Source organism: Gymnoscopelus microlampas (assembly GCF_963454915.1).
Source record: "Gymnoscopelus microlampas genome assembly, chromosome: 6".
In the NCBI taxonomy this organism is placed as follows: domain Eukaryota; kingdom Metazoa; phylum Chordata; class Actinopteri; order Myctophiformes; family Myctophidae; genus Gymnoscopelus; species Gymnoscopelus microlampas.
In genome coordinates, this window is record NC_139943.1 from 40978741 (window position 1) to 41050829 (window position 72089).

At 39.6% G+C, this 72089-nt stretch overlaps 1 protein-coding gene and 1 long non-coding RNA gene across 6 annotated transcripts; both read left to right on the forward strand.

Moving 5' to 3' along the window:
• The first annotated feature begins 3921 nt into the window (after positions 1-3921).
• LOC311046629 lies at positions 3922-16365 on the forward strand. Of its 2 annotated transcripts, none has more exons than XR_014600908.1 (6): positions 3922-4051; positions 10304-10563; positions 12017-12073; positions 12223-12285; positions 14480-14543; positions 16082-16365. It is a non-coding gene; the product is annotated as an uncharacterized lncRNA (long non-coding RNA). The 2 variants fall into 2 exon arrangements; XR_014600909.1 differs by having other exon boundaries at positions 3925-4051; positions 14487-14543.
• A 726-nt stretch (positions 16366-17091) lies between these two features.
• Positions 17092-42818, forward strand: chd2 (chromodomain helicase DNA binding protein 2). Of its 4 annotated transcripts, none has more exons than XM_084059040.1 (39): positions 17092-17559; positions 17908-18024; positions 21468-21702; positions 22609-22695; positions 22920-22978; positions 23431-23547; positions 23942-24109; positions 24366-24505; positions 26027-26252; positions 26358-26458; positions 26977-27018; positions 27645-27826; positions 27927-28051; positions 28172-28388; positions 28494-28583; positions 28711-28901; positions 29024-29212; positions 29349-29508; positions 29684-29836; positions 30309-30380; positions 31338-31487; positions 31643-31791; positions 31892-31988; positions 32373-32465; positions 32831-33004; positions 33926-34095; positions 34573-34614; positions 34733-34872; positions 35261-35399; positions 35507-35657; positions 35990-36112; positions 36238-36357; positions 36517-36657; positions 37071-37184; positions 37413-37591; positions 37708-37807; positions 39932-40121; positions 40238-40496; positions 40911-42818. In XM_084059040.1, exons 2-39 carry the CDS (start codon positions 17963-17965, stop codon positions 41200-41202), a joined length of 5439 nt encoding a protein of 1812 aa, XP_083915166.1. In that variant the 5' UTR covers positions 17092-17559; positions 17908-17962; the 3' UTR covers positions 41203-42818. The 4 variants fall into 4 exon arrangements, with proteins under 4 accessions (XP_083915166.1, XP_083915167.1, XP_083915168.1 ...); XM_084059041.1 differs by having other exon boundaries at positions 27645-27820; XM_084059042.1 differs by lacking the exon at positions 26977-27018.
• The last annotated feature ends 29271 nt before the right edge of the window (positions 42819-72089 follow it).

Below are 72089 nucleotides of genomic sequence, written 5' to 3' on the forward strand. Positions count from 1 at the left end.
CTTAGTTTGATGTCACTTTTTGAGGGGTTTCTTTCATTAAGCCCTATTTTATACTAAGTCATACAACAGTGTTGCACAAAAATAGCAAATCTACACGATCACAACGCATCACAATGTAATGTGAAGTGCTGTGAGCTTGTAGATCTACTTTTTGCCTATAACGATATGCCCAAAGATAATAGGATGAAAGTGGTTAACAGATAACCTAAAAATAGGTGATTCACTACTTTTATCAGTGCATAACATGGCATGGCATTCAGAAGAAAAAGAGATGTGTGAATATGACATTGTGACCAAGATATTCACCTTTAATGTGAATCCTTTACTTCACTCATTTGTTGGAGAGATTACTTGTTATTGGTCTACAACATGTTAAATTGAATGCGCCAAATTGTTTAGATAATTTGTTTATTTTCCCCACATTATCTGTTTTTAATATTTTATCTACTTTTACAGATGTTAGTTCAGTGCACTGACAAGAACACACCTGATCAAATTCTCTGACATTTGATAGCAAATGACTGTCTTATAAAAGTATGGGAAGTATGCCTTTTATAAAACAGGTTAGGGGAGTCTAGTTAGAGAGATTGCGCCCTAACAGATGAACGTTCAATCTCTTTGCCAAAAAGGCCAGTAAAGCACTGCTTACTTCCTCATTCTAAACAGCCCTGGATGAACTTCAGCTAAACGTCTTAGGAAAAAAAAGAAAGAAAACTGTGAGTTGACTGTGAGCCAACTTTTATCATATGGAGGTATTAGATAAAATAAAAGTTTCACATTCCATTAACTCACAAGTCCAATGATTGCCTGATACTTGTTTGGCATACCAACATGCTCCAGCAAGGACTGATTCCTGACATTCTATACTTCAAATCAAACATGTGCAGTTAACAAACCCCAGCTGAGCTAGCAGCACAATAGAAATCTCTCATAGAACTAACAGTAAAAAAATATACACTTACTTCAATCAGGAGGACAGAAAGCCTCATACAGTATATATGCACAATAAAGTGGTTAGCAGATGGTTAATATTTGGTACAACAGAAATATAACAATGAAAGAATATTTATATTGTGCAAACTATACATTTGAATGAACAGTTCTTTGCGGAATGTACTTTACAATGCACAATTTAAGCGATAAATGTTGGCCTGCAGCAGCCACCAAATTTCCTGAATGCATTTATAATTCAAGGATATGAATCAACTCCAATCACATGGCATGTAATGGGTGAACATTGTGCACTGTGCAACACATAGTGTTATAGCAGGTATTGATTCTTATTACATATTCCTCAATCCAAGATACAGCCCAAGTTTTACATTCAGTGTAACAATGCAATATAAATTACTATTACTGTTAAGACGATGCAATATTACTTTCTAATGCTAAATTGTTAATGTATGAGACTGAACTCAAAGAATCCTACAGCCTGGTTATTTGAAGGGTTTTGGAGGAGAAGTTCCACTTCCAACGTTACTAAGTTCAGCTACTTGATAGACACCTCACTAAAGCAGCAAATAATGATTAGCATATGAGTCATACTTTCACACAAGGATGGAGGTATTGTGTATATGTAGTGTCTGTTAGGCAAGTATTAGGAACACAAAATGTTGGAATATACTTAGAAAAAATATTCACTTTGGATTGCCTGGGTGACCATGCTGACTTCCATGCTGCATGGCATTCACCTGAAAAGCAAGTGAAAAGGCATAATTACTTTTTATACATCTTAACGGTGAGTTTATTCTTTCAGTAGGCTACAATCCCCATGGCGTTGGAGGAAATAAGCAATGGCATGTCTAGTCCTTTGTGAAGTCAAGAATGTCAGGTAAACAGGAGGTCACATATCTTCCTTTGAGGAAGTGGCTCTGTGTTAAAGAACAATTGAAAGAACGGAAGGGAGAAACCCAGTGTCAACATTTGATTTAGAGTAAAATGTTAAACAGTGTTTCTTGAACAAGCAATGACGGTGCATTTGTTTTAGTCTGCAAACCTACATTTGGGGACATACTTTTAAAGGAAAAGAAAGGTTAATATACAACATCATAACACACAGTAGCCTATATAAAGATAGTAGTGTAGGTGATAGTTATGGCCTCATAACAGTAGGTAGGCTACATACAAAAACTATGTACAAACATACAAACATTTTAAAAACAGGATTCCCAAGTTATGATTGGGAAGATTAAACCAAACTTCTTACTGATGGACATTTTACAAAAACCAACCTGTACTTTATGTCAAAGAGGGTCGAGTCATCTTCGTCATCGTTTTCTTCATTGAGGGGGGCCATTTCTACACGCTCTGCTGGCGTAGTTATGATGTCATATTTTCGTGTTTTTCTAATTCTTCTTCCAGATCTGTGTGGGGGGGAAAACATATGTGTCAAGTCTACTCATTAACATAAATGATAGGCTACAAAACCAGATAAAAATGTAGCCATGGTCCATGGATCACACGACGGTCGTCTGTCACGGCCGCCATGGATGAACTTCACCTGGTGTTTGCACTGTCTCCCTTTACGGCCCCGTACATCTACATAAAAGTTCCAATTTCAAATATAAAGTGCTTACCACATGGCCACGGATGTTACAATTATGTACGGGCCCTCAGAAGTACCCGTATCTTCCGTATTGTTCAATAAAAAGCATTTAAATCCGATCGGTGGCCATTTTCTCATAGTTAATGTATCAGAGTACAATACACCTCACAACCGATAGGGTCGCGTAGTTGAAAGAATATGGCAGAAATACGGGAAAAATGGCCACCGATCGGATTAAAATGCTTTTTATTGAACAATACGGAAGATACGGGTACTTCTGAAGGCCCGTACATAATTGTAACATTCATGGCCATGGTCAAAGTACTTTGTATTTGAAAATTGAAATATGAACGTTTATGTAGATGTGGGGCCAAAAGGGGACAACGTGCAAACACCAGGAACATGACTTCTCAACCTGTAAGCTTCCATGTATGTATCAGGGCTAATAAAAGTTTAGTGTAGCCTATAACAGCCTTTTCTTGTCATAACGTTGTTTGCCACAGGGAAATTAAACCGTGAACTCTGAAGTTGTGCCAACCAGGTCTCCCAGGTGCAATAAAATAGTTTAAAAATACATTAAAAAACAAAATACTTTTCCACTTTTAGTGTCTGACGTTGGCAGTAGGAGTCTGTACCAACCTCTAACACAATGGTTCCCAAACTTTTTAGCTCAAGAGCCAGACGAGAAATGCAATGTTTCCCAGTGATCCAAACTATAGAAAATAGCCGCGTTGTGAGCTTGTAGATCAGCTATTTTCACTACTTCTTCAACATTTGTTTTCGAATTTATAGAATTTCTTGATTTTTGGCATTTATTTATGAAATTATTTTGGAAAATGTCTGAATTTGTTTTAAATTCATGAAGAAAAAAAAAGATTTGAATTTGAAAAAAAAACTGTAATTTAGGAAATGAAAAAAATAAAGGGGATATTTTCTCACGACCCATAAAAATGGGACCCGCGACCAACACATGGATCCCGACCCACTGTTTGGGAATCACTGGCCTAGAGACCTTAATAGCATAGAATAATCGAATTTATAGTGATCTTCACAAAAGGGCACATATGTTGAAATGTCAAAGATCAGGTATATCAATCACTGAGATATTGTAATAGTAGCAGTATGTTAGTTCAAATCTGCAAAGTGTATAGGCCTATTATAGATGGCCTGTTATCTGACTGAGAAACAACCTACCTGATCACTTTGATGACCAAACATGTGATGAGAACAGCTGTTAACACGCAGACACAAATTACGATGTTCTTCAGAGCTGGAAGATGCGTCAGTATGGACGACATCCTGGACTCGGTAGTGGCATCATGTGTGACATTATGTGTCGATCCATCTTCAGGGATGGGTGATGATGAATTTAACGGCGTCGCGGGTGAAGGAACAGTTTGTGGTAGAGCACTAGCGACTTTCCAGGCCGCCGCAATAATACACGTTAAAATGATATCAGAGGCGACCATTATACTGAACTCTCAAATGCAAGCAGGCAGAAATACGGTAGGTACCCTTGTGTTCTCTCGGATCAGCTTCCAGATTGTATGCGACAGCAATGTCACATAGTAGTCATATGTTATTCAAAAATAAATAGAGTCGTAAATCCATGCGGTCCGATCTTCCGAACGACACAGACTCGTTGCTCGCAGGTTGTATTTGTGTTTCTCTTGGATCGGGTAGGTTTGCTGCTCCAGGTTGCGGGGCGCTATTCCTTCCTGATAGCATTTGGAATGCGTGGAGATCTGAGGATTATCTGCCACCGGAAGAGGTCTCAGCCAGGCCTCTGTGTGTGTGCGTGATGATGCCGTCTATTCATTCAAAGTTAACGCACATTTACAAGGGGGATAGCCACGGTCATGGCAGAACGAGGAGCCCACTTATAAAAAAGAAAACGCTTGACCAAACAACCTCATGATGCAATGATCACTCAAATAGCTAAACAAAAACACTAATTCTGAAAATGAACACTTGACACCACTCCCTCGGTCTAATTTCGTTTCCTTTAATGAATCGGTCTCTAGATAACGGATCCAAGACGGTCCGTCATGGATGAACGTCAACATAGTGTTTCCACTTTCTCCCTTTTTGGCCCATAAATCTACATTAACGTTCAGATTTCAAATGTAAGTGCTTACCCCATGGCCACGGATGTTACCATTCTGTTCGGGTCTGTAGACGTACCTGTATGTTCCGTATTGTTAAATAAAAAGCATTTTATCCGATTGGTGGCCATTTTATCATAGAGTTGTAATGTATCAGAGTGGAATACACCTCCCAACCGATGGTAGTTGTGATGCGTAGTTGCAAGCTTATGGGGAAAAAATGGCAACCGATCGGATTCAAATCATTCAATTGCTTTTTATTGCACAATACGGAAGATACGGGTACATCCGCGGGCCCGTACACAATTGTAACATCCGTAGCCATGGGGTAAGCACTTTATATTTGAAATTTGAACGTTTATGTGGATGTACGGACCAAAAAGGGAAAAAGTGCAAACACAATGTTAAAGTTCATCCATGACTGACAGTCATGTATCAGGGCTAGGCTACTATGCTATGCTTTTGTGAGGAGTTCCATTGTTGCTACATGTGGAAGCTGACCGCCACGTTCGAATTTGTCACTAGGACATTTTGTCAACACTCAATTCTATGGAGGATACTTAATGTCCTCTGTGTCATTTGTCAACTTCTTTAGCCAGTATAATTTATTTTATGTGTAGGTCACCACCAGATTCGAACATATTTACTTTTTATCAGTGCCCACTAGATGGCAGCATATAACAATAGCTAAATCTATACTTATGCCAACATTTTTTAAATGTTTAATTGAGTGATTGAATACTTTATTAACAGTTTGTAAAGAGTACAGAGGTACGCTTTTACAATGATTGTTAAAAGGATAATAGGAAAAAGCCAAAGGGGCTTGTTTCCATTGTGGTCCTGTAATTCTTCTGCTAACCCAACGTCATAACCTAGTATCAGCGAATAGGGGAAGGGGATCGTTGTCACGTGATGCGTTTGTTTCCCCCGGAGAAGCGTCAGCTGTCCTGAATCCGGGTCAAACAAAGGTGCTTATTGGTCAAAAACCCGGATGTGTGTCTCAAAAATAGAAATAGCCTACTCCCTACTTCAATACATTTTAAATAAATTGTTATGAAGAGGGGCTTGTGTAACTCTGTAGAGCGATGTACCGTACTCAAACTACAAAATATATTGCATTTGATTAACCGGTACAGAAAAAACATCAGTTCAGTCACTAGTATAAACTCAGAAATGAAATACCATAACAGGCCTGCAGGGGGTGGGGGAAAATAAACTATTTTCATTTCACTATAATTAAATACATTTGAGATTATTATCATACAATACAAAATGACAAATGGATGAGTGTGACTATTCTAATAATTGCTTTCAAATGACAACACCATGAATTTGTTTCTGATGTGCAAATATGACATCTAGCTAAATTAAACCAAAACATATTTTCATATCAGGGTTTCCTGAACAGAATCATTTGAAATTGGGATGAATTTTAGGGGCCAATGACATGAAAATGTTTGAAAACCCCTGAGGTAATAACCTCTGGTTGCAAGAGACATGCAGTCAAAGGGGCTGACCTGAAGTTTCCATAGAGCTTTTCTGATAAACAGACAACATTGGAATGTCTTGTTTTAGCCATAGTTGCTTCTCTTTCAGATTAGTCAACGATTAACCTATATATCCTAGAGTTGTTGACCTAAGTAAAACAGCTATATGCTCCCTTCCAGTCAGTTAAAGTGTGTGTGTGTGTGTGTGTGTGTGTGTGTGTGTGTGTGTGTGTGTGTGTGTGTGTGTGTGTGTGTGAATACCACCCAACTCACTCCAAATCCAACTCACTCCATGAAGACTTACGAAATATTCGCCCAACTCACTCCAGGGCTCGGCCAACTCACTCCAGGGCTGGGACAACTCCCTCCAGGACCAAAGACCAACTCCCTCCAGGACCAAACCCAACTCACTCCATGCAATCACCAGTGTAATATTGGTTCAATGTGTCAGTGGTGTAAAGTAACTAAGTACATTTACTTAAGTACTGTACTTAAGTACAATGTTGGGTATTTGTGCGTTATTTGAGTACTCCCAACTTCCAATGCTTTTACCTCTACTCCACTACATATTGGATCCAAATATTGTTTTTTTACTCCACTAAATGTATTTGTTTTACTAGTTACTTTGCAGCTATAAATGATAATATTATAAAACATGCATTAAACACTTTAGCCCTGTGTGTGTGTGTGTGTGTGTGTGTGTGTGTGTGTGTGTGTGTGTGTGTGTGTGTGTGTGTGTGTGTGTGTGTGTGTGTGTGTGTGTGTGTGTGGGGGGGGGGGGGTTGAATCGGTGGAGACTCTTACATTCTAACCCTAACCCTAAACCCTAACCCTAACCCTAACCTGGGTGGAGGGTGATTATGCGGGTGAACTCAGTGGAGGAGGGCCATTAGGTGTAAGCAGTGGGGTGGAGTGAGTTGTCCTCTGCTGTGGAGGGAGTTGGCCAAGTGTGTGGAGTGAGTTGGGCACTGCTGTGGAGTGAGATGTCTGGAGTGAGTTGGGCGTGATTTGGAGTGAGTTGGATTTGGAGTGAGTTGGGCTGTTACCGCGTGTGTGTGTGTGTGTGTGTGTGTGTGTGTGTGTGTGTGTGTGTGTGTGTGTGTGTGTGTGTGTGTGTGTGTGTGTGTGTGTGTGTGTGTGTGTGTGTGTGTGTGTGTGTGTGTGTGTGTGTGTGTGAGAGAAATAGCTTGTAGTCATTGCTATAGAATGTTTGTCGGGATACCAATTTTATCCAATCAGGTGAGAGAACTCATACAACATACAGGATAAACAAGTGAAATTGGAGTGATGACACAAAAGAAATAAGCAGACAACCAGAACACTATAAAATTGAAGCTGATGAATGGATACTCTCTCCTGATTGGATGAAATTGGCAAACCACCTGAAAATGTAGCCTATTTTGTTCTTATTAAAGAGCTGTAGAGCTGGGAAAACACCTGTTATTGAACACAATTACTATCAGAATATAGAACCATGACTTTATAACAAAATACTATTTGTTTTAGCCAAAAACTATCACTTACACAACATTGAAAGTCTTCAACTACCTGTAATAACACACAGACTACTCCATATGACTTATAATGGTGAGTTTCATGAATAATCTAATATCTAAAATCAATGGATATGCATGTGCTTTTTGGGTTGCTACATTTAATTGTAAAAGGCCCCACATTGCCACTGTATATCAGCAAGTATAACTGCAGTATTCTGCTTTGTCCGTATGCCAGCTGTGTACAGGGTGTACATCAGAGCTGAAAGACTCACCATTGTGGCACTGATAGTTGTTTGACTTGACTCGAAAAATAGACTATTTTCTTTGTAAGAACTCTCAAGTTGTGAGTATTGTAATTATTCGATCTTTCTGTCTGTGTAGGTCTGGAGTAGTATAGGCTAGGCTACAGACATTTCACAGAGGTCCCACTTGGCCAAGTGCCACCTGTAGGTCACATTTGGAAGTTGCACATAAAAACATAAAACTCCTATCACACCACCAGATTACTACACAGGCTTCTGGTGAACAGAGCTGACTTTTAAATTCTGCTGATGGTCTGTAAAGCACAAACAGCTTCGTACAACAACAACAACAACAACAACAACAACAACAACAACAACAACATTTGACATCTTAACCACATATGAGCCTCCTACAGTAAGTCTCGGTATACCACATTTAAATTCAGGGGCTGGTAAAAAAAGATCTAGTTTTATTAAATCTTAATACTCCACATGGTATTATATCTTTTTGCTGGTATTATAAAAGTATTTTTGGTGTGTAACAGCACATTAGTGGATACACTTTGTATCCACTAATGTGTTAGCAGTTTATAGTAGTACCAGGCCTACGTGTATATATTCACCGGTATACTGTTTCTTCTTTTATAAATATAGTTACCTATCTCTCTGCAATAATGTTTGTATGTGCTGCTGTCTGTCTTGGCCATGACACTCATGTGGAATATATTTCTTAAATCTCAACTGGGCTACAACTATTCCCTTGCTGCGTAATGTCTTTCTTTCGTGAAATAAATAAATACAGACCGACAGACAGACATACATAGGCCTACATACATACATACATACATACATACATGCATACATACATACATACATACATACATACATACATACATACATACATACATACATACATACATACATACATACATACATACATACATACATACATACATACATACAAAATGAATAATATTTACATCAATCCAAAAGTCACAATTTTATGTCACGCTAAATCCATGTCATAATGAAATGCTTTCAGTGCAGAGATAAGACCAAAGCTTCAATAATAGCGCCTGTTTTCAACCAGAAATGTTAAACTAATAAGATCATTGCAGAGCATAGACGCATGTCCAATGTGCATAATGTATAGGGTTATTGATTTGTGGGGTATTTTACATTGATTTTGAACAAAGTAAATGTTTGCGTAGCCTTTGTAATCAATTCCAATTCCTAACCTCCCATAATACATTGTAGGCTAATCATGTCCATGATTAAAGTATAATCTTCCTTGTAAATACAAGTGTAAGTAAAGGGAAGGCCTTCCCCCAATGCTTGTGTTTCCTTTTGGCCAATGAAGCTGTATTCATTTCACATTCAGAGTCTGCTAGGCTGGTAAAGTATTTGAACTGGTTGTGCTTCTTGTTGCTAGGCCAAGGATCTTTTTAAGGAAATCTTCCACTGCAAAGCAACATGCGCAGTTTGATCTCACGTCTCATTGGCCAGTGATGGGGGTGGAGTATTAGAGCAGCAAAACAACACTGGCATACCCCAAATATTGATGGGTAGCTTAATTTTGGGGGAATACGGTAACTTGTCAGCTGTTTCAAACTTGAAGTGTGTGTGTGTGTGTGTGTGTGTGTGTGTGTGTGTGTGTGTGTGTGTGTGTGTGTGTGTGTGTGTGTGTGTGTGTGTGTGTGTGTGTGTGTGTGTGTGTGTGTGTGTGTGTGTGTGTGTGTGTGAGTGAGAGATTATGATTAATTATGTTTATTATGCTATTATGACAATTAGTTTAACGTTCTGTTCTGTTACTATTATCATTCACAAGACAATGGTACAAACTCATGAAAACATGTATACCTGCCTCCTTCTTAAGAAAGGTGTTGTAGGATGGTTATGTTTTGCATGTTTTTATTTATTGATTGAATACTTTTAACAGTTTGCAAAAAAAGCACAGAGGTACTGTTTCAGATAAAAGGATAACCCAAGAAAGAACTATGGCTTGTTTCCATTGGGGTCCTGAAAACTTGTTTGTACGTGTATACAAACAAGATTCATCACATTATCTGTAGTTCATTAATTGCATAAAATAATTGTAATTCGACAGAGAATTAAAACCCAGAATTCTTAGTCTGTGGTGTCTGGGGGACAGAGGTGGCCATTTTTAAGGTTAACTGTAAAACTTAAAAAGTGTGGAATACATACCTAATTAGGTATAGTCTAATAATGGCACCAGTGACTGGACCTGAAAAGTTTTAACTGACCTGGCAGTCAGTTAAAACCTTTCAGTTAATTTAGCCTCAATTCATTGGCTTACGGTCCATGTGTGATTTGGACTGATCAACCTGTATTTTCTTTATCATATATAGCTACATGTTTGAGCCATAGTTATAATATCTAATGCATTCTAAATGATATGTGTGAGCAGCAGGGTTCCTGCCGGCCTGGAGGACACAGAGGAAGTTGAGCGCGCTTACGTTGATAGAAAGGGGGCTGAGCTATGACGGATAACACCCTGAGCACAACCAGGGAAGAAGACAGACACAGCAGAGGAAGGCGAGCATGGAGGACGGGATGGAGAAGAGACCTACGATGCAGCCAGAGAACACGCCAAAACGACGAAAACCGTCTAAAAACATGATTGTAGCCCGTGCCGACGAAGGGGGATAGTGATGTCCTGAGCAATGGGTAAGATTTTTTTTAAGTTGAAACGTTTTTACTAGTTGTAAGACCGAGTTGGAGGTACATGGCAATATGGTGGAAAGAACGACAGCTAGACGCGGTGTTGTTAAAATGGCCATGGTGTGTCCTCAGCCAAGAATAAATAAAACCATTTTCCTGACTGAATATATGTTTGGTTGTGCTCTTGTTCACGAGATAAGCATATTTGTCACCCGTGTTTATAGTTTACTTCGGTCATGTTAAGGGATGCACTTTTGTTAGGGAGCTTTATGGAGTTTTTACAACCTACGCATTTTAAAATGTGCTTTGTCCTTGAAAGGGCAAATGCCCTTGTCTGAATTTGTGAGTAAATGACAAAAACTAGCCTTATTTCGATGAAAAATGATCACTGAGGTGCACTGATCTTAACACAAGCATATTTACTCACTATTTAGTTTATTTTCGTTATATTTAACATTTATGGCTTTTTAATGACATTTCAATTTAAAATAAAAAATAACCTTGAATAGTTATACCATTAGTAGAATCCTAAGTTTGGAAGTGGAGAATACAAAATCATTTCAAGAACTTGCCTGTGTTTATCATATTAGAAAAATAATTTAAATAAATTGTGACATTGTAAGAAATCTAAAAAATAAATATCAGTGACCACATTTGCCTATTTCTAAACCTATATACTTAAAGTTGACATATTTCTTGTTAACTGAAGCTTATAATGTTAAAATAAAAGAAAAAGAACAAGAATGGTTCGAAATCCAAAATAGGGTGTTGGCTTTTAACCCTTTGAGGTCTTGAATGGAGAAGCCATTTAAATATTTACATTAATTCAGTTTTACTTATTAATACTACATCTGTAAATGATCTGCATTTTAAAGTTAGGAAACATAACCCACTATGTGAAGAATGTTACATTTTGGAGGAATAAAGACTACTGCACCAAAATTAAATAAAAAAATAAAAGCTTTTTTTACACCCTAGTCTCTCATCATTATTGTCTATTGAAGACTACTATTACATACACATTTGAAACAATGTAACATGGTAGATAAAACATGACTTCTGTTCAACATAACTGTTATGTTGAATGTAAAAATAGGTATTTGACATGTATCACTGTATTACACACAACAAATGTATTTCTCCCGCATTACTCCCAATGGAATATAGTTATTCTAATTGACCGAACTGCATTGTAGCAGATATATTGTGGCATTTAAACCATACAAATATATATATAATATATATATATGTAAATATATTGAATTGGCACTAAACATATATATGCTTGAATCATCCAAGGTTTTTCAACAACATATTGCCTTCTACTTATTGCATTCTGCCAAACTATCAACATAAATGAAAGTAAAAAATAACAAGAACTTAAGTCATCTGCTTATGCCAACTGGAGTGGTGATTTTTTGGTGTCAACACTAATCATTGCTAATATTTTATGTTTTAGGGAATCCGTTGACCATTCACGAAAGAAGAAAGCGAATCTTCTAACTCAAGAGAAATGGTATGTTTATGTGAAGGTCGCATTTTGAATATTCTGCTGTGTTCGTAACTTACTTATTTATATTTTCTGCTGCACATACAACCAACCAGTAGGGTGTGCTGTTCTCACTTTTGTTTTATGAATCTTTCTTTTTTGTTCCCATTTTAAAGGTGTCGCATTTAGCTCCGATGGAACCAAAGGATTGAAAATGTCTAACACTTAAATGGAGACTTGTAAGTGTAAATACATAAAAACATATTGTATATATTTACGGTTATTGTGATTGAAGAACTTAATTTTCCTATTGGTGTATATGCACATTTAGATTGTTTTTAGTTTACGTATCATATCCTGCTTGCTTAACTACTAATACAATAAATTTAATATACATTTAAAATTGAGAACAATTTTGTCCCGCCCCCTTAACCTATGATGTCACACTGAATGAATCGAAAGATGGAAAATATGACTGTGGTATCCAACTTGGTTTGAACAGAATTTTCTTGTTCAATACATTTTCTTGTTCAATACATTTCTGACAATAAGAATTGCAAATTATGCGAGTCCAAAAGATGACTTCCGCCAGGGTATATTCACTGTGCTGTCATTATTACACAAGGATTTGAATCAGTAAGGAATCAAAATAATTAATTTAGGGCAGTATAACATGGAACAGTGTGGACAGTAACCTATTCAACGTTATCAATTATATGCCTTGAATCGCTACGGTAGTTTGACTAGCTAGCTAACCTGACGCCATTGAATCCTCAACCAATTCATCCTCCACCTAAAACGCGTGACGACAAATCGCAAACAATGATCACAATTTACTCCGTGGCTCATATTCGATAAATTATTAAACGCAGTTTGTTTGTAGACAAGATTCTCAACAGCATCTGTAAAAACATTTTTTCACGTGATTGTGACAATATAGGTCGGCACAAAGAAAATAATTTTATGATTGTAAGCTAAAGAACCATAGCGTCAGTAATACAACAGCATCCACTTTATATCGTACATTAATCAGTTCAAAGTAGAATTTGCAATTGTTTACATTTTCTCCATACATACATGTTAATGTCAAATTTATTTAAGTAGTCATGGACATTTTAATTTAGTTCATAAATCAATCTTATTATCTATAGGAACTATTTTAGGCTTGACTTATCATATCAGTCCATATTTAAAATTGCATCAAAACGATAACGTAACTTTAACATATAGATGTTCACTGTGTTTGGATTAGCCACAGTAAAAAAGTTTCAAATATCTGTACAGGTTAAACATCACAAGTTTAAAGAAAAAAAGAAGAAAAAAAATGCATTTCGTTTTACAAATGGACTACTACGGACTTGGATGAAGCTTTTGTAGTGGTTGTCATCACATACATTTTTATTGTTGCAATTAAGTAATTTACAAGCCAAACAACAGTAATGGACATTTTGTAAATTATCTTGAAGCCCATTAGAAGATGTGAAGTGAGAGATAATGTCTGGTATGTAGCCATAACACCAGCTGCCACCACCATTACAAAAATCGTAAAGAAGGGACATTTTGTCTGTAAATGCACAATAAACATTGTAAACAATACTGATCAACTCAAATCAGTTCAAGTGGCATTACTGCCTTAATATTACAATAAAGCCTACCATAACATTTTAAATTCCATGTGGAGAATTCAATCCATTTCTCCTGTATGTCTAGGCTTACCAATAAACACAATTGGCTGTATTAGCGGGTGGGAAGCCAGCATGGTATTATGTCCTTGTCACAGCACTAGCAACCCCTGCTGGTTGGTCGGGGTATCTGTTCACTAGGGACGTGATCTGGGGGAGATTGCGTGAACCTAACTTCACTCTACGCTCTCCCTGTGAAACTCTTAGCTGACAGGTGAAAAAAAGCACCTGGGCTGGTGCCTGTGTATTGTCACACATTGTAGTCTACACCTCCCCAGCTCAACTGTGTGTGGGAGGGGTCAGCGACAGCAACAACTGCAGTACACGTGGGAATTGGCAACAACTAAATTGGGGAGAAAATTTGAAATCTCAAGCCATGAAGATGCATCAATTTAGTAACTGAGAACAGCCAAAATACAATTTCTTATCACTTAACTTAAATGTACAACAGGAAGATAGCATTTTGACTGCATCTATAATTGCTCTTGTGGTAGAGGTTAAATTGGCATGTAAATTGTAATGCAGTTTAGATTTAAATAGTTGTGTACAGGTCAGGGAAAGATGGCTTGACTGTACTGTGGAGTACAATGCAAGAGTTATTGCAAGTGAAACTTGACACCAACATCGTTCATTTCCATACTGTTTTCTTTTTGTGTGTAATTCAATAGTCCCCCCTTCCAAATACACACTACACTGTTGGCACACATAGTTCCATAATGGGGATTTCATTATTTTTCTTCATCACTTACAGAGTGGAGACATGGACATGGACATGACTCTGTGGTACTCAATCCTTGAAACAAGAAGTCAGCACTGTAAGTATATCATGTTTTGTTAGAATGGGCTGCTTAGTCAAACATTATTGTAAACTCTTATGATTACATTCTGCAGGGCTGACAATGGGAAATTACTTTTTTTCAATATGAAATACGAAAAATTAGAAACTTGTGCTGTCGGTTAATCGTAGTCCTTACATGGCAAAACCTAACCCTTTTTTTTTTTTGAGTAAATTATTGAATTACACTTTTTACATAATTATTCTTTCCTCAACATTTCTGTCCACTGGAGTAATCCATGACTCTTGATCAAGTTTTTAATTAGTTTTATGCTATGGCTTTCATGAAATATTTTTAAAGCTAAAGTAAGCTCTCTATACAACTGCTTCGATTTGTGCATTGCAAAGTTTTTTACAGCTTAATAGTATTTCTCCCCCCCCCCCACACACACACACACACACACACACAAAACATTTATGTATTTCTTTGACTGGGAAAGAAAAGAACGCATTTTTGATGAGTTTATCAAAACTCATTTTATCTTCTTTTTAATCTTCATTTTATCTTCTAAGCTTTAAAGGTGGACGTAGGACTCTTGCCTGCATTTGGAAGAGTTTCATTCAAATAATGTACTTACACCTTAGTGTGGGGGGGGTGCTTGTTTCAAACTTATAGCAGAGTGGGTTTGACTTCGCATACCATATACAATTTGCTTAGTGTATTTGTTTTAGGCGTGTCAAGGTAATGGGTACATTATTGTGCATTTTTTCCCCAATGTCACGCATAACACAGGCTAGCTGTAGGCTAAGCTGCCCCTGTTCTCGATAAATCGCATGTCACACCCCTTGTGGGCAGTTGATGTTAGTACATGCTTTTTTTCTCTTTCTGGTAGCTTGGTGGAAGTTTGATGTTGAATGTTAAAGAGTGCATCAACTCTGCTGAGTGTGTGCATCATCCTGAGGTTTTCATTGTTGTTACATTTGAAATGAATACTAATTCGGGCTAATTTGCTATTCAAATAAACTAAACTAATTCATCGCATATAATTCCGACTTTTAGCTGCGTTTTCACCAGCATTCATTTGGCTGGTTTACCATAACTATAACTATTTTTAATTTTTTATAAAATCTATATTTGGAGGACTCCGTTTTTCCCGGCATAGGCTAACGATAATTCTGAGGTTGTGTTAGCAACTCAATTTAGAGTTTTATTTTACCATGTTTGTCAATGCGATCAGTGCACTTGTTGCTATGATTAGTTTGATTCATGGTGACAATTTATTGTCAATTACCAATTTATTAGCACGTTTGTACATTAGCTTCTATGCTAGCCTTGCTCTACTTCATATTTGCTTCTTTATTTAAGCAGATTAGTGGTCCACTTCTATCTTGCTTTAGTTTAATAATTGATAATAAGCTTAAAAAACTATCGTGTTCAGTTAGCTTTAAGCTAGCTGAATACGATAGTGTTTTTGGCATAACTTAGCAATGCCTTTTTAGCGGTGGACAGTACATCGTTATTCATTTTCAAATGCGTTGTGGGCTTACATCATTTTCCCTCTTTGTTTATCTATTAAGACTCTATTCAACTGGATATTGCTGGAGCGGAGACGGCGTTGGTTGCTATGAAGATGGCAAGTAATGCGCCACATTTTGAAAAGATGACGCTTTATTTTTCCCTGGACAACTTTTGACAATTGGATTTTTGTTTTTGAAACATGGACATCAGAGAGCTCTTTGGAAATACTGGATGTTCAGTGGACTACTTGAAAATTACATTGTACTTTTTGGAAAGAAAAAAATCAGCCTTTGTACGTTTGATATTCAAATGTTGACTTTTAAATAAACTGTATGTCTTCCTATTTTTTCCCCTGGCTTTCCTGTTTTATTAGCAAATAGGTATGCTGTCTAAAGACTGTTTATAAAAATACGCAAATAAGGTTTAACACAAGATGTTAATCGTCGTAAAATTTTAATCCAAAGATAATATTCTATATAACAGTATATCTTTGCATTACATATTTTGAAAAATGAAGAATTAAGAGTTTACACTAACCATGTGCCAGTAAACATATAGACTTTGCCCATAACTTATATAACTTTATAAGTTAACATTGATATAATTCATTTTTGCTTGCTTTCTATTATGATCCCTTGATTGCTATAATATTCTCTTGGTTTATTCCAATAATCTACACTTTTACTAATACACAACAGTTGAAGGTTGCACTTTTCTATAGGCTTGTATCACAGAATGAAAACAGCTTTTAGTCTGATCTGAAATGGTTTCCAAAGGCTGTGTAAAATGGCTCCTGATGCCCTGTTTCCTGTCTTCACAGGAAGTGATGTAAAAGATGCAGAACTAGATATTTAATATATATTCACAACCTCTGCAATGTTCTAACTTATAGTATGGAGTAAAAGAGATGTTTCATTCTCTGTCCTAAACCTGGGACTGGGAAAATGTAATTTTATATTATAATAGTTTTTAAACAAAAATAGAAGGGGTGGGACTTTGTACCATCACCTGAGTGTGGAGTAAATGGAAATAACGTCAATCAAAGGCAAAGCTTTCAGAGCTAGGAAGGAGCTCTAGATGGCGGATGAGCCTTGGGAAGGGAACCATGGGCATTCAGTCAGACTGATTTCTCTTGCCTTTTATCTAACGGAAAGTAGCTCGTTGTGATCTATTATTATTAGTACGGACGAAAGATTAGTATTCCGATTAGGATTTAGACGTTTTCGCCGTTTTTTGTTGCTTTTTTCGAGTCGTCAGAACCGTGTCTGGTCGAGTCGTTGTTTTCCACACTGGGCTCCGGCAGCCATGGCGCTCCTCCATTTTTAGTGTGCTCCGTCTGTCGCCTGCTCTGACTGTAGATGAACACTCAATAGGGCCTAGGCATAGTTTTCAATATAGATTGTTGTCATTAGTTTTATTAAGTGTCGATCGCTTTTTTTGTTTTTTTTAACTGTAATATGATAATTTTTTATACGCCGTTATAACGTACTCGGAACTACTACTGCTTCATTATACCTTCATGTAGTACATGGAATTGGTATGTTTACATTGTATAATACATTACATTATCTGCTTTTATTCTCCTTTTTAGCTCATTTTTGGCTTGTCTTTTTATCTGATGACGCAGTTGAAATTAATGCATGCGACTTGAATGATCGGTGGCTAATATTGAAACAACGCTGTGTATTTAAGTCAACGTAATAATGGCACATGTCATGTGTTTAGATTTAAACTAAAATGTAAACAAATCATTCTATAGTACTTAGAGATCATTAACGTTATGTATGTTTCACTCCCTGTGCAACGTCAGTGTTTAACGGCCACGAGCGAAGGCAATCTGACGGGACTTGTATGATAGTTCATGTTTCCTGTAACTTTTTGACAGTACTAAAATACCAGGACAAACGATCATCTTAATCAGAGATTCCCAGGATACAACGATGATGAAGAATAAAAATAAAAAGCAAGAGGATGAAGGATCGACTCAAAGCAATGCATCAAGGTATGATCCTATACTACTTTTTACCTTTGACATCTCCTTCGATTGTTTACCTTGTCAAGCATGGTTGGTCACCTGTGCATATATTTTGGGCATGGTTTTCATGATGTGTTGTTGTGTCATACGAATGACCTTGCTGTTGTTTAATAGCCACACCCTGATTGTTCCTACCATTTCTTATGCCCAATACTGAGGATTTATTTGGGCCCTTTGTGGGATATTATTGCCCATAGCCTCTATGTATAAAACAACTGTAAACATGACATTTATTCTTTTGATAACAAATGGACAAAAACATGTTTGTTTGTCGATCTTGCTATCATGTAATATGACCTTGTCTTACAGTTTAGTACTGCATTGCACCATTTTTATCAACGTTGATTCATTTTCAGAGACAATGCATTAATTTAGGCCTATTGTGGGCCACCTGGACATTAGGAGGATTTATGACAAGTTTACTTTGCATACTTTTTAGTTTGCATCAGTCCAATCAATCTCCATATGACTATGATTATATTTTGTCTGGATTTTCACTGAAAGTTCTCACTTGTCACCCAAAGTTTCTAATAACCCAAGTTACCTCATGTTTATAGATTTGCTCATAAAAGGCCTTCACCCTTCAGATAATTGTTTTTTTAATACCATTTTACATAGCTTTAAAATATCAACATGTTTTCAGCTCTGCAATACCTGATCTTCTATAGTACAATATCAAGAGTTTGATATTCAGTGGCTTGTGCTACTTAAACCTTTTAAACCTTAATTGATTCAGGTTTTCTTAATTTTTTCCTCGACAAGGGTGCCTTTTTTAAGTAGCCAATTTATTCAAATTATCATTATCAGCCATGATATTTTATTTGACCCCCACCCCCCAATTGCCTAACATTGCTGTCTGATTACAGGAGCATGCCAAGTTTAGAAAACACATTTGTGTATTTTTCACAAGCAATTATTTTATCCTAGCCATATAGAGATTCATTCCCTTGTATCTATCCCAATCTCTATAAAATGATTCTAATGATCGTTTATCATAGTTTTGAAACATTTATTATTTTCTTTATATTGCCTGTGATTCACTGTTTAACAAATTGATAGTTATGAAAAAGTTCTTATTGGTCAATATGAGTGACATTTCTTATACTCTAGTCTAGGCACAGTCTTTCAATTACCAGGTGGTGAATATCCATGTGTGGGTTTGCAGGTATAAGTGATTGATATTGTCTGTGTATACATGTTGATTAATAATTACATAAATACAAATAAAGATGTTTTTTAAACTGATAAACTTGATGTTTTTAAACTGATAATGATATCCGATCATTTGGCAACAATAAGGGCAATAAGATAAACTCCTGGCCTGCAATATACACAAACCATAGTATTGTCTTTCAGTTATAATGACTATATCTGTCTAAACTGTGCAGACTGCAGAGAGGTCTTGATTTTGTAATTTGTACAGATCCCTCTGAAACACAATTTGAGCACAATTTGAACAGTCACAATATAATTATCTTTCTACATTAAGACTCTGGGGAACAATATAACAGGTTCAACCCCTGTCCTATTTTCTATGTTGCCAGTACACTACAGCCACACAAATACACTAGCTGTCTGATGGCAGCCATTTTATTATCCTTGTTTTGAGTGAATTGTCTCCTCACCCAGCAATTGTAACATTTAGTATTACTAGAGGTCTGCATTTGTCACACAAAGATTAGACCAAGAACAGAAACTACAATACATTTCTGTAATATTATTTCACTTTGTTACATCCAGGCTAACTTGTTATATTAAGTCACAAAATGGCCCTTTGTGCACAGTCTGCTGACTTTCTGTATTTGAAATGAAAGCATAGAATTACAGAGGCGGAAACAGGAAGTGTTTCAGAGTTCATTGGCTTGCATACTGAGCTGAGATAGGCTAACCTTCTACTTAGCAACACATGAGCCAATAGGAATTTGAGATGGGTTCATATCCCGCCCAGGTTTGACCCCACTTGAAATGGATAGAGCCATTTACTTCCGTGTTTGGTCAACAGACGCTACACCCTCTGGCACTGTGGGATGTGTGGCTATTTTGAAAGAGAGCAGCTGTTAACACAAAACCATTATAAACCATTTATGGTGGCATTTTTATAGAATAAAATTAGTTTTAACTTTACTTCCTCTCCTCAACATTTTTTGAGTGCTTGGATCTCTAGAAGCACCATACACCTTAAGACTTTTTTTAAACTCCTGTGAGCACCTGTGAGCACCCGGTTGGCCTATGTGTCTTTTCTCTGCAAACCATTTACTGTATTTAACGACACAAAAACAATCTTATAAATTCTGAAATATTAACTTCTTTACTGAAACACATATTTAAACACCGGAAACACGTATACAAATAAAATGGACAAATGTCACTTTTGTCTGAGTTAAACAAAACTCCAAACTGTGCGTGTGCGTGTGTGTGTGTAGTACCCCATTTGTTCACTTAAGATACTGCATGAATAGAATGCCACACAAAAGACTGTTCAATACATTCTTGGACAGGACAGCCCAGTGCTGTCACTTGTTGTAATAAGTTCTCATGTAAGAAATGTGCTTTGAATAAATATAGGCTATTGGTTCTGTGCTGGATATGTTTGTATTTTGATTTGATAACACCTAAAAGCATAATGTTTCCCAGAAGTGTCAAAGTGATACACATGTGATAAAGCTTTGATTACGATACTATTATACAACATCACTTACTTGAATAATTGTCATAGTTTTGTGATCAGGTCTTAATGTTTTGAGAGAAACAAAAAACAACTTTTGCACTACAATATGTAAATGGTGATTTATCCACTGCAACAACCGACACTACAAGTTCAATAGGACCCTTGTATGGAATATTTATGACACAATATGGTGTATTGTTACTGGATCTTGTAAACAGGTTACAGTGGGAACAGTAATATGCTTTTCCAGTGTTTTTTCTAATCTGCCATAGCACAGAATTAAAATGTATTTTGAAAGTGGTTTCTAGTGATTACAGGCAAACATACTGGCAAAAAAAAACATTTAATTTGCCCTGAACAAATTATTTGTGCTATGCTGTTTGGGACACATTTAAACAGATAGTTCACAACCAAAATGACATTTTTTCTATCGATTAGTCACCCCATGAAGACTTGAATGTATTTTTTTGTTTTTGTCACATTCCTAATGCAATAATTTAATGACCGGCAGCGTTTCCGGTAGGAGATTCAAAGAGTCTCCTACCGGAACCGCTGCCTACCGGTCCGCTGGTCATCAAATTATTGTCTTAGGAATGGGACAAAAAAAAGAAAGAAAAGACATTAATCAAGTCTCCATGGGGTGATTAATCGATAGAAAAAAGGTACATTTTTTGGGTGAACTATCCCTTTAATCTGTAGGTAGGTAAACACTGTAAAACTGAGAATGTTTTTGCTCCTTTAGCAATTCTGCTTCAGACGAATCCAACCACTCTGGAGGCTCTGAGTCTGGAAGCCAGTCTGAGAGTGAGCACGCCAGTGAGAGGCGTAGGTCCCACAACTCTGAGTCCAACAGCTCCTCAGAGTCAGAGAGTTCTCAGTCAGGGAGTGATGATACTGAGTCCAAATCCCAACAGAACTCTGCAGAGGTCAAAGACAAGCCAGTCAAAAAAAAGGACAACCTGGCAGATGTAAAGAAGGTAACTTGCATTTAAAAGCCCTGACACACCAAGCTGACTTGTCTTTACTAATACAGTCTACGTTGGGAGATCAGATTGGGAGGCGTCAGTGTTGAGAGATTTTAAAGAGGTTTAAAAACTTCACAGTGCTTTTCTGTACCCGCATGAGAGGAAATAAATCAACCATACTGCGTACTGCTTGGGGATTCAAGAATGAAATTTGATGACCGGCCCACACAGACGCCTCACTACTACCGATGGCATAGTACACAACGCATTTTCTATGACCGCTTTTCGCCACAGAAGCTAATGGACACCCCCACGTCAGCTTGGGGTGTCACAGCCTAATAAATAATATACTAAATAATATAATGTAGCTGTAGGCTTCCTGTAGGACTGTTGGTTATATTATTTCATCATCAATTCATATGTTGATTATTTTAGACCATAAAATGACGGTGAAAAAAAGTACAAAATGATGGGGGAAATGCTCATCACATCTTGAAATTACTATGTTTACACAGCAGTTGAAAAGGTTTATTTTTATAATATGGAACAAAGACCAGCATTCACAATTTAATGACTTTGTAATTCATTTTTACATCATACCTTACTAAACCGATTTGATAACTAAAATAGAATTTGATACATTTCTTGTTGATTGTTTTAATAAAGTATTTGATTAATAATTTCACCCATAGTCGCCTATCCTCTGGCATTTTGAATTTGGGACATGAGTTTCTTTGTTTTAATCACAGTTTTATGAAGGGTAGGCTTACAGGAGACTTCTAGTCTACACTATGTCACACGATCATGTAAACAACAATTTGTTGATTTTGTGCTCTGAGCTACCTTATACTATTGAGATAGGATTACTTTAAAAGGGTCCAAAAAGGCAGTGGCTGATTAACTGCATTGTGGTTACAGATGTGGGAAGAACATCCAGATGTGTATGGGGTCAGGAGGTCCAATCGCAGTAGACAAGAACCTGCTCGCTTAAACATTGGAGCTGGGGTAAGAAGATGTACACAAAAATGGAATAGCAGCATTCCAAAAGAGCTAACGCATAACACAACACTGAAAATGATAAATCTTACTCCAAAACCTCAGATAAGCTTTTAAAATGGTTTGCTCTCTTTAAAGTATTGCACCATCTAGTGGACATTCTGAAAAAGTGCTGCTATCATATCATTTATTGCATAGAGCCTGTATTTAAGCTGTGGTGACCACATTTGCAGGGTAGCAGTGACTCTGAAGGTGAAAGTCCCAAGAGAAAAACACGGTCTAAGAAAAAAGAGTAAGTACTATTAATAATTTATTGTTCATTCGAATTATAATTTTATGTGGTGGCATTTTCAATACATTTATTTTCTGATGCATAAAATCATCCTTTATATTAGAGCACGTGTACACCTTTTTGCTTGTGCCATATCCATTTTTGCATTATTTGGTTGGTTGAATTATTGTAAGTGTGTTAGTATTGTGGTTGCATTCTTTTACACACTTCCACATGGGTATCTGTTTGATCCAATAGGGATAAAAATGGGCTGTTTGAATTATAGTTAGATAGTAAGGTGACTCCCCAAATCTCCAATCAAATTTGATGATGCGATCAGTGGATTATCTCTGATCAAATCGGGGTTTCTTGAACACCCTCAGGCCAATATAATACTGAAAAAAAACGAGAGAGAAAAAACAATGGCAATGCTGGGCCTTAAGGGTGAACTTTTGGTATTTCTGTGTTGTAAGAAATACCTGGAATGATGATGATGACTCAAATGATGACGACGATGACGAAGATGCCAGCAGTTCAGACAGTGAGCAGGAAGAGAAAAAAGTTAGATCCAGACGACTTGCTGCTAGAAGGTAAGGGTATAGCCAAGACTGGCCGTCAGACAGGTACCCACTGATCAACTCAGATTCATTCCACTTTGTGTGATCAGTTACTTGATGGCATCTTTGCCTTTTTGGCACCGAGAATTCATCACTGTGCTCCAGTCTATTCAAATACTGAATATAATATAATATTTTGACCATTTAGAATGTCTGTCTTTATTATCTTGTGTGAACATTTGTCTTAACATGTAAAAAGTTATAACTGACGCTGTTTCTAAGCCATTGGCTGTTGTCAGGCAATTAGGTGTGATAATCAGCCAGTTCACAGGCTGGAAAGCTCAATGACCCCAAGCTCTATGACAAGCCTGGTGTTTTGTGTGTTGTCTCTAAGTGGCCCGTGTGTGCGTATCTTGATGTTTTACAGACCTCAGACCAAATCGGCAGCAGCCAAAAAACAGCAGTCCCAAAAGGGAAGGAAATCCAAAAAACAGGAGTCATCCGCGGAAGAGGATGACGACGATGACGACGAGGATGACGATGACGACACTCCAAAGAGACAAACTCGCGGACGGGGTGCTACAAAAGTCAAAAGGTAATTAACGCTGTTTAAAGTCTCTATGGTAAATTACAGGTCAAGTGACAGGGAAGTTGTAACTTTTCCTTCAGTCTTATTTCTCTGCCCAACTCTTATGTCATACTATGATTTGGTCGCTGTTGATTGTTCGTAATGCCGGCGAGAAACTTTGTTTTGTATTTGTGGATGGGCTTTATTTGCTGTTAGTTCATGAGCTTACTTCAGCTTGGCTGGCATATAGCTGTTATACTCTTCTCTTTGTGTTGTGTTGCAGTTATAAAGAGGACCAACATGACATTGCGACAGACTCCGATGACCTCATTGAAATGGCCGGTGATGTGGCCGAGGAACAGCAGGATGATGACAGTGAGACCATCGAGAAAGTTATGGACGCGAGGACAGGAAAAACAGGAGGTAATCTAATACACATTTTACAATTAAAGTCTCACTTACAGTTTAATTAAAACCTAACTGCCTAAAAAAGGTAAAATGTGTGTGTGTGTGTGTGTGTGTGTGTGTGTGTGTGTGTATATATGTGTGTGTATTAGGGATGTTAACGACTCAGTATTTTGTGTGTCGGCATGTATCGATATTTCTCCTTTTTTCTGCTGCGCAGTTGAGAGGAGAGAGCAAAGTGCACTTTCCTTTAAGCACCACAACTGCAGCCATCATGTTTTGAGTTGGCATCAAAGCCCTAATGATAATACAAATGAGACTTTATTTAGTAAACAAGTGTTTATTAACACGGAACACTTGTTTAATCCTTAGGCTACAGCAGCCTATAACTAACGAGGCATAGTTCTCTCTAGTCGCTTACGTTATTATTGTTTGGCGACAAGGCACAGTGTATTCTAGTTTGAGAAATACCATCAGCTAACAGAAGCCTTTCCCCTCGATAACGCTAATAGGCATAATATCTTCGGCTATCATCTTGGCTATCAGTGATAATTTCTGTCCGTCATCACAATGGCGAGGTTTCATGGTGAAGTCTCCCATACTGCTCTGCTTGGGTGAAGGCTTTGGGTGTCTTACTTTATTAATGTAATTTGACATCACAAATGTTGTCGAGTGATACGCATACTTTGTGCTGCAATATTTGCTTTGTGCTATTTTATCGTCAATCTTGAACAAAATCTTCCCACACCGCACTCATATGCGAAGCTGCCATTTCAAGCGGGCTTTCAAGCATGCACAAGCAGAAAGTAAACAAAACTAGTCAGCCCGCACACGACCAAACCGGACATGCGCTAGCGCAGCACAGACAGATTATTTACATACCTATTGTGTGTGAATACATATATATATATATATATATATATTTTTTTTTTCCCCAATGTATATATGTATGTATACAATGTATATGTGTGTGTGTGTGTGTGTGTGTGTGTGTACACACACACACACACACACACACACACACACACACACACACACACACACACACACACACAGTATACTATGTAACACTATGTAACTTTCCTCTTCTACCCAGGATTTGAACTCTATTTCCTGCGTAAGTGCTGAAATGTTTACCATTGAGCTAATAGAGCCGGCCTGCTTGCTCGGGGGATAAATTGAATCTTGACCATCAGGTCAAAATTAGTGTCAGATCCTGAGTCTCGTGACCTTTGACACAACCTAAATGTCTCAATAGAAGAGGAGGGAGACAAAATACAACCACTCAATTGTATAAGTTGTATTGTGTTCTATCATACAGATTGGACAAATTAATATTTTATTCCATAGTTACATAGTGAGGCTTTAAATTATTATTAAGTGACCCTCGATGTGGTCACAAAATGTGTGCTGAGTACCTTTCCATTACCATACCAACATTGGGTCTATTTAGAGATGTTGCATCAAATTCTCTCAGAAGTGCCCACTTCCTCTGCATTCCGTCAAACGGCTTTGGCTAATAGAGATTTCCTCTTCTAGCCACTGGGGCTTCCACTACTCAGTATGCTGTTGAGGAAAATGGAGACCCAGGAGAAGGCTTTGATCCAGAGAAGGATGAGGGGGAGCCTCAATATCTCATCAAGTGGAAAGGCTGGTCCTACATCCACAATACATGGGAGAGCATGGACACTCTGACACAACAGAAAGTCAAGGGTCTAAAGAAACTGGAAAACTTCAAGAAGAAGCATGATGAACTCAGTGCTTGGTAACATTTATTAATTGATTAAAAATAAAAAGTAAATTGGCATAAGCACATTCACAAATACACAAACACTTCACAATTTACACAGCTTATGTTATGTTTTTACAGGATGAAAAGAGCATCCCCTGAGGATATAGAGTATCATAACTGCCAACAGGAGCTCACCACTGACCTGAACAAGCAGTTCCAAATTCTGGAGAGAGTCATTGGTGAGAACAAGTTAACAGCAGTTATATATAATCTCTGCTGGGCGGAAACCATGTGCAAAACTGTTACTTTTCAGTAATTGGGGGGGGGAACTGTTGAAATGGATCCAATGTAGTTATTGTTTAGACACAATCTTTTGTTAATAATTTTAATTGATTAAATCAACACCCACAGACAGACAGACTTAACCACTTTCAAACTGGCATCCCTGTTTGGGCAACTTTCAAGAACTTTAAAAATTGTAGAAATAGTGAGAATAGCAGACCTTTAAGCTCACAACGTGTCGCATCAGGATGCGTTGTGCGCTTGTAGATCAGCTATTTTTGCTGACACTGTTATGAAAATACATATGATTTATAGATGCATCCATACATAAAAAGATGCATGGTTTCTAGCCGATAGCGACTATATGCTTTGACTGCGGAGACGTTTTAGTTTGGTGCATTGCTGTTCATTTGAATGAACCTAAATGATTGCATTTTACTTTCAGTGGTGCTAATTAGCTTTTTTTCCCTAACAGCCACAAAAACGGGAAAGACACAAGGCCCCTCCGACTTTCCTTGTAAGTCCATATTCATCATAAAAGTTTTGTGTATTACTAAAGCAATAAAGCCACGTGTGGGGCCTAACACACCTTAGCTGCTCCTGCATGGCGTTGAGGCCGTGGTAAACCACGACCTCGCGTGGCTTATTGTTTTTTTACTGTTAACAAATATGGCAACACTAAAATCATAGACATATCCCAATTAAAACAGTTTTTAATAACAATTCACTGCGAGAATGATTTCTACAAGAAAGCTGTCCCTGCAACTGCCTCCACAAACGAGATCGCTGCGCAAATGTGAGCAGTGCGCTTTGCAGTATCTGCCTCATTTTAAAGTGATTTGTAAAGCCTTGCACATACGCAGGACGAAAAGGAGCGCTCCTTTTACCTTGCCATAGGAAAAACTATATAACGAATATCCATACTATGGAACAGCATGGTGAATATTGTAAAATAAGACATTGACATTTGTTTTATAGTGTAGTTCACAATGGGACTCAGTCAATCAGAACCAATCAATGGAACTATCCGTTTTAGAACTTGCCATTTGATGTTTTTATTATTTAACCCCTTCATTTAGACCCTTTGCCATTTGTCTGCAATTAAAAATAAAATACAAATCTTTCTGTTTGCATTCTAAAAAGCACACAAGACATCATCATCGTCTAATGAGCCAGAGTACTTGTGTAAATGGATGGGCCTACCCTATGGAGAGTGCAGCTGGGAGGATGGAGCCTTGATTAGCAAGAAGTTTCAGCGCTGTGTGGACAGCTTCACTACCCGAAGTATGAATAAAACGGTCCCCTCCAAGGAATGCAAAGTAAGTGTAAGTCAGAATGACTTCCAATGTCATCAGTTCACATTATTAGGGGAAAACCAAAGCTAATGGTTTCATGTTTATTGCATGTTTTTTATTGCAATTCAAGGCGCTGAAACAAAGACCAAGATTTAGTCCACTAAAGGAGCAGCCATCTCATATTGGAGACGAGAGCCATGTGCTGAGAGATTATCAGCTAGATGGATTAAATTGGCTGGCTCACTCCTGGTGCAGGTAATAATAAAATAAACAACTACAAATGTACTTTTTTTATCCACCAATTGTATTGGGATGACACACAAGGTCATAGGCAAGATCACACAATGTTTTTTTGTCTTTCCCTCGCTTCGTCAGGTGCAACAGTGTTATTCTCGCTGACGAGATGGGTCTGGGTAAAACCATCCAGACCATCTCCTTCCTGTCCTACTTGTTCCATCAGCACCAGCTCTATGGACCCTTCCTGCTGGTGGTGCCCCTGTCCACTCTCACCTCCTGGCAGAGGGAGTTTGACATCTGGGCCCCTGACATGAATGTGGTGGTCTACCTCGGGGATGTCATGAGCAGGAAAACGGTGCGGTGAATTCCTTTGATGAAATTTTGTGTTGTAGATTTGTGGTGAAGTCCTAGTGAAAGCTAATGCCCCCCCCCCCTGTGGCCTTCATTGTGTTGTGAATAGATCCGTGACTACGAGTGGGTGAACCATCAAACAAAAAGAATTCGTTTCAACGCACTTATAACCACATATGAAATCGTACTGAAAGACAAGGTAAGTGCTGCAATTGAGCCTTCCTGTATGTATTTCCTATTTGCTATGGTGTCTCATCTGGCCACTGCAACTAATCAAATTATAATATTCTATCATAACCTAATTATGAATCACCAAATTTCCCCAGGGGGTTCTGGGAAACATCAACTGGGCCTTCCTGGGTGTGGATGAAGCTCACCGGCTGAAGAATGATGACTCCCTACTGTACAAAACACTAATTGAGTTCAGGTCCAACCATAGGCTACTGATTACCGGCACCCCGCTTCAGAACTCCCTCAAAGAGCTGTGGTCGCTTTTGCACTTCCTAATGCCTGAAAAGTATGGAATTTGTTTTCCCTCATTAAACTTTAAGCCACAGTTAATGTCAGTGTGACATTATTATAGAAATATATCAGAACTGATAATGAATATATACCGACACCTCTTTTACCCCCCTTTAGGTTTCATTCCTGGGAAGATTTTGAGGACGAGCATGGAAAAGGGAGAGAAAATGGATACCAGAGCCTACATAAAATCCTAGAACCTTTCCTTCTGCGTCGCGTCAAGAAAGACGTGGAGAAATCTTTGCCCGCCAAGGTGGAACAGATCCTCCGTGTAGACATGTCTGCCCAGCAGAAACAATACTACAAGTATGACCCCCTTTTTCCCTTTGTTCCGTTTCATCCTCAATGGTCCATTCTGCTAAAAAAATATTAGAACAGCAGTCAGCCAGATAAGGCTGCACCTCCCTCTCAGTTAACGTAAATTGTTCCTGACTTCCACCAGGTGGATTCTAACAAGGAACTTCAAAGCCCTCTCCAAAGGCCCCCGAGGCAGCTCCTCTGGCTTCCTCAACATCGTTATGGAGCTGAAAAAGTGCTGTAACCATGGTTTCCTCATCAGACAGCCAGAGGAAGATGCTGAGACCCAACAGGAGCACCTGCAGGTACACTCTCCTAATCAACCTCCCCTCTTCGCTCTGAGTGCCACCTTAGGGTAAAAGTCCACAACGCAGTGGAGTGCAGCTTTGGAACAAATAAAACGCATGAAAGCTCAGTTGTGCCCGTTCTACTCAGTATTTTCAACCTTGATGTCCATTGTCTACTTCTGTTACCTCACAGGCTGTGGTTAGGGGCAGTGGGAAGCTGGTACTGTTGGACAAGCTGCTGACAAGACTTAAAGAGAGGGGCAACAGAGTCCTCATCTTCTCCCAGATGGTCAGGATGTTGGACATTCTGGCTGAGTACCTAGCGATGAAACGCTACACTTTCCAGGTAAGGTTTCCTGCCCTGCTTGACTGCACTTGGTCTAAGAAGGTCAATGCTATGCAGGTGTAACATAAAATAACACACTTCACAACTTAACTTATCTATGGTGTTTACAATGCAGGAGCTGTCGGGATGGTGGGGTTGTTTTGGGTTTGATTCAGGTGCTGGTAGGATCAGGTGTCAGTGTTGCAGGACACTTAGTTTGCCAGACTGATAGTGCATGTAGTTTATTTATATCTACAAGTTATTTTTTGACGAGCACTGGCCAGTCCCCAGCAAGCCAGCCAACCCGGAGTGTGATTACAGAGTTGGTCAGTCTGTGTGGGTCAATTGCTATAGTCTGTACTGCTCTCTGAGAATATAGAAATTCAGAGATGCTATGATTGCAAGGATAGCAGAGTGATGCTGAGTTGGTGACAAAGGCTCTGTAAATGTTATAAAAAGGATTTACTTCTCTTTATTTTTCTTTCTTCTTCAGCGGTTGGACGGGTCTATAAAGGGAGAAATACGAAAACAAGCATTGGACCACTTTAATGCAGAAGGATCAGAGGTATGTATACAGTAGGTTTTAGATATTCAAGAAGATTAGTTTTCAACCTTGCATTATGATTACAGGGCGCCACCGGCATACTTGTGGCTACATGCACTCTAATGGGGATCCTTTAATAAACATAAACATAAATAAACATAAATGCAAGTCCATTTATATTGGCTATACGGCACAAATGTTTTGCAAATCTCTGCCAATCAGTGTGATAGACAGACAGACACGCGTACACTACACACAGATTCCATTAAGTATAGTATATATAGATAGATAGTTGTAGAGAGCCTCTCATTAAAAAATTTTTTTTTTGTTTGGGAACTTTGCTTTAGGGGATCTGCATATAGGATTAAGTTTATATCAGTGGCATGAATGGTGTCAAAAGGGCCTTTATATATGATGAGCAAGCTCTCTTTTTCAAGGACGCCCTGATAACAACATATAAAATACATAATGAGAAACAATAACAAACATTTGAATCACATTACCATGTCACAGATGAAAATAAACATGGTGTTACATGAAACAGGTGCAGTCACTATGTAGTGTGTCCTCAAGAAGCACCCTGAATGTCTCTATTGAGACCAATCGCACCAGTTTCAGAGAGTCCTGAAGTTTGTTCCATTTGTGTGGAGATAATACATGAAAGCAGTTTTTCCTTGTTCACTGCTCTTACGTGGACTGGTGTATCTAAAGTGTGTTTGTGAACGTGTTGAATGTCCAGTAACCTTTTGGTTCCAAAAGCGAGGATAGGCATAAAGGATGTTTAACACACAAGGCCTTATAAATAAAGAAAATGCAAGGGATTTCACATAGATATCTTATTATCAGTCATACTATGATAATAATCCCATCCGTTGTCTTATTTTACATACTAAGACCTTTCCTGCTGTAGATATTTTTGGTGAACTGCTGTGTTGTTTGATATGCTCTTATGTGCTAACAATCTCCATTGGTTTCTAGGACTTCTGCTTCTTATTGTCCACCAGAGCTGGAGGGCTGGGGATAAACCTGGCCTCAGCAGACACTGTGGTCATCTTTGACTCCGACTGGAACCCTCAGAACGACCTACAGGCACAAGCCAGGGCTCACAGGATTGGTCAAAAGAAACAGGTAAACCTTGTGCCCCATGTCTATGACCTTCACGATACATAGGACATAGATTCAGGGAGGCAAAGGGACATTTATCACTACAAAAGAAACTTCTACTTTGCTTATTACAGCAGGGTTGTATAAATATTAAACATTTTGACGCTTTCATTGTACAGGTGAATATTTACCGACTAGTTACCAAGGGAACCGTAGAGGAAGAAATCATCGAGAGGGCTAAGAAGAAGATGGTTTTGGACCATCTGGTCATTCAGAGAATGGACACCACTGGTCGGACTGTACTGGACAACAACTCGGGAAACTCAAAGTGAGAACTTGAACATCTTTCTTACAAAATGATATAAGAACAGTTTGATTCTGAATCAATCCCCACCACACATCATAACATGACCGCCTTCTGCTTACAGTTCAAATCCTTTCAATAAAGACGAACTGACTGCCATCCTCAAGTTTGGTGCAGAGGAACTGTTCAAGGAGCCAGAAGGAGAGGAGTCTGAACCACAGGTACCATTAAACAAAAACGGCGTAAACAATCATACCAGCATTCAACATTGTTTGCATTTACCACTTAAGCCCTATATACTCCTTTGTATGATTAAGAGGGAAAATAGCGGATATACAAGCTCACAACTGAGCTTGTGAAAAATGTTATATATATATAATGTAATAATAACTTGAAAGCTTATGTATTATACATACATGTGTGTGTGTGTGTGTGTGTGTGTGTGTGTGTGTGTGTGTGTGTGTGTGTGTGTGTGTGTGTGTGAGGGTGAGTGTAAAACATGTTTTTATTTTTTATTTACTCCTATAATGACATGACCAAAATAGGGATGGCATGATGAAAAAAAGGTTAAGAACAAAGTTTTTAACAAATCTGTTTCCTCGCAGGAAATGGACATCGATGAGATCCTGAGGTTGGCTGAAACCAGAGAAAGCGACCAGGGCTCGAATGCTACAGATGACCTTCTCTCGCAGTTCAAGGTACCTACCAGTTTCACTTTAACTGGACAGTGTTTACAATAGGGCTCCCATACCACTCTCTTTTTACTCTGTTACCCTATCACCCTGTTCTCTGTTCCCCTATCACTATATCTCACTCTGTTCCCATACCACTCTATTCTCACTCTGTTACCCTATCACTCTGTTCCCAAAACACTCTATTCTCACTCTGTTCCCTTATCACTCTATTCTCACTCTGTTACCCTATCACTCTATTCTCACTCTGTTACCCTATCACTCTATTCTCACTCTGTTCCCATACCACTCTCATCTCGCTCTGTTCCCCTATCATTCTATCACTCTACTCTCATTCTGTCTTTTCTCTGTCTTTCTCTTCATGGCTGCAGGTGGCCAACTTCTCCAGCATGGAAGAGAGCGCTCCAGAGCTGGAGGAGACGCCTGTGCGAGACTGGGATGACATCATCCCCGACGACCTGCGGCGCAAGCTGGAGGAGGAGGAGAAGCAGAGGGAGATGGAGGACATCTTCATGCTGCCCAGGAGCAGGAGCTCCAACAAGAGGGTGAGGAGTAGAGCCCGACTGATATATGGGTCTGGCCCATATATTGGCCATTATTTGACTTTTTCGACAACATCAGCATTGGCAATTATCCAGCCGATATATAGATGAAAATGTTCAAAATTAAAAGATAATAGCAGATCTACAAGCTCACAACGTGTCGCAACGTGAGCTTGTAGATCAGCTATTTTTGAAAATAGCTGATCTCAAATTTCTCAAAAACTTGGATCAAATCCAAGTTTTTGTCTCCAAAATTGAGATTGGCATTGGACCCAAAAGTCTGGCCTCGGTTGGGCTCTAGTGAGGAGACACTTGGTTAGTTCTTTGGGAGCCGGGAAGAGAATGCCTACCCATATGGGCACTTTCAGAGTGTGTGTGTGTGTGCCTGCACGCACATAATACAAATGAGTTTGAATGGATCGCTAGCTTTGTGATTGTTAAATCCCCCTGTGGTGCGGCAGGGATTACTGATGTAGCATGCTAATCGTTTATTTTGCTCATCTAGATTCATGGAACATAAAATGAGGGTGGCAGTGAAATGGAGCATCTCTCCATAACAACATCTTTACTGTGTTTTTGGGGGGAAATTCACCAAGCATTCACAGTATCTCCATTCAGACAAATATATACTCGACTATATTCACATAGCGGCCATTTTGATCTTACGTCATATGTAACATAAAAGCAGGATGTGGGAATATAAACAGTTGGAGGATTGATTGATTGATTGATTTGATTTGATTTGGTGATAATACAAAAGAGCACAATAGCACTTTCCCGACATACAGTCATAGTATGACCGAGGATAAAAAAACACAATAAAGCCAGAGGGCTTATTTCCATTGTGGTTCTCTCTAGACTGTGAGCTCTCGTGTACGTTTTGACATCTGGACGTCTGTCTGATGGTTGCTTTGTGTCCATCAGGCTCAGGCCAACGACAGCGACAGCGATGTGGGCGATAAGCTGAAGCACCACTCCTCTGGCTCTGAGAGTGAGACCGACGACAGTGATGATGACAAGAAGCCCAAGAGGAGGGGCCGACCCCGAGCCCGGAAGAACAATGTGGAAGGCTTCACCGATCCAGAGATCCGCCGGCAAGTCTTCCATTTGATTCATTCAAATTATTTTTCAAATGCATTTAACTCTTTAAGACCGGGAACGCATCTGTGTGTCATTTTTAGATTTCTTTGGCTATTCAAAAATAGCAGATCTACAAGCGAGTGCCGCTCTATGAGCGTGTAGATCTGCTATTTTTGAAAAATCATTAAAAGTTGTGCAAATATTTTTGACGGACATTTGTAACTCAAATCTTTGCTTCTGGGGGTTCCTGGAACTAAATATTCGACAAATGTTTGCTTTAAAAAATAAATAATCCAAGATTTTGCCACGAATTTTCAAGATTTTTCAAAAATAGCTGTGAGCTATGAGCTTGTAGATCTGCTATTTTTGAATAGCCAAAGAAATAAAAAAATGACACACAGATGCGTTCGTGGTCTTAATGGGTTCATTTATATATTTTTTTGTGTTTGCAAGTCAACCTAATCATAGGTTTTTATTTCTACCTTCAACAGCTTCATTAAGGCCTATAAGAAATTTGGATCTCCGCTCGACAGGTATGCATCGCTGTCTGCACCATAAATGTATGAATTATCCTTTTGAGCAGCTTTAATATGCCTGCTGTCCCTTCAATGGTTTGTTGGTATAACACCTTTGCCCTTCGCTGTTTTGCAGGCTAGAGGCCATCGCCAGAGACTCTGAGCTGGTGGACAAATCTATCGCAGACCTGAAGAGGCTGGGAGAGCTGATCCACACCAGCTGTGTGACTGCAGTCCAGGAGCATGAAGAGCACCTCAAAGAGAACCCCACTGAAGGTACTGTAGATGCAGGTTAATTGTGGTATGACCTGATTGGGATGTTTTGAACCACTTAATCACTTATCTAAACTATCAACGTCAACCATTATGGGAACTGCTGTGTGCAAAGTAATTTCAATTTTACTTTTATACCTTAATTATACTTTTGTCCTGCACCTACCCAACATGTTTGCATGTGCATGTTCTCTTCGTTTGGATGAATGTATAGCACTATAGGATGACACTGGAAAACATAAACGTAATATGAAATACCAAAAGTACTGGAGGGAGGCTTTAAAATGTGATAAAGAAAACAACAAATTTAATCTACTTTGGATGAAATCTCTGATATTTTAAATTATATATTATTCAATTTAAATTGTTATTTCTGTTATTTTTGTTTTAGCTAAAGGTCCTGGAAAACGCAGAGGTATCAACATCAAGATCTCTGGCGTGCAGGTCAACGCTAAGTCCATCATTCAGCATGAGGAGGAGTTTGAACCGCTGCACAAAGTTGTACCGTCCAACCCAGCAGAGAGAAACAAGTACGCTGTCATTGAAAACATAGCAGGAGAGGGTACACAGAATTGTCTCTTCTCTAAGGAAAAGCGTTTCAAATGAGCCATTTGACAGCACGCGTGGTTCTCCACAGGTTCCAGCTGACATGCCGGGTCAAGGTAGCGCACTATGACACTGACTGGGAACTGCAGGACGACATTCAGCTCTTGCTCGGCGTCTATGAGCACGGCTACGGCAACTGGGATCTGATCAAGACCGATCCTGACCTTAAGTTGGCCGAAAAGGTAAATGACAGCTTATCGGTCATAATAATAATAATAACAATAATAATACATCAAACTTAGAGATTTATTTTCGAGATACTTTATTTAAGCAAAATATTTTTGTTTTTTTACAAATAATCTTAACAGTTTATTTTGCTCTAACTTTCGTTGGGGTGGGGTTTCCCACCCCCCGAGTATGAAGTTAGTGCAAATTGGTCACTGTGTCATTATTGTCAAAGAACAGCGGCAGGAAAAAACAGGCTCACATTCCCTCCCTGTGTGTGTGTGTGTGTGTGTGTGTGTGTGTGTGCTTGTGCGTGTGTGTGTGTGTGTGTGTGTGTGTGTGTGTGCAGATCCTTCCTGACGACAATAGTAAGAAACCCCAGGCCAAACAGCTGCAGGCCAGAACAGACTACCTTCTCAAAATGCTGAAGAAGGAGCAGGATGCTAAAGACCCTGCTACACCAGGGGATGAGGTACGTTAGCTGATGAGAGCTGGACCACTCTGTTGCTGTCAACGATATACAGAATGTTATATTTCTACAATGGCAGCCATGTGACTATGGTCAGTAGCTCAAACTGTCCCACCCCTTCCCCACAGCCCAAAGTGAAAAAGAGGAAGCCTCGGGTGAAAAAGGAGAAGGTCCTCAAGGATGAGCAGGGGAATGACATCTCCTCCCCTCGTCTGTCGGACAACCCCTCTGAGGAGGGAGAAGTGAAGGTCAGCCAGAAGCTTCATCATCAGCTTTTTTACTGTAGTACAGTGAAGCCCCAGTGTTATCAACACAATGTGTAATGTGTTTGTTTTTGTTATTGGCGTTTTTGTTTCTTTGAAATCGGCCACTTCACAATGCTCTTCTTTCTTTCTCCGCCGAACCAGGACGACGGAACAGACAAGTCACCCGCCAAGAAGAGGCAGAAAAAAAAGGACAACAAGGAGAACAAAGAAAAACAGGGAACGCCTAAAAAGGAGAAAGAGGGAGACAAAGAGAAAAAAGCCTCCAAACCCAAGAAAGAAAAGGTACTTGTGTGTGTGTGTGTGTGTGTGTGTGTGTGTGTGTGTGTGTGTGTGTGTGTGTGTGTGCGCGCGTGCAAGGCAGGCAGAGTTGAACATTTAAAAGGACAGGAAGTGGAGGGCACATTAGGGAAATGCTTTCCCTGGGGGGTTCATATAGCCTGTTGTTGTGGCGTTGTGTGTGCTGGAGTGCAAAATATGTGTTGTATTTCTACTTTTTGAAGCACATGGGGAAATGTGCTTAACTTTAAACATCTCTAGTTTAATCTCTAGTGCATCATGTCATTGTAACATTGATCACTCAGAGCTGTAAGGTGATCTGTGCTTGTTTGGCACACTGGTCCGGGATCGGAATGTGTGAATGGTTTCACGTGTGTGTTTTTGTGTTTCTGATGGGTTGTCTTTGCATTGTTTCCCAGGCTAAAGGAGGCAAAGGGAAGAAGCCCCAGGGCCCGGTCCACATCACTGCCGGCGCTGATCCAGTTCCTATCGGAGAGGAAGACGATGAACTAGACCAGGAGACCTTTAGCATTGTGAGTTGACGCCCTGTCTGTCGTGACACGCTCAAAACAAGACTCAATTCAAACATCATGCAAGACCAGTAACTACCTGGGATGAAACTTGGTGAATACCTTTTTAATGTTTTGTGGTGTGTGTGTGTGTGTGTGTGTGTGTGTGTGTGTGTGTGTGTGTGTGTGTGTGTGTGTGTGTGTGTGTGTGTGTGTGTGTGTGTGTGTGTGTGCGCACGCGCGCGTTTCCAGTGTAAGGAGCGCATGAGGCCAGTAAAGAAGGCCCTGAAGCAGTTGGATAAGCCTGACGAGGGCCTGTCTGTCCAGGAGCAGCTTCAGCACACGCGTACCTGCCTGCTAAAGATAGGAGACCGAATCACAGAGTGCCTTAAAGCTTACAACGACCCAGAACATGTGAAAACATGGCGCCGGTAAGCTGTAAGATGAGGATTAGAAGCTGTACTCGCATGAAAGCGGAACAGTCATTCTGACAATGCTGCCGTCCTCTTTGATTTCACTAATCATTATCCTCTTTTCTTATTGGCAGGAACCTCTGGATTTTCGTGTCCAAGTTTACAGAGTTTGGTGCAAGGAAGCTTCACAAGCTTTACAAGATGGCACTGAAGAAGCGCTCACATGAGGAAGAGGTGAGTCGCATTTGTTTCCTCATGTAAATGACCTCCCTTCGTAGAGATGGAACTGTGAGTTAACCCATTAAGACCTGAAGCCAATTCCACAAATGTCTACTAAATCCCAACAGTTTTCAAAAAAAAAAAAGTTTCTATATCAGTGTTTCTCAAACATATTCATAATTGTCAAGGACCCCCAAAATTTGTCTGCAGAAATTATATGTATTTGGTTCCAGAGACCCCCCAGAAGCAAAGATTTGAGTGAAAAATGTCCGCTTTAAAAGAATATATACTGTATATTCACAGATTTGCATTTTTATTTTTTCTAAAATAGCAGATCTACAAGCTCATAGCGCGGCACTCAGTGTCGCGCTATGAGCTTGTATATCTGCTATTTTTGAATAGCCAAAGTGTAAAATAAGGTCTTAATGGGTTAAGAAAGAGATAATTCACAACCAAAACATATTACAAAATAACGGAAGCAACATGGACACTACCCAGTTTGCTGCATGGCTCTGAATGGATTATCCCACTTACGCATAATTCTACACCAAAACAGATTAGTTGATTTTGTTGAGTTCAGCTGGCTACCATAGACCAATTAATTGTTTACTAACATTGAGACTGGATGCGCAGGTGATTGTTTCACGCAATCAATTTCCAACCTGTTGTTTCGGGGTGCGCTAGTTTCAGCACACCCCAACCCCCTCTTGTGTGTTGGCTAGTGTGGCACGTCCTGGCGAGACCTGATAGAATGGGTTTCATTTAGCGCATACTGGTTGCACGCATACTGGTTCTTATCAGTGTGACGTCGTCTGTTAAGGGGTCTATATGACGTCATTCAGAGGTTCGAGTGGGCGGGATCAGAACTAATTTAGCGTGTTCTGTGCCTCCCGAGATGTTGTGACTACCCAAATTAGTTTGGCTACTGTGATTGGTCAGACGTTGGTCAGATGTTCTGCATTGTTTCCGCATTCAGCCCAGCTTCATTCTGTCAGCAGTGAAAAGCAGCGACAGTTTGGAAGAGACATGAGCCAACTTCCAGGAGGTACAAACACCTCTGAAATCTTTCTCTAGTGACAATTCATAAACACAACCTATCGCTAGAAAGGGCAAAACCCCTGTACCTCTGTCACAAATTCCCCACTGCACGTCGCAATATCCAAGTATTAATTTAAATGTAACCATAATTTAACCTGAGCCTCGGGCATGGCTATCAGATAGCTGGCAATCCTGTCCTCAGCTGGATAAGAAGGAAAACGACAAATGCAGGCTAATCATTAATTTATCACACACCCTTAACCCGATTGATTTACAAAGACAAGGACATTTGATCAACATTTTAGGTTAGCATTACTGTTAACAAGGAATAAAATGCTGTAGTCCAGCTGGTATTTTTCCAACGGACATGCCTTGCCTTTGTTGATATGAAGTCATTCTGTGAAGGTTGCTTTTTTGGCCCAGATAACTGCTACAGTATGAATTTTAGGGCAATTTAGGGCTATTTTTGATTGATTTATTGACAATAAGCATATGCACAAAACAAAGGCTTATTTCCATTGTGGATCTGTTGTTGTGACAAGGGAAGAAATACAATGCAATTAAAAACCATAATACATAGAATTCAGTTTAAAATCAGGACCATGTGGTATTAAGAAAACTCTTTAAGGAGGACTTAAAGCTAGTAATAGTCCCAGTCAACTTAATGACTGTAGGCAACCCATTCCACTTGATAACTGTGGAATATAAAAAAGAGTCCTTTAGATAGAAACGTTGTGTTGGCACAAAGAAGAAGCTGCAGTAACAACCTAGAAATGAGTACCAGCTTAGTCAGTCAGCTTACTATGCGTGCCTTTTGCTGCAATATCATCACATACCGTACATTTTGTTTGCCAAAGAAATGGCTGAAAAGTATATCGAAATCCATGTTGTTTTTAAGGATAGTTTGTTGATAATGATAGCTTAAATAACGGTTCATACATAGAATTTTCATTACGTGTATCAATCTAGAACAGTGATGAGACAGGAGCCGTCCCATCGTCTGAGAAGAATGCACACCCTCTAGCCAATCAGAATCAGGTATTCTCTGATTTGATATTGATTGCACTGTTTAACACTGTGTTACCCTTTCACATTTTTCAGAAGGAGCAGAAGAAGAAAGAGGACCCTGGGAGGGTAAAGCCTTTCAGACCGGAACCTTCTGGTTCCAGTCGGGACTCCACAGGCACTCAGCTGTCCTCCAAGTCCATGGGTCACCCCTCTCAGCCTGGCCCTCATGGTCACCACAGAGAACCATACAACCCCGCCAACAAGCGGCATTTCGGGAACGATGGTAAGCCCACATAATTTTTTATTGTATCACGTTAACAGAGGTTGTTCAGAGTTCAGACGTTGGCACTTAGGGCAGTGTTTATTGTGATCTTGTACACATATCATGGTTCATCGCAGATAGGGGAGACTGGCAGAGGGACCGGGACAGAGGGAAGTACAACTACCCAAGTAACAGCAACCAGCCGTGGCAAGGAGATCGTCACCACCCGTACGACCCACATCGCTATAAGGATCACTACGGGGATCGTCGCTCCCATGGAGACTCTTACCGCAGCTCAGGAGGCAGTTACCGCAACAATAGTTCCCCTCGAAAGAGGCCGTATGAGCAGTATGACAACGACCGGGACCACAGGGGCCATCGACCTTATTATGACAGGTATTATGACAGAGAGTCCAACAGACCTGCCGCTGTCTTTTGGCATGCAGTGATGCATTTTCTGGAGGTAAACTGGTTAAAATGCATTGAGACATTATCACAGTGATGGCTCTGTTATTTGATGTCCTTGGTTGTAAAGACAAAAATCAAAGCAGAAATTAAAAACGCCTTTCATTTATTTGCAAGAGGACCTATGGGCCACATGGCCCATAGGTCAAAGTAAGTAAGGCTTACTTACTTACTTTAATTTATGAGATAAAGCATATATGGGTACAGTAGAAGATTTTTTAGTAAGCAACCAACATTGTCTTAAGTCCTGTAATGGTCTTATCTTAGGTTGGTGTCTCATCTTGAACCAAAGCAAACAACTTTATCCAGTATTTGGTAACAAAGTGTTTCTGATTCTGACTACAGGCATCCAGATGCCAAGAGAAGACGCTCCGATGAGTTTCGTTCTCCAAACTACCATCAGGGCAGAGATGGTCCTCCCTCTCAGGACTTCAGGAGGATGCCTGAGCACAGGCCGCCAGGCCCAGCCGCACCAGATCACTACCGGCCCTTCCACCCCGACAATCCGCCTCCTCAGTCGGACCCGCGCTCTCCGCAGGCCCAGAAGTCTCCCCAGGGCTCCCGCTCGCCAGCCGAGCGACCCGTAGTAGAGCAGAAAACCGGGGCAGACCCCAACTGGAACAACAGGAAGACATAAAGGTCAACCGAGTGACTCGACGAGGGTTGGCATCCAAAGCCACATGCTGCTGTTGGACACGTCTGGACTAGCCAATCATAAGCTCACAGCTGAAAAGGGAATCAACACAATGCCCCTCTTTACCAGCAAAACCATACTATTATGCTCCTTCCCTCAATTAACTGTGGCTGTGAAACAATATGTGCCCTGAAATAAGAATAGTGTTTCCTCCAAATCATCTTGCTGATGATGAAAAGAAGAGAGATAATAAACTGCATCTTTATTTAGTTGAAATGACTTGGGTCAGTTTGATGTGTGTAGACTGTGTGGAACGCATAAGGACGTTTAGTCCCATGGACTATTTATCTAAGGAACATGTAGGATGTCTGAACTGATCATGGTGACTGATCATGAATCCTAAAAGTGCCTGAAGTGTTTGGCCTCTTTGAATGGTACATTGTATGTTGGGTTATTCCCAATGGAACCATGACATGGACATTTTCTTTTTTTCGTTTGTTTGTTTTGTGTTGAGCTTTAAGTCTTGAAGACATTGTCATTGGAAGAGTTTCTATTTCAAAAGAGCGTGTTGCACGATGTCATTTCACAAAGGAAAACGCACTCATCCCACTTGAAGCAAAATGGGACAGCATAGTTTTTTGGAAATTTGTGAGGAAATGATGGCATGATCAAGCCAGTAGCTCATTGTCTAAATGCTATTTAACAGGTTGACAATGTTTTAGCAAATTAATTCATGTGTATTGATAATCATGACATCAACATGTAATTGTATAGCTATATAAATCATTGCAATCCTATTACTTTTCCACTGTAACCACTTTCCTGTTAAGTAGGCCTCATGCTCTCTGAACAGTATTTATGACAACTCAAAACACTAATTTAGTCACTTCAGTATGTATGGCCTGTACCTGATGGTACATTTTCATTACTTGACTCTTGCTGATTTCTTTCTCCCACCCACCCATGCTCAGATATATATGAAATTAAGTATTTAAAAAGAAAAAACTATTTTATTTCCTAAATTATGATTGGCTATTTTTTGATTCACAGTTGTGCTAATGCTGGCATATTCTTAAGGGAGTTATTCCGGAGCTGCTGATGGCCTTTGGTATTCCTTTTGGTCATTCTGTTTTAAGTGCCAAATTTGAGACTGGTTCCACTCCGGCCCTCATTGTTGTCCCTTCTTTTTTGAGTGTTGATTGTTAACGCTTCTCCATTTGTGCCTTATTTCCATGTGTATTCTCATACTGTGTGTGTGTGGGTTGGTGACAGGGTGCAGTATTAAAACCGTCCCATTTTAAGTCCGTAGCTATTAATAGTATTCAACAAAAAACTGGTGGAGGGACCACTTGTTCTGTTACTTGTCATGTGGTTCTGCAATTCCCTGAACGTTTTAGGGAAACAAATAATTGTCTGCAATTTTCTGTCTGGAGCAATTAGCCAACTTGTTACAACAAATAGCCAATACAACTTTCTTCCACATTGAACAAGCTACAGTTCCTGTATGTTCTTTCAACAAGCCTAAATAATTTATATTTGTGACAAAACCACTCTTCATGGGAAATGTGCTGTATATATGTTTATAGACATATGTAATAAACTTTGTTACATAATGAAAATCTGTGCAGGGATTATTCTCACTTCATAGTGGACTTGATTAAAAGCCTCTCAACCTGTTGTCCTGCAATAAAACGTTGCTATAGTTTTTACTGAAAGAAACGCATGCATCGTTTGTTCAGGAAATGTCAAATAGATCAGGGGTCTTCAACAGGGGGTCCGCCAAATCTTTGTGTGATAGGATTTTTTTTTTTACATCAACCACTTGAACCCTAGCATCCCTATTCTGAGGGGAACATACGCCGAAAATAGCATCTACAAGCTCACACAACATGAGGCGTTGTGAGCTTGTAAATCGGCTATTCTCAACAAAGAGGTTTGGTGTAGGGGGGAAAAGGAGAAAATGAATTACTTAGTATTGGAGGTTTCAGTGGTTCAATGCAGACCTGCCAACCCTTCTGTTCTCACCAGGAGACTCCTGTTATTTGACCCTATCTCCTGGACGTCTCCTGTTCTTCCATTTCTCCTGTTCTTATCCTGTTTTGGGGGATTCCACCCTTTTTGTGTGGCCCCTCACTGATATGCAGCCACGGCCATTCATGTTAATTTGCTAGTTCCTTGAGTTTTTGATATGCAAATCACAATGGCAGTATTTGATTGTTCTTTTTGGTAGGAGTGTGAGTGGGCAAGATGTGAGTGGTCTCTCTCTCTCTCTCTCTCTCTCTCTCTCTCTCTCTCTCTCTCTCTCTCTCTCTCTCTCTCTCTCTCTCTCTCTCTCACTCACTCTTCCCCTTTAAATGTCCATTGCATGGATTTGGCATTGCATTGGGTGCTTAAAGTTAAATATTTCCAAAACTACACATTATTTCAAAAGCTCACAACAACGCAACGCTTTGCTACTCGTTGTGAGCTTGTAGATCGGCTATTTTCATAGGGCTGAAATGGTTAATGTATGTTTTGTAATAATAATAAACATTTACAAAGTAACTAGTAAATAATGTTTTCAAATGATTGTAGTGGAGTAAAAGTACAATATTTGCCTCTGAGATGTAGTGGAGTAGAAGTAAAAGTTTTGGAAATACTCAAGTAAAGCACAAACACCTCAAAATTGTACTTAAGTACGTACAGTACTTGAGTAAATGTACTTAGTTACTTTACACCACTGCATCCTCCACACAGCAGTAGATGATTTAGTGCTGATGACTTAAAAGCAGTCTGGGGATCAATTCACTCTGCAGGGTGAAGATCCGGTTGGAAAACGGAAATGATACGTCCACGTACGTGTGTGTGTGTGTGTGTGTGTGTGTGTGTGTGTGTGTGTGTGTGTGTGTGTGTGTGTGTGTGTGTGTGTGTGTGTGTGTGTGTTCGTGTCGTGTTTGTGTGTGCACGTCATAGAGTTGTTTGGGTGCGTGCGCATGTGCGTGCGTGTAACAGCGCGTGTGTGTGGGCGGCGGGGGGGGGGGGGGGGGCTGTGCTTGCGTACACGCGAGAGGGCATTCCCGGGGATGCCCTCTCGCATGTACGCATGTCTGCTTGTCAGACCAATCACAGCCCTTGCTGTTTTGTCCCGCCCCATAAATTCACCGTTCTTGCAGTGCTCGGCTCACTTCTCAAGGTTTCTAGCGGATGTTAGGTCGCTCGATACAAGGTCTCTCCGGTCGATGATAGATTACTATTGGAAACTGTTCTACTTGATTTCGGTTCATATATCACTGATCTACTTTCATTTCGTCGTCTTTTGTCTGAGGTGAGTAATATTACTTGATATATACTTTTTTCCCGCCTTTATTACTTTATTTTTATTTTTTCCCGCCTTTTTTGGACTACATGAACGTTCAGATTTCAAACACAGTTTTTACCCCATGGCCACGGATGTTATAATTATGTACGGGCCCTCAGAAGTAGCCGTATCTTCCGTATTGTTCAATAAAAACGCATCTTAATCCGATCGGTGGCCATTTGCTCATAGCTGGCACACTCTATCAGAGTGCAGTACACCTACCAACCGATGGGTAATGCAGTTGAAAGCATGCTGAGAAAATGGCCACCGATCGGATTAAAATGCTTTTTATTGAACAATACTGAAGATACGGTTACATCTGAGGGCTCGAACATAATTGTCACATCCGTGGCCGTGAGGTAAGAACTTTATATTTGAAATTTGAACGTTTATGTACATGTACGGGCCTTAAATGAATTAAGTGCAAACGCCAGATTACGTTTGTTTCAGGCCCCAGGACTCTGTTGGTTTGTTTTCATAAACTTATGTCACAATCGACCTGTCCATAACAATTCATTATACAACGCAGAATGCAGCTTTTAATCAACATTGCATTTGTTATATCTTGTCTGTTAAAATTGAGCTTGTAGATCTGCTAAAACTAACTTTAAGCAGCCTCTGAAACTGGGTTAAAAACAACCTAGGCTAACCAGTGCTAACGGCTGTAAACGTATGCCTACTACTACTTCCGCATGGCAGTGACGTAAATGATTACGTTATCAACAGTATTGCTATCATATTTATTTATTTACCAGGGACAGTGCACATTAGTCAACATGTTGGTTTTCACATCCGTGTAATGAACCAGAGTTAGCCAGAAGCTAGCTTTCATCTGTAGTCCCTGAGCAGGCTGTTAAACGTGGTGATATAACTATCCATACAAAAACGGTTGTATTAATACCATACAAGACCAGCAGACATAGTACAGGAGACAGAACAATTATATTTTATATGTTGGTGGACTTTACTGAGACAATGGCAAACAACGTGGCTTTGACTCAGTATATAGTAACATGAGTTTAACTCTAGAAGGAGATGCTGTTGTAATTTGACTGTTTTACTAGCAGTAAATAGACATTCATTTGACGCACTGTTTGGTTCAACAAGTGTTTATCTGCACCGAGCATTGTACTGGGTTGACTAATGTTAGAGGACGCCGCGGTTTTGGGGTTGTTTTCATTAACCTGGTTGCTTGTTTCTCTCGCTATACCTGGCAACTTGCCATGTCCGCTTATTGTAAGCGGATGGTCGCGCTTCTTTTGGGGCTTGTTTTGGGGTTGAAAAGGACCGTATGAGAGTAGACGGTACACGGTCAGTCGTACCGTGTCGGTCGCGCATGCGCGCCACTCTCAATTGTATATTAGGATCATCATATTTATGATTATGTGCCCACATTTGCCTCTAAATTGCGGAGAAACTGTCGATGCGGAACCAAACTGTCAAGCAATTGTTTCCGCCCAGACACGTTTCACTGCCGCACATGTCGAAAATAGCAGAACTACAAGCTCACAACGCGTCGCGCTGCGACGCGTTGTGAGGTTGTAGATCGGCTATTTTCAAATAGACTATGTATAAAATAAGGCTAAAGTGGTTAAGGTATGTTTTGTAATGTAATAATTTATATCTTAAAAGTAACTAGTAACTAAAGTTTTCAAATAATTGTAGTGGAGTAAAAGTACAATATTTGCCTCTGAGATGTAGTGGAGTAGAAGTAAAAGTATTGGAAATTGGAAATACTCAAGTAAAGTAGAAATACCTCAAAATTGTAGGCAAATAGGTTTTATAAAATGTTCATGAATAGGAATTAATATTCACATTTATATTCATGAATAACTTTGGTTAACTAGAACACTGACCTGATTACTTGCAAATCTATGCCCACATCAAGACTTTATTCTAGTCTAAATATTTGTCCCTTCCTGCTCCAACTTAGGAGGACAGAATTCTGGAAAGTGGGCAGGGATCACGATGTAATCTATTGGTTGCTTCATGCCAGTGTTAGACTTGATTTAAGAAGTAGTGCTTTTCCAGTCAGAAGACAGATTGAAAGAAGCTGTCTGATTCAGTACACACTGTGCTTTTTATATCGTCATATCGTGACACTCGGTGCCGCGCTATGAGCTTGTATATCTGCTATTTTTGAATAGCCAAAGTATAAAAGGTCATAATTATTCTGATGCTATATTTACACATTTTGCTGGGTACCCCCTGGAACACCCTCAAGTACCCCTGGGGGTCCCCGGACCCCACTTTGAGAACCAATGGTTTACACAACATGACCGGCACTTTGGCTACCATAGTCTGTTGGACACCTGTAAGGGGGAGGAGGAGAGTTTGCTTGTTTGGACAGCAGCATAATTGCCCATGTTCATCAGCGGTGACCATGTATCACACAGACTATGAAATCATGTCCGTTAGAGCAGTGGTTCCCAAACCTTTTAGCTCGAGACCCAAAATAAATCTTATGTCTCGCCGTGACCCAAAATAGTGAAAATAGCCGATCTACAAGCTCACAAGATGCGACATGTTGCGAGCTTGTAGATCTGCTATTTTCACAAATTCTTAAAAGTACTTTTCCCCCTCCAATTAATGGATTTTTAAATGTATTTGTATGCTTTCGAAAAAAAGTTTTTTGTTGGGAATGTTTTGATAATCTTTTGAAATAATAAAAAAATGAGGAAGTTAGGAAACACAAAATAAACATATTTACTCGCGTGACCCATACAAATTGGTCCACGACCCACATATGGGTCCCGACACACTGTTTGGGAAACGGTGGGTTAGAGTACCTCTTTCTCAAGTGGTATGGTAACGGCCGTCTCTCTTTTGTCATGAGGCGGATCGCTGCTTGGAACAAGATAACAATAAAATCAACAGCAAGGGCACGTAATCTGGGGCAGCACTTCTGGGGAGGGGGGAGGGGAGGCGGGAGGGTCCCTTTGTTTTTGCTTAAGTTTGAGTTTTTTTTTGTTTTTTTTTCATGTTACCTGTCTGTTTTGTGTTTATGTCTGTTTGTTAAAAAAAAAAAAAAAAAAGGAAGCTAAATGTACAACTATATAACCTGTGCTTCACAATAAAAATATTTGAAACAAAATAGCAAGGGAAAAGCTGCCATTCAGCTATTGATTTTGTGTCCAATATTGTTTGTTCTGAAAATAATAATAAATTGATTGTTTGACTGTGCTATGAAATCTAGCAGCGCAGGTATGGTTTTCAAATGGCCTATACTATAAACATTGCTTGTGGTGTTTGTCTTCTGCAGGACACATATTCGTATGTGCGGTCTACAGCCTCGTCTGTCGCTTATGACCCCAAGCAATACTACCAGCAGCCCATCGCTACAGCAGCTGTGGCCGCAGCACAGCACCAGCCCACAGTGGTAGAGTCCTACTATCAGACAGGTACGTTCAACTCGCCACTGACTGGACTCGTCATGGAGAAGAAAAGTCCTCCTAGAGCCATCATTCTCAAAGCTTTTTAAAAACTTTGATGACCTCCAGTTTGGTGTGCATTAGGCCAGTGGTGCTCAAACGTTTTAATTTCAATGACCCCTCATAACTCTGAGAGTGTACAAATGGAACCAAATGGACCCGTACGGGTCCATTTGGTTCCATTTGTACACTCTCAAAAGTTCCAGACCTGTACGTGTCCATTTGGAACCACCTCAAGGAACCCTGAGGGTCCCTGGACCCCACCACTGCATTAGGGTCCATTTGCTTCCATTTGTACAAAAAAAGGTCAATCTTATCAGTGTGGTTCTCACAACGCTTGTACACTCGGCTACTTTTTAAAATGTTTCACAATGACCCGACCACAACAAACATTTATTTCTTAAAACATCAAAGAGTCACGGCACACTCATGGCTGCTGATGCCAAACCAGTTTATTAAGGACAAGAGAACAACAAAAACATGTGTTGTTTATATCCCACATGGTTTTTGGATAATGGATATGTTTTGTGCAACCTTAAAAAAAAAGTAATCGTTTTGTACTATTCTCTATTTCCCCACATAGCCCCCAAACCAGCGTACGCGCAATGTATGACGCCGTACACCCAGACCCAGCAGATGCACCAGGTGACTGCCATCAAACCGGCCACGCCCAGCCAGGCCACCTCCACCTTCTCCATCTGCCCGGTGTCGTCCACCGTGCAGCCCGTACCCTCTGCTGGAGCGTCCGTAGTGCCGTCGTACTCCCAGAGCCCGACCTACAGCACCAAAGCTGTCACATATTCTGGTAAGGAAATGCCCGGCCGTCACCCACACATACAAGTTATCCACACGCTAAACCCAAACGTAGTCGAGCAATATAGTAGAATGTGAGCTGCAGAAACACATTTAATTGATCTGGGTGCCATCGTTATAATAACCCATTAAAACCGGGAAAGCATCTGTCATTTTAGATTTTAGCTGTATAGCAAAACACGTTTTAAGAACACTTAAATGATCTCTCAATAAATGTTCAAAAATAGCAGATGTACAATCTCACAGTCATCACTTCGTGCCGCACTGCGAGCTTGTACATCTGCTATTTTTTAATAATTTTGAATGGATGCAGCGTGTTCATTACTTTGCAATGTTCCCCATACATAGGCTGTCGCTCGTATTCGCTTGCGCAAAATTCACTTCAGTCGAACATAATTATTCAACGTACGCGAGTTGTGTCGCATCGGGCGTAGATGCAGAATCTTGTCACTCAAAACACAGTTTAGCTAGACTGCACATTTTAGAATGGAGGAGGAAGCCAAAAGTTCCCAGTGTTAAACACTGACGCATTTGATTTCTTTCTGAGATGCTGTGGCTTGTAGACTTAGAATAGGCTCTATGCACAGCAGCCATATTATCACTTCTTTCATAGGTGTTACCAATGATACTAATGAAGGCTCTGTTCCATTTAGTGTAGCACAGTGGTTTCCCACGACCCCCATAACTCTGAGAGTGTACAAATGTACATACATTTGTACACTCTCAGAGTTACACACCTGCAAGGGGCCATTTGGAAGCCCATGAGGGTCCCTGGACCCCAACTGTAGACCCACTGGGGCCAAATTCATATCATTTTGGGGGGTCCTTTACATTTTGCAGAATATAAATTATACAGCAGAAAATGTCCTTATGGTTCATCTTGCATATTGTGGCAATAAAAGTGATTCTGGAGGCTACCTAATCGTGACCAAAACATCAAATTGCGATCCGGCTCTAAACTGTTTGCAAACGGTGACAATTTTTTTTTTTTTTGAACAAAGGCGTTTATTTGCTTTTCTGCAGAACATTTACATTGTACAATTATTTTTAAGCAAATTAAAAAAAAAAAAAAACACAAAGAAAAAGACACAACAGAAAAACACAACAGAAAAGAAAGACAAACAGGACAATTCGGCAGATTACAGATTACAAATTAAATCAGTTTTCAATATCAGGACATTCACTTGGAAAAATATAACTAGTTACAACACAAACATTATCATGACACATAAGAACACATACATGGTAACATATACTTTCATATAGGCAAATTTAAGTACCCTATAACTGGGGCCCATCTTTTCAGAAACACATCGTACTTCATCTGGAGCATGGCAGTAATTTTTTCCATAGTATACATTTTCAATGTCCTCTCACGCCATTGGCTGATCGTAGGTGGTAGAGGTTTCAGCCAGGATAGGGTAATCATTTTTCTAGCAATCAACAAAAGGATATGCAGGATATAAACCGTCTGTATGTTTGCCAACCCCTCCGGAACCACACCGATAATATATATTTTTGGGTCCAAAGGTAGATCTATATTAAGAATAGCACCAACTTCCGTGCGTATTCCCTTCCAGTAACTCTCCAATTTAGGGCAATCCCAGAACACATGGGTATGGTCCCCAATCTGTTTGCAGTCCCTCCAACATAATTCTGTTGTATTTACATCAAATTTGGATACCATGAGGGGGGTTCTGAAATATCTCATTTTGGTTTTCCAATTGAATTCTTTCCACAATGGGCTGTTTGTGATTTTGTGACATTCTTCACAAGCCCTTTCCCATTCCTCATCTTCTATTATCACTGTCATTTCCAGTTCCCATTTCGATTTAATCTCTAATGTGTTCCCTGAAACTATGGACTGCAAACAGTTATATATTTGAGATATAATTTTTCTCCCTTTTTTTCCCTCCGTTATCCTAATTAAAAACAGCTCCAAAGGGGTTGGCGGTTGTCTCACAATCTCCCAATCCTTATGTGACAGCAGATAGCTTCTCACCTGCAAGTATTTGTAAAAGTCCTTAGTATCCAAACCAAATCTATCCTGCAACTGCTTAAATGATTTAATGGAATTCCCCTCAAGCAACTGGTGAATTGTAACAAGACCTTTCTCTGTCCACACTCTGAAACCCGAGTCCAGTTTACTTGGTAGAAAATCCTCATTCCTATCTATTCTGGTGGCTCTTGATATTGATAGAGACAGCTTCAATTTCTTCCTTACCAAGGACCAGACTTTATACGTACAGCTCATCCATTCATTATTTAACTTGAGATTTTTCCATTTTTTAAACTCCAGAGAAGGCAATGACTCAAGAGGTACCTGTGGACATGAATTGCTTTCCAAATCTAGCCAATTTGTATCTTTATCTTGTCTTATCCATTCCACCAATCCACTTAATTGAGCCGCCCAGTAATAATGTCTTAAATTTGGAAGATTAAGCCCCCCTTGATTTTTTTGGATAGCCTAGCATTTTCCATTTGATTCTTGGTTTCCTCTTTTGCCATATGAAAGCCGACATCATCTTATCTAGTGACTTAAACACCGAGGCCGGAATCCAGACAGGCAATGCCTGGAAAAGAAACAACAATCTGGGGAGAATATTCATCCTGACTGTCTCGATTCTACCAATTAGTGAAAGCGGGAGAATCTGCCACGTGCCAAATCTAATTTTAATTGATCTATTAATTTACCGTAATTTGCTTTATATAAGTTTGAGGTGTCTGACGTTATTTTTATTCCTAAATATTTGAAACCATGGGGCGACCAATTAAATGAAACGGTGACTAATTTTAATAGCAAGACTAATAAAGTTCTCTTTTCACAGACTGGGACCAGTGTCCAGGGGCATCTGGACAGCATCACAGAGAGCCTTCAACCCTATCTGCTTGCTGTGGGTATCCAGAAGAGTGTGATTCACAATGAAGTACTTCAATGAAGTACTTCATTGTGATTGACAAACGTGCAATCCCTTGTAAGTCACCCAGGGGTTGACACTAACGCCTGCCCGACTCACCCCTCCTCTCCCCTCTTCTAACCTCCTCTTCTCTCCTCTCCCCTATTCTCCCCTTCTCTCCTTCTCTCCATATCTACAAGCTCACTGTGAGTTTAATGTTTGAAAAATAGCAGATCTACAAGCTCACTGTAAACTTGTTGCCTTATTTTAAATAGCCGATCGACAAGCTCACTTGTCAGCTTGTAGATAACTTGTGAGCTTGTAGATTTGCTATTGTCACTATATTTATATAGTGACAAATATATATTTGTGTCTAAAATACAGTATTTTTGCTTGAAATTTTCAGCTGTGGCGTGGCTGAACACTGGATCTGATATCTTGGCCAACACAGCTGTTGACTGAGGGGACCGTCCCAGACTGCACTACTGCAAGGTTTGTTTAACATAACATGACACATGTGCAAATCAAAACCTTTTAGATCTAACTATCTAATGTTAGCATATGGACATTTTCTTGTGGTCAGTCCATTTTCCGTTTTTAAGGAGGCATTGCCAATATATATACTCTGTAGCTTAACTCTTTGACTGCCATATGAACAGTGTTATTACACTGTTATTACACTGTTATGATTTTTACTGTATCAGTTTGCATAGAAAAATACTGTACTTGTACTTCTATCCACTACAGCTCAGAGGCAAATATTGTACTTTTAATCCACTACAATTGTTAGAAAACTTTAGTTACTTTGTAGATTTGGGTTATTGTTTAAAAAAACATAGGGTACATTAACCACTTCAGCCCCATTTAAACTTTGGCTATTTGAAAATGGCAGATCTACAAGCTCACAATGCAACATGTTGTGAGCTTGTAGGCTTACAAGCTCACTTGTCAGCTTGTTGGACACTTGTCAGCTTGTAGATCTGCTATTGTCTATTGATATGCATGTACTTTCATAGCTTTGTGTCTAAAATATTGTATTTCTTTTTTTTACAGCTCCTGCTGCGGACCCAGGTGACAGACACACCATCCCAGACCTACTGCAAGGTGTGTAACTATCTAATGTTGGCTTATTGACATTGTCTTGGGGTCAAATACTAGGTTGTGGGGGTCTGTGGTTTAATGCATAGGCTAAAAAATGGAAGCTCTTTGACACTACAATAGTTTGAGAACCACTGGTATTCAGGTGACAAGTATATGTTGCTTACATTTTCTATAGTTGTCAGCTAATAATAATAATAATAATACATTTTATTTATAACGCACTTTACATTCTCACGGATGTCAGAGTGCTACAGATTAAAAGCAGAGCATAAAAACAGCATAGGCAACAAAACAATTACAATAGACCCAACCAGGCTAAACTAAAGGGCCAACTTTTAGAAATTAAAACTCAATACGAAAAACAAACAAAGTCCATGAAAAATTAGAAAAATGCTTTTTTTAAAAGGTAGGTTTTTAGTCCATTTTTAAAAGCATCAGTGGACTGTGGCGCTCTCAGGTGGTCTGGGAGGGCATTCCACAGACATGGGGCTGTGTGGCAGAAGGCCCGGTCGCCCATGGTGCGGAGGTTGGTGTCAGGGACAACAAGAAGGTTGGTGTTGTTGGAGCGGAGGCTTCGGGTGGCAGGTTTTGGGGTGAGGAGTTCTTTGAGGTAGGGGGGGGGTTGCCGTAAATGCACTGATGGGTGAGAAGGGAAATCTTGTATTCGGTCCTGAAGGAGATGGGGAGCCAGTGAAGTGAGCGGAGGGTGGGTGTGATATGGTCATATTTTCGCACTCTCATCAGGACCCTAGCAGCGCTGTTTTGGATGTATTGGAGCCTTTGGAGGCTCTTGTTAGGGATCCCGATGAGTAGTGCATTGCAGTAATCCAGCCTGGAGGAGATAAAGGCGTGGACGAGTCAGCTGACTGAAAGGTGATAATAGGGGGGTGATTAGAGGTGTGGTTATCCATATGTGGCCAATATTTCAGCACAATATGACAGTTTTCAAGATGGATCTTGGCACTGTTTCTTTGCTATTGTCCAGTTTATAGAAAGCTATATGCTGATAGCCATCATTGCTTTGTGTTTGTTTAGTAACAGGGAACAGCCTGTCTCTGCAGGTCCTTTTTAAACAGAAAATTAAGGGTGTGTTGGCAATTTCATCCAACCATAATCAACAACTTGATTGTATAGGATGTGTCCTGTATGAGTTCTCTCTCCTGATTGGATGAAATTGGTCTCTCAAAATCACAATTTAGTTTTAAAGGCAGTTACTGTATTCACCCAGAAGCAGTATAATAGCAGTCGCACCCCTACTTAAGTAAGACTGTGTTTGCATACTGGTACAGTGTTTATGTTGTAAATGTTTAACTCACCATTTGTTTTAGGGCTGTAAGACTGTAACACTTATTAGGGCTAAATTATTTTTTAATTCATTTTGACAAAATGTTTTATTTTATTCAAACAGCCAATATACACTTATTAAAATAGGACTTAATTTCTTAATTAAACTAATAAATGTAATCCCAAAATAATTATGGAAAATGTTACACATTGATTCATTGATAAATACAGAATTAGATATCTACAAAATACACTTTGAGATAATTAACTTAATCAATATAGTTGCAGCCCTACAATTTGTACCTATTTTTCAGAATGTTACATGTTGTTTAATAATATATTAATATATTTACCAGGAGCTTGCTTGATCCCCTTTTTTAACAAATGGGTCGGTGCAAGATTTTTTTCCCCGTGCACTCCTAAATTGGCTGAAATAGGAGGCGGGTTTTTTGCTTCACCCTGGAAAATATTGAATTTACTTAAAAGTTAGAATATAATTTTGGATAATAACAGTAATAGTAGTAAAAATAATCATTATAGCATCAACAATATATCTGTCAATAATAAACTGTTTACAGGCATTGTAATAGTTACCATAATATATAATTGTATAATTATCACTAATAACTATAATTAACCTATATATAGAATCATAAAATATAACCATACTATTATTACATATATAATCATAATAACAACAACTATAATAACAATAATTGATAGGACATTATACCAAATATATTGATGGTGTTGCTTACAGTAAAGGTACCAATAATACAATTGTGTTAATAAATACTTTAAACTATATCTGCTCTGCTTTGTCTCCACTTATTATTCTTTTTACCATGTGTTTGAAAAGTGAATCTATATGTTTGGTAATGTATTTAGTCACATGTATTTAACATTTACAATGAATACAGATGTGTGTTTTTTGTTTTTTTTTAATTACTATAAATAATCAGAAGGGTTCTTCACTACTAAAGCTGAACAAAAAGTGAAACTTTGGAATGTAACATCTCTTAATACCTAAGCCCATACACATATGAACATAATACACAAAAGTTGTTTGTTTAACTGACAATAATTTTTGCCTTCTACAATCTGGTGGTTTAATTTATTTGACCAACTTATCCACTTAACGGTTTGATCCATGCAAGAGTCAAAGCTTGTAATTGAAAGTGTTGTCAGACTATAATCTCTGCCTGCTGGACAAAATGGACTTCAATCCCTCTACTGTGTGTAAAACTGTGAAGCAATCTACATGGACATTAGAGCTTAACCAAAACTCCTGCCTGGTGATGACAAGTCTGTCACAATGTAGGCTAAACAATAGTTTTTCATTGTGGTATTGACGCCATTCAGTAACATTGATGTGCCTGATATGCTGGGGAGTATCTATTTTACAATATACAAAATGGTATGGCTTCAAACCAGCTACTAGCCAGGTCAACAAGTATCGTAATGGTTCCACATGTATTATATGGTGAGACATTCCCTGTACATTACAAAGTATTTAATATCTATTATCAGGCTGGGGAAAAATAGGTGCTGAATCTTATACTCACAAAACATGACATCATAATATAAGGAAAACGTGAAATGTGTTCTGAGTATTTACAACTTGTTTGCAAATAGCAGATATGCCATTTACTCTATATACACAGGGTATTGTCTCCTCACAATATCTCAGATCAGAACAATAAGGTAAAAAAAAAAGGCAAGTTTGCTTTAACAATAATTTATTTTGAGATCTTCAACACCACTGGGGACTGGACCATAGACTGTATAAATGAGAGACTGGACTGTGAACTATATGTGACGATGGATTCCTTGGACCCCCATGGCCGCAACCCAGAACTCTGCGTCGGCGCAACCACACTTTGCAATTGCCCTGAATTGTGAAAATTCTAGTTCAGTCTTATGCTAGATGTGCTCCTGTTTCTGCTCAACATTGTAACAGGGCCTTTTATTTATATGGTATATATTTTACCACGAATGATTAGCAAAATGTCATGATTCCCAAATCATACCCCATCAACCAAGACAGTTAATAATGGAAAATTATATTATTGAGCATTGGAACACACGTTTAATTTAATGTTTAATATGTCCATAATGATTGATGAAGAGCATAGAGTTAAAAAAAAAAAAAGGGACAGCGCCCTCTATGTCTTGTCCGTCAGACTGCAGATGGAGCCTTCAGATATCTTCCCAAATCTCGCGAGAGTGTGTTGCTGGGATAGAGAAAAGTCAATAACAAAGTTGATTTCCTCCTCATTTGTGTCTCTAAAAAAAGCCATTTTCGTATGAAAATCTTGTACATATCGTGTGTCTTGTGACGATTGGGTCCAATATTTAGTTCAGTAACCATGGAGCTAAGGAATGGTTCAGAAGCTGTGTTCACGTTCACAAAATGAATATTGGAATTGGTCTATTTGTTCTATTTGATGCCTCTTTGTTATGCATCTTTTGGGAGGCCAAATACAGGCTTATATTTTTGTAACTGTCATTATTCGACTGTTCTCTTGGGATAAAAAAAACTAAAACAAAACAAAACAATTAAACGTCAACGGTATAGTTTGAATTACCGGCTTGCTCCTCCGGACGCGAAACGTAACGTCTGGGGGGTGACAGATACATTTTTTACACCCACCCTTTGTTATTGTGGTCCAAGTGAAGACGATGATTACTTTTAATTGAAAGTCATGTGTAATAATTAAAAGTAACTTCCCCTACACTGTCTATTAATTGACCTTCCTTCTCTCCGTGTCTTCCGGGTTGCAGTTGGAGGTTCTTCACCTGCTGTCTCCAGAACAGAAGGCTGAGCTGCTACTGAGGCCTGAGGTTGCAGGCCTGGACAACGGGACCCTCAGCCTGGTCTTCCACAGCTTGATGACCGGTGGTCCTGGGCCCACCCCCACCTCCACCCCCGGATACACATACACCTCACATAGCCCCTACTCACCACCATCACCACCACAGAATAGCTTCAGAGAGGTTGCATAGCTTTAAATATTATACATTTCTTTCATCCAATTAAACTTTTACCAGATTGTTGATGGTAATCTTCATAACCTTAAACAATATTATTTTGTTCTTTTTGAAACACTTGCAGGTGGTGAATGGGTTGATGGGAGCTTTCAGACCTGTTGGGAGCCTCGTCAGTGAGTTTGTGTCTCTCACACGTGAGGTACATACATTGTACATACATATACTATATGCATATATGAGAAGCCAATTACTTGTTTTTATATGACTAGTTTATTATGATTATGCATATTACATCTGCTAACCTGACCCTGACATTCCTATCTATCTGTTGCTCTCCAGAGAAATGTATCCGAGATCGGAAGCATGACTCTGACCCAGACCCTCCTGAACTGGACCCTAGCTGAGCTGGCTGGCATGTACACGCCACATAATACGTCCATAGACCTAAACTTTTAAGAAAAATCATTATGAATTATAAAGTATGCATATTTAAAAAAATGTATTTCTTAAAATCTTCTGAAAATCTTTTGTATTCCTTTTCCTTTTCTTTAATTTCTGAAAATCTGTTGATTTAAAAAAAAAAAGATTGTGGGACTTTGTTTATTTTTGAAAAAACAAAAAACAAGCAGGATATTTACTTTACCTTACTTTAATTCATAAAACCTGGTCTGTGACCCAAAAATGGGTCAAGAGTAAGACCCTACGTTTGGAAAACACTTATAGTCGAAATACACAAAATAGTCCCGGAATAATGATACACTTCTTTGCATTGCTGGGTCCAGAGTAAAAGATCTGTGTCATCATATGCGTCTCATGGATCCTGATCACAACCACAGCCCAGTGATGTACGAACACTTCATCCATTCCTTCTTGCTACATCACAACACGTCCGGTAAGTGAACCAAGTAGCCATAGCTAGAGACAAGCTCAGAGGACCATTTGTCTGCAGATGTACAGGAATTTCTGTTGCTTTCAGGGTACATTTTTGAGTAAAACATTACTCTATTCTAATACTGTACTATTATAGCCTACACTGACTTGTGTATTTATCTTCAGATCCTCAGTGTGTCTCCTCATCCAGCCATAGTGCAGAATGGCTGGAGGAGAACTTTGGATTCTTCTCCATGTTCGCCCCCATCACAGACTTCTATGACCTCAACCGTGACTTCTCTGGAGTGAGTGTGGACAATCTGAACATTTTTACTGAAAACATTGATTTGATTGTTTGTACTTGACACTACAATTTCAGTAACTTAATAACCTTTCAACCTGGCGTATATTTTGGGCATGTCATCACAGGATTGCAAGATTTTCAAAAACGTAATAGCTGATTTGCGAGTGTGACATTATAATTCGATGACGTATAAAATAGGGCTTCAGTGGTTAAATCTCATATCCTGCCCTCTCCCATTATGTCCTGTCTGTCTGTCTCTTGTCTTAAACGTGTCCAGATGGAGGTTCTACACCTCCTGACTCCGAAGCAGACTGCAGAGATGCTGCTGGTGCCTCCAGAGAAAGACGTCATCATCCATGCAGTGTTTGACCATCTGACACAGTCTCAAGGAGACTTTCCTGAGTTCCTGCACCACCTGGTTCTGCTCGCTAGAGAGGTAACCTCATCTGTAGAGCGTCTTATGACAGCTTAAAAAACGTACAGCAAAATATAATAGTAATTATAATAATAATTATTATTATTATAATGCATGGACTTTTATTTTATTTCTAAGGTTAAGCCACCCTGTGATGTCTACCAAGTCATGTGAGTGTGTTGTGATGATGTTAAATGGCTTACATTTTAAAGGGGCTACACCATGAATGTAAAAAAATATATATTATATATAAATATTGCCCCCCAACAACCCCGTGGTCAACAATTGGTATTTTCTTGTGCGCCTGGCGTATTTCATCCAATTAAATGATAACTTCATGAAGACATTTGGAAAGTCTGTTTCCAATGTATTTTGCATTGTATTCTTGCATGTGAGGCTGTTGTCCTTTTACCATAATATTTAATATTGTCTGACCACATTACCACCAAGATAAAAGTCTTGTAAATGTATTGCATCAATGAACAGGTATCGCAAATAAAGTGATTCCAGTTGCATTTCTGATCTGGTGTCCCGTCTAATATGTCTCTATCCACTAATATGTCTCTATCCACAACGTCAGGCCTATGTCAGTGAGTCGTTCATCCCAGAAGAGAAAGTCCAGGAGCTGGGGCCTGCGTCACGCAACGCCACTACTGATGACATCAGCATGTGGAACATCACACAGATTGACACACTGTGTTCTTTAATGGACTCTTCAGATGGGGAGTGAGATTCAGCTCTGGTAAGTATACAAATGATCTTTGATTGATTGATGGTGTTATTGACAAATATACATGGGGGCGGCAGTGGCTCAGGAGGTAGAGCGTCTGTCTGTTTGTCTGGCTGGCTGGCAGGCTGGCTGGCAGGCAGTGTAATCAGTGTAAAAGTGAGAAAACATAATGCGTTGTGATTATATTTACACGTTTTTGCATGTGTGTTCGTAAATGTGTGCAGTACATGTATATGGCACTTAACACATTTTTTGTCACCATCAAGGCCAAGGCCATCATTTCCAAGTATCTGACTAAGGCGGGCAACAGTCTTGGCAGTGCAGAGCTCAGTTGTGTCAAGGGACCCAACCTGTGTTCCCTGGATACCAGTGTCCTACAGAACATCTCAGAGGACACCCTCAGGTGAGGGGTATTGGGGAGGGAGCCAGTAGTATCGTAAATCATGTTTACTTTAGTATTTCTTCACTACTTGCACGCACTTGAACATCGACATTAATCCCAAAAACTATTATTATAAAAAATAAATTGGGAATATTTTGGGCTTTATTGACAGTGTAGAGCGAGACAGGAAACAGGGAGAGAGAGATGGGGAATGACATGCAGCAAAGGTTGTCGGGACTGGGATTCAAACTCGCGACACTCTGTCAGACTGTATTAGAGCCTATATATGGTATGCACCTGGACCGCTAGGCCAACAGGCGCCCCACCCAATACTATTTTTAACCTAATTAACCCTGGCATCCGTATTTTGGGCTGGCAAAAATAAGAATCAATTATTATTTTATAGAAATAAAAGTCCTAGTAATAATAATTCACGCATTTTCACAAATAAAAAAGAAAGTACGGTAGTAAAATTAGCATACATTTCTACAAGCAACATCGTACAACAAATTATAAAAGAGTGATGTGTGTGATTCCATGACATATTAGCCAAAAGGTAAATAAGATATGTAAGGGACTGAATTTTAGAGACTGAATAAATTACATTTGTGGTTGAAAATGTGGTAGCACTCTTTTGAGATGTGTGCTGTGTGTCTCCTGGTGTCCAGTAATTTCCAGTTTGCTGGTAGTGTCCAGCTGTACGCTGGAGAAGAAGAAAGTGCTCTTTAACATCGCAGAAAAAGCCTTCTCTGGACTCAGCCGCACTACAGCTATCAGCACTACCAGCTTCCAGAATACAGAGCCATTTTTGAGTAAGCAAGCATTCATTCACATGTACATGCGTACAAACACATACTGTATATTGCAGTGGTTCTCAAACATTTCCATGTCAAGGACCCCAAGTTCATACACAACTGTCTGTACTGTACTGTATACCAGTGATAATAGCCTAACTCAAAAATCCTCACCAGGCCCGGCGCCACGGGGGGGCCTGAGGGGGCATGGCCCCCTCAGTTTCAAATTGTGCCCCCTCAGTTTATTTTGGGGAGGAAAAAAAAAATGAAAGTGTATTTTTTTATAATTAATTTTTTGATAAAAAATCGGTGAAATCAGGCAAAAATAAGAATTAAATAACATAAGCTTAACCTAACCCTAACCCTAACCCTAAACCCGAAATAAAGTAACAAAAAAACACCCAAAAACGTCCACAATCCGCGCAATTAACCGCAAAATTTTGCGCACGGGTCCCGCGACATGCACGCGCGATGCGCGCGCGTGCATGCTGCGCGACTGGTGTGCCCCCCCACAATTTTCAACTGCCCCCTCAGTCATTTCATCCTGGCGCCGGGCCTGATCCTCACAATGTCTCAAATTTCTCACGCACGCACACACACACACACACACACACACACACACACACACACACACACACACACACACACACTTCAGAGATGGATAAATTCAGTATTTTCTTTATGACCTGTAGGTGGTGCATCTCTTTCCTTTGTGAGAAGTGCCGCTGCCTCCAATGTCAACATGGACCTGGATACCTTTGTCAATCTGGATCTGAGTGTTGTACAGGTTAGTGGCGTGTGCGTGCGTACGTGCGTGCGTCCTTGTGGTTGTACATCTGGGAAAGGCAAGTGGTTAATGTATGTTTTTATAATATAATAATTTATATCTACAATAACTAGTAACTAAAGTTTTCAAATAATTGTAGTGGAGTAACAGTACAATATTTGCCTCTGAGATGTAAGTAAAAGTATAGACAATTGGAAATACTCCAGTAAAGTAAAAGTACCTTCTAATTGTACTTAAGTACAGTACTTTAGTAAATGTACTTAGTTACTTTACACCACTGGATATTTCATACCAGTGTATTGAAGGATATTTCTTTCTCTTCCACAGGGAAGTCATGTGGCTCTGCTGGGGAAATCTCCAACGGTCAGTTTGTGTACACCGGATCAAAGTTTGGAGACTCTGCTACAGGTGTCTGTGATGAAGGGTAAGAACATTATAAATATATATAATAAGAACTAGGGCTGGGACTCGATTAAAAACATTTATCAAATTAATTAGAGGCTTTGTAATGAATTAATCACAATTAATCACATTTTAATCGCATATCAATATTTTACTTGAGAACAGGGAAAGGCAATTTTTTCATACGTCTTTTAAGTACATGTAAAAAAATAAAAGGCTTAAAAATACTAAAAAGAAGGAAAAACGTTGCGACGCTGAGGAGGAATAGCCAAAGTATAAAAGGTCATAATTATTGTGATGCTATATTAACACATTTTGCTGGGGACCCCCTGGAACCCCCTCAAGTACCCATGGGGGTCCCCGGACCCCACTTTGAGAACCAACGGCTTATGGGCTATGATGGGATGCCACCGGCGAACTGCAGAGCCTATTTCCAAGAGCTGGCTGGTGCAGATTTCTCCGTCTTCTCCAGTGCTCTCAGCTACAAACGTACTGCTCTGTTAAAAAATGCCAGGATTTGCCTGGTGAGTTGAGAGTAACCAGTAACCACCGGACCCACACAAATTAAACTATTACTGATAATGACAGTCAAATCCACTGACATTGGGTCTCAGGGAGAACATTGTACAGATGATCTTCAAACCTTCACATTATAACTAACATATAACAGTTATACAGGACAATATAGATAGCTTACAATCCAATTTCAATGCTGTGATACTAATAGTTCTGATGCCATTATTTTCATGAATGAACCGAAACCTTTAACCACTTCATTGACCAGAGTCCCCCAGGGGTCTATATTAGGCCGCCTATTTTTTCCCCTGTACACAAAATCGATCTATGAGCTTGTAGATCTGCTATTTTCACAGATTTCATGTGCTTAAGTTTATTCTTTTTTTTTTTCCCTTTTTTTTCTGTCTTAGGGTATAACAACCACAACCTTGACAGAGGATAACATCAGTTTTGGGTAACATGTGCTGTAAGATTGGTGCGGCTTATATTACGAATTCTCACTCATCCATCCTGGAGAAACTAAAGAACTGCCCAAATATCAACACAAATCGAGCGGCTGCCATGGAAACCCTCCTGTTGTCAGGGACAACGACATACGCGTAAGCAACGACAAGCACAGTTCAGTTATTAGCAGTGGTGGAAAAAGTATTCAAACTTTTTACTTACAATAAGTAAAAGTATCAATACAGCAATGTAGAAACACTCTGTTACAAGTAAAAGTCCAGTAATCATAATTGACTTGAGTAAAAGTACAAAAGTATTGGCATCAAAATATACTTAAAGTACCAAAAGTAGTTCAAGTACTCATTATGCAGAATGTTTTTCAAGTCTATAAAATGCATAAAAATATTTTGAAAATAGCAGATCTACAAGCTCACAATGCGTTGCATCGCGACGCATTGTGAACTTGTTGATCAGCTATTTTCAAATAGGCGAAATGTATATAGGGCTGAAGTGGTTTTGTAATAATAATCAAAATCTACAAAGTAACTTGTGGCTAAAGTTTTCAAATAATAATGACTTATTATTTATATTTGCCTCTGAGATGTAGTGGAGTAGAAGTAAAAGTACTGAAAATTGGAAATACTCCAGTAAAGTAAAAAATACCTCAGAATTGTACTTATTTACAGTACTTGAGTACATGCACTTAGTTAATTTACACCACTGATAATAAAATGCCCAAAATAGGGTCACCAGTCTGCCTGTGGGATTTAAAAATATTTAATAAGTGAAAAGTATCAACAAGAGCATACGACAAACAACTACATGGGATACAATGGACAACAGGTTATTTTCCCCATTTGCTGAAAAGTAACCTCCGACAATTTGAACGTTGATGATGTTTTTTTGTTTTTCAATGACAACTGAAATACCGTATTAAATGTTTTTGTGCACCCAGAGATCCTGCAACATGGAATAGAGACACTTTGAACAACCTGGGTATTCTGCCACTGTACTTATCATCGACCTTCTACGATAAGTTTGATAAAGTGAGTAATAGATTGCCTTGGCTCTGTTAAAGGGATAGTTCACCCAAAAAAATACTTTGTTTCTATCGATTAGTCACCCCATGGAGACTTGAATTCATGGATTTTTTTTGTTGTTTTTGTCGCATTCCTAAGCCAATAATTTGATGACCAGCGGTTCCGGTAGGAGACACAAAGGAGACTCTTTGTGTCTCCTACCGGAACCGCTGCCGGTCATCAAATGCCACTCCTATGAGTTCAAGTCTCCATGGGGTGACTAATCGATAGGAAAAAAATGTCATTTTCGGGGTGAACTATCCCTTTAACATCATTTCCACTTTTCTGTTGCTTCGTGCATTTGGTCATGTCTGTCTGTTTGTCCATCACTTTTATTGAGATTGGCGTTTTCATTTTGCCCGAGCAGAAAACTAAGCGACAGTTCCTGAAGGCATTCCTTAAAGTCCTTAGGCGGGATGGAGTGAAGAGGTGGAAGAAGAGGAGAATGAAGAAAGCCATCAGGCATTCCATTAGGAACAGCAGGACAAAACGATCCACCAGTAAGTCTCGGCTCCTATTTCTGCCTGCTGTCATCTCTCAGTGGAGTCAGTGGTTCCCAAACGTTTTGGCTCGAGACCAAAAAGATAAATGTGATATCTCCCTGGGAACATAGCTTATTTACAAACGCACAACGTTGTGCACTTGTAGATGTAGATACGCTATGTTCACTACTTCTTAAAAGTATTATACATTTATGGAATTTCTTAAATTGTTTTCTTTTATTTATGACATTCTTTTGAAAGATGTTAGATTTTTCTTTTAATGTATGATTTTTCTTTCTTTTCACAATCTTTTGAAATATATATTTTTTTATTCATGTAGGAAATTAAAAATATATATATTTACTCGCACCCCATGAAAATGCGTCCGCTCCTGACCCACTGTTGGGGAAACCCTTAGGGCGTTTCCGTGGGGTCCCTGGTCCCTGGACCCCACTTTGCGAACCACTGTCTTGGTGCATTTGTTTCCTTTGGTGACCTAACATACTGTAACCACTTTAAACCTGCCGTCCCTGTTTTGGGCTTGTCATCATAGGGGAGACATTTGTAAAAGAATTTCAAGAAACGTTAAATAGCAAAAATAGCAGATCTGCAAGGTCACACGACCTGTATGAGCTTGTAGATCTGCTATTTTCGTAATTTTCTTTTTGTATAAAACCACTCATCCCATTAAACGCAGGAATTGCGTGTCTGTGTAACCACTTAAACCATTCTTTTATACTTTGGATATTCAAAAATAGCAGATATACAAGCTATGAGCTATTTTTGAAAAATCGTGAACATTTTAGCAAATCTTTGAATATACATATTTTTAAAGCATATTTTTTTTACTCAAATCTTTGCATCTGGGGGTCCCTGGAACAAAACATTTTCAGATGGGGGTCGGCAGCCAAATACATATAATTTTGGGGGTCCTTGACATGAAAAGGTTTGAGAACCACTGACATAGTAACATACGTTTTTCATAAAACTGTTAGGATTTAGAAGACGTTTTGTAGAATCGGAACCTCAGGCCTTAATGGGTTAAGCCAAAGGCCTTGGGCAGGTGGTTAACAACACCCACAATGTGTGTAACAAGCTGTCCTTCCCTGCCTCTTCTGCTCTGTCACAGCGACTGAATGCACGGTGGGACAAATCACACAGGTGACGATCGGCGACGAGACCTTCCCCTTCGACTACGACGACGAGACACAGTTCAACTCTTGCCTCAGCGCGACGACTGTGAAACACAACCTGGCCGCCATCTTGGACAAAGTGGACCAAGAGGAGTACGCCAGCATTGTTCTCACCAAGCTGCAAGAGGTGGGTCACTGAATATGAAGCAACATCCCCCCAAATGGACCAGTAAAGGTCCATGTTTTAGATTGTCTGAGTTCAATTAACCACTTTCAACCTGGCGTGCCTATTTTGGGCATGTCATTACAGGCGAAACTTAAAGGTAGGGTAAGTGATTTACTTTTGTTAAAATAACTGTGAAATAGCTCTATATTCTGATAGTAATCATTGCTATAGAGTGTTTGTTCAGTAAAATGAGTCTCTATGTCTCTCCAGCTCTTTATTAAACAGAAAATGCATTTTCAGTACTCTCTCCTGATTGGCTTAAATGTTGTCACCTACCTGAAAATGTACATAATTCTGTTTACTAAAGAGCTGGAGAGACCCCTGTGACCGAACAAACGCTCTGTAGCAATTATTACTATCAGAATATAGTATAACGTTTTAACAAAAAAAACAAAGAACATCACTTACCCTACCTTTAAAGATCTGCTAGATATTTTTGAAAATAGCACTACAAAATATATAATAAGGCTTAAGTGGTCAACAATTGGTATTTTCTTGTGCACCTGGCTTATTTCATCCAATTAAATGATAACTTCATGAAGACATTTGGAAAGTCTGTTTCCAATGTATTTTGCATTGTATTCTTGCATGTGAGGCTGTTGTCCTTTTACCATAATATTTAATATTGTCTGACCACATTACCACCAAGATAAAAGTCTTGTAAACGTATTGCATGAATGAACAGGTATCGCAAATAAAGTGATTCCAGTTGCAGGTGTCCCGTCTAATATGTCTCTATCCACTAATATGTCTCTATCCACAACGTCAGGCCTATGTCAGTGAGTCGTTCATCCCAGAAGAGAAAGTCCAGGAGCTGGGGCCTGCGTCACGCAACGCCACTACTGATGACATCAGCATGTGGAACATCACACAGATTGACACACTATGTTCTTTAATGGACTCTTCAGATGGGGAGTGGGATTCAGCTCTGGTAAGTATACAAATGATCTTTCATTGATTGATGGTGTTATTGACAAATATACATGGGGGCGGCAGTGGCTCAGGAGGTAGAGCGTCTGTCTGTCTGTTTGTCAGTCTGGCTGGCTGGCTGGCAGGCAGGCAGTGTAATCAGTGTAAAAGTGAGAAAACATAATGCGTTGTGATTATATTTACACGTTTTTGCATGTGTGTTCGTAAATGTGTGCAGCGCAGTGGTGGAAAAAGTACTCAAATTGTTTACTTAAGTAAAAGTAACTGTACTGCAATATAAAAATACTCCGTTACAAGTAAAAGTCCAGAATTCAAAATGTACTTGAGTAAAAGTACAAAAGTATTGGCATCAAAATGTACTTAAAGTACCAAAAGTAAAAGTACAAAATATTTGAAAATAGCAGATCTACAAGCTCACAACGCGTCGCATCGCGAAGTTCATGTGTAAAGAGTTTTGTACTCAAAAATCCCAGGAGGAGATAGATTTTAACTATTGCAGTTTTATGAAAATTATTCATCTGCCCCTAACACATACATGCAGACTCACAGAACTGTACTTAAGTACAATTTTGAGGTATGTTGGGGCCAACAAGGCCGTGGCCCGGTCTGTAAACCCTGCTTGCCCCTGTGTAGGGGCAAGATCCGCCAGGGGAAAAAAACAAAAAATCAACATAACAACATTAGCAGGCCCTCACCCTATTCTGTTGTAGCCAACCACAGCAAGTCGCCTTTGTTTTCAAAGGAGGCTCATTTGCAATCGGGGAATAGAGGGTATGCGCATGCTTAAAGTGAATGGCACATGGAGTGGCAAAGCAACATGCAAAGTGAGTTTAACATTGTTTAATGTTGTGTAATGCAATCAGATATGACTTTTCTGTTTGGATGCATGGGCTGTCAAGGCCAGAAAGTATTTTTTGACACTCAGTAGGCATTCCTGCATAACTTCCGGGTTTGATTGTGATCAGTGTTGCCATGTCTGCTTATTATAAGTGACTTTGGGCTTGTTTGTTTGCAAAGTGGCTTATAACGTTTTCTGGGCTTGTTTCTAAACTGTAGTTGCTTATTTGGGCTTCCTTTCTAAATGTTATTTAAACCAGTGGTTCTCAAACATTTTCATATCAAAGACCCCCAAATTAATATTAATATGTATTTGACCACGGGCCCCCATCTGATAGCAGTATTTGATATCCCTTTGAGATTTATTTTAAAATGGCAGACTTTTTTTAATGTATAACTCAAGACACTGGTATGGAACTCCTGGTTTACTAGGATGGGGTTCAATTCCCTGCGGTGTCTGCTGATTGCAGGTTGCTGTAGTCTGTTACGTTCCTTATGAAACTACTGTATCAAACTGCCATAACAAACTACCGTATTAAACCAACCTCAGGTACTACCAGGAACGGCGTACCTGACGTCCTGGAACTACCAGTTCCAGGAATTAGTCATTTCCAGAGTTTCGGTAGTGACCCAATGGTGAAAAAATACATTTGAATGTTAGGGACCAAAAAAAGTGTCACTAAAAAGTACTACCAATCAACTATAAATTGCCTGAAACGTACTCCTAACAGGTTTTCGGGGGACGATTTTGGACTCCACACTTAGTGATTTTTTCGGATTAAACTTTCGTTTAGGTAGTGACCCAATGGTTCATTGGGGTCACTACCGAAACGAAAGTTAAATCCGAAAAAAACACTAAGTGTAACCACTTAGTAAATTTATTTTTTCACCATTGGGTCACTACCGAAACGAAAGTTAAATCCGAAAAAAAACACTAAGTGTAACCACTTAGTAAATTTATTTTTTCACCATTGGGTCACTACCGAAACGAAAGTTAAATAAGAAAAAAAAACACTAAGTGTAACCACTTAGTAAATGTATTTTTTCACCATGGGTCACTACCGAAACGAAAGTTAAATCCGAAAAAAACACTAAGTGTAACCACTTAGTACATTTTTTTCACCATGGGTCACTACCGAAACCTTAGTGATGCTTCCCTTTGCAGACTAACTTCTAGAAATACAAGTTAAAGCCAACAGTTCAGCTCAACTGGTAGAGCGTCTGTCCAATAACATGACTTGACTTGACTTGAGTTGGTTCGATTCCCACTCGAGTCAAGTGTCCCCGGTAACTTGGGGCAACGGATAAATTGACTGTTATCCTTAGTGATGCTTCCCTTTGCAGACTAACTTCTAGAAATACAAGTTAAAACCACCAGGAAACCTGTAACTCTCAGCCAACAGCTTAGCTCAACTGGTAGAGCGTCTGTCCAATAACATGACTTGACTTGACTTGAGTTGGTTCGATTCCCACTCGAGTCAAGTGTCCCCGGTAACTTGGGGCAACGGATAAATTGACTGTTATCCTTAGTGATGCTTCCCTTTGCAGACTAACTTCTAGAAATACAAGTTAAAACCACCAGGAAACCTGTAACTCTCAGCCAACAGCTTAGCTCAACTGGTAGAGCGTCTGTCCAATAACATGACTTGACTTGACTTGAGTTGGTTCGATTCCCACTCGAGTCAAGTGTCCCCGGTAACTTGGGGCAACGGATAAATTGACTGTTATCCTTAGTGATGCTTCCCTTTGCAGACTAACTTCTAGAAAAACAAGTTAAAACCACCAGGAAACCTGTAACTCTCAGCCAACAGCATAGCTCAACTGGTAGAGCGTCTGTCCAATAACATGACTTGACTTGAGTGGGTTCGATTCCAGTCAATTTACCCGCTGCCCCAATTTACCGGGGGACTTGACTCGAGTGGGAATCGAACCCACTCAAGTCAAGTCAAGTCATGTTATTGGACAGACGCTCTACCAGTTGAGCTATGTTGTTGGCTGAGAGTTACAGGTTTCCTGGTGGTTTTAACTTACAGATTCCCTGGTAGTTTTAACTTGTTTTTCTAGAAGTTAGTCTGCAAAGGGAAGCATCACTAAGGATAACAGTCAATTTATCCGTTGCCCCAAGTTACCGGGGACACTTGACTCGAGTGGGAATCGAACCAACTCAAGTCAAGTCAAGTCATGTTATTGGACAGACGCTCTACCAGTTGAGCTATGCTGTTGGCTGAGAGTTACAAACTTCCGGGTTTGATAAAACCTGTGATCAGTGTTGCCATGTCTGCTTATTATAAGTGACTTTGGGCTTGTTTGTTTGCAAAGTGGCTTATAACGTTTTCTGGGCTTGTTTTCTGGGCTTGTTTCTAAACTGTAGTTGCTTATTTGGGCTTCCTTTCTAAATGTTATTTAAACCAGTGGTTCTCAAACATTTTCATATCAAAGACCCCCAAATTAATATTAATATGTATTTGACCACGGGCCCCCATCTGATAGCAGTATTTGATATCCCTTTGAGATTTATTTTAAAATGGCAGACTTTTTTTAATGTATAACTTGTCACTTTAGAATTAAAACAATGAGCAGATAGTCTGTCTACACTATATTGTAAATAAGTCAAGAAGCAAGTCAAGACGCTGGTATGGAACTCCTGGTTTACTAGGATGGGGTTCAATTCCCTGCGGTGTCTGCTGATTGCAGGTTGCTGTAGTCTGTTACGTTCCTTATGAAACTACTGTATCAAACTGCCATAACAAACTACCGTATCAAACTACCATCAGGTACTACCAGGAACGGCGTACCTGACGTTCCTGGAACTACCAGTTCCAGGAATTAGTCATGTCCAGAGTTTCGGTAGTGACCCAATGGTGAATTTACTAAGTCCAGAGCTCGATGAATGTTAGGGACCAACAAAAATGTCACTACAAAGTACTACCAATCAACTCTAAATTGCCTGAAACGTACTCCTAACAGGTTTTCGGGGGGACGATTTTGGCCTCCACACTTGGTGATTTTTTCGGTTTTAACTTTCGTTTCGGTAGGGACCAACTTTCGTTTCCGTAGTGACCCAATGGTGAATTTACTAAGTCCAGAGCTCGATGAATGTTAGGGACAAAAAAAAATGTCACTACAAAGTACTACCAATCAACTCTAAATTGCCTGAAACGTACTCCTAACAGGTTTTCGGGGGGACGATTTTGCCCTCCACACTTAGTGATTTTTTCGGTTTTAACTTTCGTTTCGGTAGGAACCAACTTTCGTTTCGGTAGTGACCCAATGGTGAATTCATGCAGTCCACTGTCATCCATGTACTACCTACTCTTTCACATCACCACCATGCACACACAACTACAGCCTGTGTGTTTGTGTGTGCGCGTGTGTGTGTGTCTGTGTGTGTGTGTGTGTGTGTGTGTGTGTGTGTGTGTGTGTGTGTGTGTGTGTGTGTGTGTGTGTGTGTGTGTGTGTGTGTGTGTGTGTGTGTGTGTGTCTGTCTGTGTGGCAGTGTGTGTGTGTGTGTGTGTGTGTGTGTGTGTGTGTGTGTGTGTGTGTGTGTGTGTGTCTGTGTGTCTGTGTCTCTCACACAGAGTGTCTGTGTCTCTCACACAGAGTGTCTGTGTTTCACTCTATTGTCTGCACGACACAGACGTCCTTGCGCACATCTGTTGTCCTCAGGTGGATGTCCTCTGCTGTTGCATTGGCCTTCACATCACACTCTTTGCCCTCATTGCCTTTCACCTTCACATTGCTTCACCTCCACAAACAGCACCACACACTATATACACCGCAACATACATGTGTGTGCAGTGTTGTGCCTGAACGCGTTCAATGAACGATCGTTCATGAACTCGTTCATATTTTGGGCGAACGTGAACTGAACGTACTGTATATCCGCTAGATGAACGTTATCGTGAACGCGTTCATTCTGGCGTTTGTGAACGGCGTTCTCTCACAGTTTAACTTCGTTCAAGAGTATCCCAAATTTCCATGGTTACATCGGTTTGTCATGTTGTATTTCATCCTATTCTGTGTTTCCGAGGCGTCTTGAACGCACCATTAGCCAAAAAAGAGAAAAGCCAGGCGGTGTCTAAACATTCATCTGCGGAGTCCGACTCCGATTGAACAGTCTCATTGCAGCGACAGCTAGTGAGCACTGAGCAGCACAGACAGTTACGGCCACTCGGCCAGGGCGAAGAGCTGACACTTTATCCGCTCTGCGAAGCTCATTTCCCGGCCACAAGCATTTGGAAGTTGACTTGTGTCTCTTCCAAAGTATCGGTGTTGTTTCCTTGTCTTCACTGCCGACAAAATTAACTTGAAGCTGGGCTGAATTAATAAGTAAACACCGCGGAACGGCGAGATGAGTTTGGGATGTCACAACAACATGTCCGTGGCGTAGCACCGTAGCCTAACAGCCGATTTTAGGACGGTAGCCCCGGCCCCCGAACCTCTGAATTAACGTATTGTAGTCTGGACGTCCGACCCGACTTTATTTTGGGATTAAAAGTGGACTTCTGCACCTGGCTTTTGATGTTAACAGTGTCATACACTCACTTTGACAAGCCCCCAGCCCCCCCCCCCAAGATTAATGAAAATCTTTAGAAAATAGCAGATCTACAAGCTCACTGTGTTGCACCGTGACCTGTTGTGAGCTTGTAGATCGGCTATTTTCCAATATCCAAAACTTAAATAGGGCTGAAGTGATACATGTATT

Coding starts and splice junctions, on each gene's coding strand:
- chd2 (XM_084059040.1), top strand. CDS start 17,963: ATGATGAAGAATAAAAATAAAAAGCAAGAGGATGAAGGATCGACTCAA. Junction 28,389..28,493: donor ATGTCATGAGCAGGAAAACG/GTGCGGTGAATT, acceptor TGTTGTGAATAG/ATCCGTGACTACGAGTGGGT. Junction 40,497..40,910: donor CATCGACCTTATTATGACAG/GTATTATGACAG, acceptor TTCTGACTACAG/GCATCCAGATGCCAAGAGAA.